General features: G+C 42.5%; 3 protein-coding genes across 4 annotated transcripts in view; 2 read left to right on the top strand and 1 right to left on the bottom strand.

The window, feature by feature from the left end:
• The window catches only part of LOC148593238 (uncharacterized), a 34,462-nt gene extending 33,153 nt beyond the window's left edge, over positions 1 to 1,309 (bottom strand). Inside the window, 1 exon segment of the mRNA XM_088531682.1 lies at positions 1,199 to 1,309. Within this exon segment, the coding sequence (XP_088387808.1) occupies positions 1,199 to 1,309 (111 nt within the window).
• Positions 1,310 to 4,662: 3,353 nt separating this feature from the next.
• Positions 4,663 to 8,418, top strand: LOC148593237 (growth/differentiation factor 5-like). Of its 2 annotated transcripts, XM_088531681.1 has the most exons (3): positions 5,380 to 5,566; positions 5,788 to 5,885; positions 7,528 to 8,418. In XM_088531681.1, exons 1-3 carry the CDS (start codon positions 5,442 to 5,444, stop codon positions 8,394 to 8,396), a joined length of 1,092 nt encoding a protein of 363 aa, XP_088387807.1. In that variant the 5' UTR covers positions 5,380 to 5,441; the 3' UTR covers positions 8,397 to 8,418. The 2 variants fall into 2 exon arrangements, with proteins under 2 accessions (XP_088387806.1, XP_088387807.1); XM_088531680.1 differs by having other exon boundaries at positions 4,663 to 5,885.
• Positions 8,419 to 24,730: 16,312 nt separating this feature from the next.
• UQCC1 (ubiquinol-cytochrome c reductase complex assembly factor 1) lies at positions 24,731 to 69,286 on the top strand. Its single transcript, XM_088531685.1, has 10 exons — positions 24,731 to 24,799; positions 26,738 to 26,842; positions 28,739 to 28,843; positions 30,310 to 30,417; positions 33,208 to 33,280; positions 40,174 to 40,231; positions 46,040 to 46,148; positions 63,769 to 63,846; positions 64,954 to 65,067; positions 69,120 to 69,286. The coding sequence occupies exons 1-10, from the start codon at positions 24,776 to 24,778 to the stop codon at positions 69,252 to 69,254; spliced, it is 909 nt and encodes a 302-aa protein (XP_088387811.1). The 5' UTR covers positions 24,731 to 24,775; the 3' UTR covers positions 69,255 to 69,286.
• The last annotated feature ends 1,751 nt before the right edge of the window (positions 69,287 to 71,037 follow it).

Raw genomic sequence — 71,037 nt, 5'->3', positions numbered from 1 at the left:
TGAAGAAAGGAAGTTTTTACACATGTGTTTATCCTAAGACAATGAGGGCAAGCAGAACAACAGGACAGACTTCGACAGCAGAGCCAGCCATACCTAACTGACTGACGATCACATTGCTGATATATTAAATTCAGAAAAAGTTGCCAACAGAAAGCCCTATGCCAAATCCTAGGTATGTCAGGTTTAATAGCAGGCTTGGAACTAAAAAATTATGAAGTGATATAGCATGCCACAGTAATCACAAGCTTACTATGAAACAATTAATAATTCCTATGCTATCAGTAACCTACTCAGGCCCATCAAACAAAAAAAGCAGTTTCTTGCTATGCAGCCAAATAGCACGATTGTAAAAAGGAAAAGAAAAACCTCTGATAAACAGTGAAAACGATTACACAAAAGGCAAAGTCTTTTCCTGAACACCCAGGACTGTGAACGCCAAGGGTCTGAGCACAAGCAGAAGTCCCCTTATGAAATGCTCAAAGCAGGTGGAAAACAAGTTGGCTGAAACTGAAAAGGGTATAAATAGAACTCCTCTGCACTGCCTGGAGAAAGAAATGTACTTTTATCATCTATGCACTATTAGCATTGCTTTCCAAAGACACTGCCATCGCCCAGCAAACACAGCTGAACTGTTCCCATTGTATCTTTCCAGCATTCAAGCTCCTTTACATCTGAACATTTAGTCATCTGAAAAAAAAAAGAAAAAAAAAACACAAAACAAAAAAATCCAACCAAATCACAAGGATCACCCCGTTTAAATATGTATAATTTCATAAAAGCGATAAACCCAACCAGTGCAAAAAAAGCAACACAGGCCGGTAAGCTGCTTGACAAACCGCTATGCTCTCAGAGAAAAAAGAAACGCTAAAACCCAGGAAAAGAAACACTAAAACCTCCTGAGCAGCTCAGGCACTCAGGCAGGAGAGGAGCCCGTAGAGGTAGCTCAGCACCGCCTGAGCCTCTGGACAGGCCGCACTTGAGGCATGTTGCGTTTTCGATTCAGGCATCTTTATTAAAAGCAAAAGATAAAACCCAGGAAAGCCTCTCCCGGGGCCCCGGTGGCGGGGAGCAGGAGCTGCGGCTCGGCCCGGCCCGGCCGCCTGCAGCGGGGCCGCAGCCGCCGCCGCCCGGGGCCCGGCACCCCCGGCGCGGCCCCGGCGCGGCCCCGGCGCGCGGGCTCCCGCGGGGCGGCGCTCACCTTGGCCTGCAGCTTCTGCACGAGCACCGCTTGCCGGCGCTGCGCCTCCTGCGAGCCCTGCAGCCGGCGCCGCAGCGCGGCCTGGCTCCACGCCGCCTCCCCGGCCTCCATGGCCCCGCTGGCCCAGCGGCCCCGGGCGGCCCTGCGGCCTGCGGCGCTCCGCGGCGGGGCTTGCGCGGCGGCCGCGCCTGCCCCTGGCGGCCGCGCCCGGCCCTGGCGGCCCGCGCGGCGCCGAGGCAGCCCCCGGGCCGGGCCAGGCCGGGCGGAGCGGCGGGAAACCGCGGGAGGCCGCTCGCTCCAGCGGAGGTGGCGGCGCCGCCCGGGCCGACTCTTCGCGGCAGGGACATGAAGAGCGGGGTGCCCCGGGCGCGAGGAGACACTGGCCCCAGAGGCCTTCAGCGGCCTGCTCGGTCTCGGGGTTGCACTGGAGACCCCCTGGGCCCTTCCAACCCGGATGTTTTCCAGGCCAGGGCCTCCCAAGGGCGCTTCCCTGCACCCGGGAGGGCCTGTGGCAACAGCAGCACCTGGCAGAAGCACTGGGAGCTCAGAGACATAGCTGGGACTGCACTGAGGGAAAGGCAACAACGACGTGCAGGACAGTGAAGGTGGCCGTGGATGCCACAGAGTCAAAACAGTTTGTGGGGAAGGAACTGTCACTGCCAAGCATCATTTTAGATGTAGTAACGTGTGCTGCGTTTTTCTCTCTCGACTATTAAGGTTGTCCAGATGATCCCTGCTGTGGAAGTGGGCATTTAAAGAGAGATGGTGCTCAGATTTAAGCACGATGGATTCCACTCCACAGCTAAAGCATTTCTGCAAAAGCTAGGCCAAAAAAAAAAAAAAAAAGTGGTGATTACAGAGAAGGGTTTAAGGGCTGTAGTAGCAACTGGCTGAAGAGGCATGTCCAGCAAGACTTACTCAAGGAGAGCAATGCTGACCTAATCAGAAAGAGGGTGCTGGCATCACACTCATACTGGTAGTGAGACAGTTGTCAAATGCCGTGTCTGTCACTGGTGTCCACATGTCAAGATGATGTTGAAAAATTGAAAGCCTGGTCCTGTGCCTTCTAGAGATTACAAATACTGGCATTTGGATGCTAGTTTAAATTATTTAAAGAATAGGAATAGTTAGGAATACTTCTTAAGAGCTAAAAGAGCACACAGGGCTTAGGAGCTCAGAGGAGCCCCCAATGCCTCTGTCTCCATTGGGGGCCCAGTGTCAAAGTTGTAGAAAGCAGCTTGATGTCTCCAAGTAGGTGCTCTCATGCATGAGGGGTGCAGTGGTGGCAGCTCTAAGCACTTCAAGGTTGCTATGAAGAGGAGGGTGGGTGATGTATCTGCAGACATATCTGCCCACATCTGGCAGTCCCATCTCAAAAAAAACAGTAGCAGCCAAAATGCAGCCCTGTCCCACTGTTTTGGACTTACTGTGGACATGAGTTCTGCAGTCCTGTTGGCAAAATGCTGCTGAGCTGTCATTTTGGGGCTTGATTCCCAATCGTCCAGCCTTTCTTGCCTTGTGGTGTTTCAGATGAACTTTCAGTATGGGCTTCCTTGGGATTCTCTGCAGGTTCTGATGTTCTCACTGTATTGAGATTACTGGGAGAGGTCCCAAAAAGTCCTGTTCTCTTTACCAGGTTTGCCCCTGCCTTAGATCTACTTAGATCTACCTCTCAGAAGCCTAGCTAAGACTCTTGATAAGCAATGGCGCAGCTCTTTCTTTTTACTTCAAATCTATTTATCATGAGGACGTTTTAGCACAGCCTTTTGAAAGTATGCCACAAGTTCCCGTTTTAGTGGAAACGTAATCATCTTGTTTTACTCTGGCCCAAAACAGCAGCAATTGCTAATTATTGCATCTCTGAATTTCCTAGATTTTTTTTTAATTTAAAAAGACACATAACTATGAAGTCCAGTGGCAGTGTGACATGTGCATTGCAACCATTTGAAGGTGACAAGATGGACATGAGGCGTGCACTTCAGGGAGCACATCAAGTTTTAATGTGTACCTTTGCCCAAGCAGAGAGGAACCTGCATCCATGTCCAGCAGCTCTGAAGGCCCTTTCACTGACACATGAAACAACGCATCCAGGTTGCCTTGAGTAGGGACAACGCTATGAATGGCCCTTTGCCCTCACTGAGTGGCATCTTCTTCAGTGCTGGGAAATGTTCCTTTGGCTCCACAGGGCGATCCCTTTGCCAGCATAGTCCAAAGGTCTAGAGAGTCTCGCAAAAGTTGTCTCCTTGAGAAGCTGATGTAGACTCTTAGAATGTGGAGAACAGGAGCCAACCTACTTCAGTGGAGTAGGAACCCAAATAGTGCTCCTTTTTCAAATCCCTACATACGCTGGTGTGAAGAGCTGCCTTTAGAGAGTGGCTATTGCAAGAAGGACAGACGTGCTGCATGGGCCAAGATGCCTTCGTAATGCATGTGTGTTCGGCCCATGTCCTTGACTGTCCTCTCTAATGATGTCCTGTGCTTGGCCTAAAGCCTGCAAAACAGGAAGGGTTCCCATCTACATATTCAAGATGCCAGGTGAGTTTGAGCTTCTCCTGAACTAAATGTACAATCTGAGTACTTCCACATTGGAAGGTACTTCCACCCTATTCCATGGACCCTGTCCAAGGTCAGACCCCACTGGGGTCTGCAGCAGTCTGGTGACTCACTTCAATCTGAACATAAACAGCGATCCTGTGGTCACAAGCTCTTTGTCCGAGAGTCTTTCAAGAGATCCTTTCTGTTGTTTAAAGAGAGGGGATAGTTTTGCATGTCCTCTTTGCTTGCTCTTGCTCTGCAGGGCAGAGCCCAATGTGACGGGCAGGCGGCTGGGGAAGGAAGAGCAAGTCGTGCTTGGGTGACACTGGGGATGAGAGAGTGACCTGGCCTGGAGGGAGGGTCTTCGCCAGAAGAAACCCACCGGAAAACTTTATCAGGAGCATCAACCCCCATCGGACTGCTGCGCGCGGGCGGAGAGGGCGAGCGCAGGGCTGGGCGCGCGGGAGGCGCCCGTGCCCGCCAGGGGGCGCTGCTGCCGCGCGAGCGGCACCGGGACTGGAGCGGCACCGGGACTGGAGCGGCACCGGGACTGGAGCGGCACCGGGGCCGCTGCGGGACCGGGACCGGAGCGGGGCGGCCGCAGCCTCGCAATAAATACCCCGAAGTGCGGGGCGCTGCGGGAGCCTGCGTGGAGCGGCCGCAGCGGCGCGGGGCTGCGGAGCGAGGCTGCTCCCCGTGAGGCGCTACCTCCCTCCAGTCCCCAGCCCGTCACCTCCGGCTCTTCCAACGGCAGGTCCCGGCTGCTGGGCTCGAGGCTGGCCCCGCTGGACCATTCAGGTCACCGAAGGCTGAGGCCGAGGGCGCGTGGCCGCTTGAAAAAGCATCCTCTGGAGTGTCGCGCCTGTGGAGCTGTTTCACATGAGGCAGAGTATGAGTCATGCTAATGAAAAGGGTAAAGAAGATTTTTTTTTTTTTAAAAAGAAATATATCGCAGTTAAATTACTTTAGACAGCATGACATCAGAGAGTAATTAAAGGGGTTTGTTGGAATTCCGTTTCCAATTCCTGAGTTCAGGTTTGTAAAAGATTTCTGAGCACCTGCAGGTCTCTGTGTGTGAAATATTTTCACTGGAAAGGATTCAAAACTTTTTTTTTTTTTTTTTTAAAAAAAACCTTTTAACACAGGGGCAGCATTACGCCATTCTTCCTTCTTGGAAAAAAAAAAAAAAAGAAAAAGAAACCCTTCAGATTTAAACAGGACTCCTTCAAGTTTTCAGTCAGTTTTACAGAAGAAAACGAGGTGGTAAACTTTCTCTTTTCAAGAACGATTTCTTTTTAGCTGCTAACTGAAGCCAGGGGAGATCGTATCTGAATACATGAGCATTTCCACTATGGGACTGGATACAAGCATTAAACAAAGAGATTTGAAATGTTTTAATCTCAAGCAAAACCCACTTTTGCTGACTTTGGTTTTTAATTTCTTTCATGTTTTCTTCTGCCAAACTGGAGGAACCTTTCCCAATTTTCTCTTTAGCGGCATTCAGAGAAAGACCAGAGGATGAAAATCCTGCATTTTCTCACTTTACTGCTTTGGCATTTGACTTGGCTGTCTCTGGATCTAGTTCCTGGAGTGCTGGGTAATTCTGAAGCAGGCCAGAGTAATCCAAGATCTAAACTAGGTTTGTTAAAAGCAGAAGGAAAAGAGCAGAATCCCTCGGCAAGAACAGGTACACTGCGGACTGGAAACCATGGATATAGTGCCGGGACTTCAAAGGCTCGAACTAAAAGCGGTGCTGTTCAGGCTGGAGCTCTCCTGGCCAAGAACAATGAATCAAAGAAGGTTCTCCCAAGAACAGCAGCCACGGAGACAAAGGTAGGACTTCTCCCTGGCAGACCTTCTGGAGTGAGGACAGTGACTCCAAAGGTTCAAAATCTTAGCAGCAAGGCGTCTTTGAAAAAACCTGGCACGAGCAGTACCGATACTGCATCTTACAAAACCAAAAAGACTAAAGAGCCTGTCACCCAAAGGGAAACTAAGGAAACGTTCAGACATCCCCCTATAACGCCACATGAATACATGCTCTCTTTGTACAGGACTCTCTCAGATGCAGAAAGAAAAGGTGTTAATGGAAGTGTAAAACTGGAGGCTGGACTTGCCAATACAATAACCAGCTTCATAGACAAAGGACAAGGTAAGAAAGTAGCCCCTACGCGTGCGGGTGTGTAAAGGACAGAAAAGGGACACGTGCACATCTCCGTATGTTTATACGTTTAGAGAATGTTATCGGAAAAATAATCATACATTTTTAAAGTCCAATAGCTCTTTTTAATGTAAATGAAACTATGCAAATTTACTGCAGTTTCTGCCTTCGTGCCTTATTTCAGAAAATTCATCTAGATGGTTGTGCAGTAGCTGAAAAAAAAAAGCATTCAGAGGCAGATAGAAAATGTTTTAGGTACTTAAAGAAACACATTGTTGGAAATCATGAGTCTTTGCATCTTTAGGTGTTTAAAAACCTTTTAAAGCCTGATCTTATGTTCTTCGCATAACTTACTCCTGGAAACTAGTAACATTGGATCTTGTAAATAAAATGACATGATATGCTATGAACATGGCTAACAGCATTAGTATTATGTGATTAAAAAAAAAATAAGCAGGTTTCATTATCAAAAAGCCAGCCTGTTTTGTTCAAGATAGAATTATGATGAACCATAGTCTCAGGAGTCATTACAGCGTCACACAGATGTATCTGTGCCAGGTTTAAGCTGGTGCTTTTGGGTACCACTATGTTCCTAAGGATAGAAGCTCGCAGCTAAGCCTGGCTACCTAGAGTAAATTTCTGAGACTTCAGAATTTGCAATTCAACATTCTGGTTCCAAATATTTTTGAAACTGTAGACTATGATGTCACACAAGGAATGACCTGACTCCAAAAGAAAGACGTTCACCTGATCACTTACGCTGGGGAGCTAACTCCATGCTGCTTCTGGTGGCATTAGCGAGAGTTTTGGCATGGGCTTAAGGAAGCAACAGGGCTTCTGCTAACAAGGCAAGGGTAGAAGACTCAGCCAGGATAGGTGATTTGTTTTCAATTTAATTAATAGTAGCTTGGCTTCTGGGCAGCGATGCTAAGGTGCTCACAAGTACCATGTTCCAGTTGGGGTTCTTGATTTGAGACCACAGGGCATTGCTAATGTTACGTGTCGAGAAAACTTTCGCTCAACCATATTCCTCATTAGCACTGCTGGTGAGCTTAACCAAGCAAATGTAACGTCAGCTTAAAGTGAGGTGTGTTTTTCTGTCCAATTTGAAAAAGCTGTGAATCCTGTGGAGCTAAGTTAATAAGGCAATTACCCTTGTGTCTGGCAGTTCCTGGGGGATGTTGGGTTTAAAAGACTAATTCACTATTGTATTGTCTAAGGGTAAATTTGCTCATGTTTGGAGCCATCATGGAACCTGGGCACCACTGAAATCCTGTTTCAATAATTTAAGTAGGATGTAAGTGGTGAATAAGCCCTGTGAGTGCCCAGCCCTGAAAGGGGACTGTTTTCCAATTGGCTAATTGCTACTTTGAAGCTAGAAAACACACTCCAGTGAAAGAAATTGCATTTCTATGAGACAAACTTAGAGGATCCTTTGCCGGTTGAGTCACTGAGTTCTTCTGGGTCCCTTCTCAGAGCTGATCCCATAGACAACAAATGTCCTTTCACATGAGCAGCCTAATTAAAAGATCTTCTAGACTTATGAAGAAACTCCAGGAATATCATGAAGAACTGAATAACCAATACTGATCTGTGCTTGATGTGCTTTTAAAAATGTGTGTGCTTTTTTCAGATGAGCGAGCGCCAACCACAAGAAAACAGAAATATATTTTTGACATCAGTGCCTTAGAAAAAGATGGCTTGCTGGGAGCAGAGCTTCGAATATTAAGGAAAAAGCCTTCTGATGCATGGAAGTCTCATTCTTCCGCAAAAACTTCTCAAGTGAAATTATTTAGTTGCTCCACAAACAGACAAGCAGCTACACTCCTGGATTCTCGCACTGTCAGTGTCACAGATACACCAAAATGGGAAGTGTTTGACATCTGGAAACTTTTTAGGAACTTTAAAAACTTGGTAAACTTGTGTTTTGAACTGGAAACTTTTGACAGGGGAAGAGCTGTTGATCTCAGGAGCGTGGGATTTAACAGAACAGGAAGACAGGTCAATGAAAAGGCTCTTTTCTTGGTATTTGGGAGGACAAAAAAAAGAGACTTATTCTTCAATGAAATCAAAGCTAGGTCAGGCCAAGATGACAAAACTGTTTATGAGTACTTATTCAACCAGAGGAGGAAGAGAAGAGCTCCTCTAGCAACACGGCAAGGGAAGAGGCCCAGCAAGAATCTGAAGGCAAGGTGCAGCAGAAAAGCCCTTCACGTGAATTTTAAGGATATGGGATGGGATGACTGGATAATCGCCCCGCTAGAATATGAAGCCTATCACTGCGAAGGGCTTTGTGAATTCCCCCTTCGCTCCCATCTGGAACCCACCAATCACGCAGTTATCCAGACTTTAATGAACTCGATGGACCCAGAATCTACCCCCCCAACCTGCTGTGTCCCAACCCGGCTCAGTCCCATTAGCATTCTTTTCATTGACTCTGCAAACAACGTAGTCTACAAGCAGTATGAGGACATGGTAGTGGAGTCATGTGGTTGTAGGTAGCAGAACAGTTGCTCACATGAGTATGTTATGAAAGGTAATATGACAAACTGAATATGACCTCTCCTCAAACAAGGGTAACTACACTTCTTACCTCTGGGGTGAGTATGTTCACAAAGATGTAGCAGTGAAGCCCGAACACGCAGAAACTCCTGCGTGCTTCTTCTCTGTGGGCGTATTCCCGTTATATTTGGCTGCTGTCACGCAGCCCGATGTAAGGCCTTGCGTAAAGAATCTGACAGCGGCATAAGACTGTCTCTAGCTAAAGTCTATGACAGAGGAGATGAGACCACACACTGACAGATCTCCTGCTTTTATCCCAGAGGCAGTTGGTAAAGATGGTGTCAGTGAGCTGTGGATACGACCTGTTCGACCCTTTAATACTGTTGTTAAGACCAAATTTACATCTCAGTCTCATTATGCAATGTCAGAAAAGAGCTCTGATGTCTAGGAGAGGCTGGGGTCTAGTGTGTTCTGAGCTTGGTGTAAATAGTTGCACTGTAATATGATTTCTTTCTGATTAGCTATGGAAACTATGCATATATAAAAAGGAGTAATCAAATATCATATTCTGATTTAGTTTAAGTTGTACATGGAGAGAGGTGATGCGGAGTATTTGTTTCCATGTATGTTTTACTCCAAGCTACATATCTTTCTTAAGTATCCACCCTTTCATTATTATGTAGCAAGTTATATTACTCTGTATAAGGTCCAAGTTGCTCTCAAATGTTCATAGTAAGTGTTAAATTACAGCATAAGATGTAATAAATTATTGACACAATGCTACATTGTGTCCAGCTATCCAACTCTTCATAACCATAATACTGTTAAGATTTTTTTTGAATGTTTTTGTACAATAAATACAAGCGAAAGGGACTTTTCAGTGCAGCAGAATGCTAATGGCATGGATAACATGTCCATGTACTTACTTTGCCCCTAGCTCTGCTGCCACAGAGTGAGATGATGGAACCATTGGAAGAAGATGTGAAAACATGATGTGGTTTGATGGGGTGTGAAATGACATTATCACTTTATATCTGGGGCAAGAATGAGTTACAATTGTGGAAGAGTTCTGGCATGATTTTATTTCACCCTGCAAGGATTGTATGTTTATGTATCTCTTTTTCTATTCATGATGGATTATAAATTTATTCTGGGATTACTCTTTGTAGGCTACCTACCACACTAGGTGCCAGAAACTCAACTATGGAGGGATTAGAGGGGCAATAAGAACTGTCAGCAATGATGGAAGTAGCTTATCCATAGTCAAACATAGCAATGCTAAGGCTTACTACCTTCGATTCATCATACTGTAAATGAGCAGGTCACACAAGTTCCTGGGCCTGAACTCTGCTCTGCACAGCAACACTGATGTGGAAAGGGAGCTGAATATGGGCCCCACAAGTGCTGACCTGGGGTTGGACTTGTTCTAGCTCATGTGGGGGGAAAGCAGTCCTCGACAGCTGGGCAACAGCTGATAAACAATGGCAAAAAGGGCTGCCCTTCCTCCTGCACTCTCTGCAGAGCCTTTAGTCAGGTTAAAAATAGTGGTTAGCTGGACACAGAGGGTTCCCCTGGGTAGGGAAACATGGCAGGTGCCATAACATAACCCAAAGCCAGGTGATGCAGAAAAAGCACTGCTGGGACTGTATATGTAACTGTAACTCTTTGTAGTAGTTCCGTACCGTGATCTGTGCCTGCAGAAAAGGACATTACTCAGGCCAGCTCAGATGATAACACAAAATGAAGTAGGAGGGAGATTCACTGATCAGTAGGTCAATATGCATTTGAAATGCTGGGCACTTGAAGCTACTCTGCCACATGCACGTAAGAAGTCCTGGCATCTTATGGATCTGGTTTGTGGCTCAGGGCTGTCCCCCGGGCTGCTGTCTCCTTTTGGATTCTCAGTATGTAGCTGCTTCCCAGTAGCTTCTGGGACCCCAATGGAGTCTTAGACTTGAACTAACAGGTCCTGTGCCCTGGACTGAATACTTACCACCAGCCAGTGTTACTGGTTTTAGACATTTTAAAGATTTTTAAACAAGGAGCTTCTAGTGCTGTGCTTTACAATAAGCTTAAGTAGACCTAAGTTGTCTTGAGTTGTTACATCAGCAGAGAAAACACGGCCCACACCAGCAGGGTGCTGATGACCCCTTCTTGCCCATTCTTCTCAAGCATTTCTTTTCTTTCCTCTGGGCATTTTCTGGCTGTCTGGCTAGGGCCTCTAAGGCTACTTTCTCCAGCCCTGGCCATGGCTGCCTCTAGAGGGGACGGTTACATTCCTGTGGGGAAGGGTTGTCTCTCTCCTCTATGCGAGCAGGTGGCGATCCCCAGCGGGGCGCTGGCTGCCATTTCTCTTCCTACGCATGGCAGAGCCAGCTGCTCTGTGCAGCCTAGTGATCCACAGGCACATTTCTCACCAGGCCTCTGTTTAAATGTTTAAATTGTGCTGTCACAAATACTGCCCGTCTAGGTTCACCCAGCACTGTGCTCTTTCAATTCACAGTCTGGAAAAACAGTACCTTTGCTTTCTTATCTCTGAATCCATCATCTTGGTGTCTATAGCAAGCACCTAAAGGCTTCTGTGCTTTATTGCTCTCGGTCTGTGAGGGGACTGCTGCTCCGCGCTCTGGGATGGATATCATCAATGCTATATCCATGTTTTCCAGGATTTTGCTAGAGAGGGATATTTTGGTCATCCTATGCTGTTTGAAAGTGGGTGGTAAAGCTATGAATATCTTTATTTTGTCTTTACCACGATACAGTATTGACCACTCAGGTCCTGCTCTGACTTGTCTTGGGCTGTAGGAATCAGCACATGGCTGAGCCATGTACAGGCTGGTCTACTGGCCAGAACTCCTCCTCACAGCAGCATTTTCCCTGCCGTTGAGGCTGCAGAAGGCTGTTCTTAGTCCTTGAATCCACAGTTAGGAAAGCCTGAATGTCTTCCATATCCTTTTTTAAGGCAGAGATTTTCAAAAGGCAGGAAAGGAAAGGAGTGAGAATTGAGATCAATCTGGTGATTCAGTTTGGTATGGGAATACTTTAATCGAATGTCTCTGTAATTACTCTAATGCAGGCTCTGCAATTATATGGTGATCAATAAAACCAAACTAAGATTGGTGCTGCCAAGCACCAGTGAGAAAGGCTTTGTCTTGGACAATAGTCGGGCAGCATGAGAAGAGAACCTGTTCTTAAGAAGATACAAGAAGTTCTTCTGGACTCACAACCAGGAATCTGGCAGGATCTAGGGCAGTCTAGGGATCTAGGGCTTCAGTGGAGTTTTGCATTGCGTTTGCCCCCTAGCTCCAAGCCTTGCTCTTTGCATGATTTATTTAGTTTCATAAAATTTGCATGTAAACCTGCTCATTATTTGCCACTGGAAGCTGATAGGATAAACTCATTGCAAAATAACTAGTTAGAGCTGGCTTGTCTACTTGCAGATGACCGCACTGTAGTATATCTAAGTCTTCCAGAATAGCACCTACTTTTCACGGATAAGCTAAACTTGAAGCCTTACTTTAGCGTAAAAAGAAAACATTGCATAAATCATTGTACATACAAATCCATTCATTGTCAAAGGCAGAATAATAATGCTCTATTACAGCGAACTCCATTGAGAATGACCTTCCCTCAAAACACCTGTGGCCTTCTACCATTTTTAATTGGAATAAAACTGCCATTATCAATGACAATGATATCAAGATGATAGCTGGTTCCAAAGGATGTGTATTGAAGTTGTCTTAAAACAAAAAGGTTAGCTGCTGGGGTTACAGCTAGGCACCATCTTTCTAAAAGGCTGTTTGCTTCAGCTGCAGCTGGATCTATGGCCTCAGTGATAATTTTGGAGGAAGGTGCAATAGTACCATCATGTTACAGAGGATGCACACTGCAGTTTGGAAGCCTGAGAAGAAAAAGAGCTGGACACCACAGGCTGCAGGGCTGCAGATCAGCCTGAGGATCTCAGTGAGGCAGGCTGCGATGGAAGTTAAAAAAATCCCTGAAGCCATCACCTAGTAGGTAGCTCTCTGAGGTTCTTGTTTCTTATTTTTGTGCAGGTTTTTCAATACAGTGATAAAATAACAACGTGCAAACAGAGTATGCATCAACATCTAAATGGAGAAAAAAAAAAAAAGCTCAGATTTTGTAATTATCCCAAAGCAAACAGCATGAACCTAGGAAAAATTAAAAGAAATATCATATTGAAAACTTCAAAAATATCCTTTGGATACTGGATTGAACCCCCAAATTTAGATAGGCAGTAGCAAAACTTTGAGGGAAGAAGGAAAAAAAAAAGACTTTTTAATATAAGTTTAAAGAATTTTGAAGCTACAAACACTAAAATTGCTTTGTTATATTGGATATTTACCATATCAAATGGCCAGACAGCACGTTTGGCCTAGATAGAAGCAATTTCAGGCCGAGTATTCAAATTTGGGGTAACCTGACATCCGCTTTGCTTGGCTGCCAGCTCCGAGGTGGTGACAGGCACCGGACTCTGCAGGGGAGAGTCCTGGCACTGCCCTGGTTTGCTCCAGCTCAGACTGATGGGTTTATAATAGTGGGCATCCTACACAGCAGGATTGCTTTTTCACATTTAATTCTCAAATTTAATATCCTTGGATTATAATATCTGTTGTTGTGATGTCTAGAGCATCCTTTTGCATTTGCTTTACTGCTATTGTTTGATAACTAGGAATTCCAGTTCAATATTATTTTATTCAGGACTGATATACTGAGCATTGACACACTTTCCTCAGAGGAAACTACTAGAGTAGTCCTCACTACTGTATAGGTGATTCGTTGGTGTATTTTGAGCCATTGGGATCATGTGAGGCAGACTTCACTGTGTGTAATAAATTACCGGGTGCTTACTGAGTGGTCTCTTAAGTCTACAGTGGTAGAGGGACTGACCTCTTTCCTCACTATTATGAAAGCAGTTTCTGTTATTCTCATTTATCCAAAAATCCAGCAGCTAGAAGAAGATGCTGCTATAGTGTACTGTCAAGCTCCATTTCTGAATTCCACTCTTTTCATCCCATATCTACTCACAAAGCCTTTTGAAATCTTGTTAAACTTTTAAAAGGAAATCTGAGTTGTAAGGAATTGGAACAGAAAAGCCTATCCAAGACTTCTAAGATACATGAAAGGCAGCCATTACAAATTTACAAATACTCATTATCACAGAAAAGCGCAGAAGCGCAGCCCACGTGGACTTCCTTCAGCACTCATTTCTTTCTGCAAGGAGAGGTTCAGGGACAGGGCACAATCTGGGACTGACACACAGCAAAGAAAATGGAAGGCAACTGAGAACCTTGGAACTCCTCAAGTTTGGCACTGCTTTCCTTAGTATGGTCATTATACTATGTGCAAAGATAGACACCCTGAATTATTGTTATGGCTTTCTTCCCATGGGTGAACTAGCTTTAGCAACTGGATGGCAGAAACACACAGAAACCTGAGCTGTAAAGCAATATGGGTTAAAAGTTCAGCTTTCCACCTTTATGATGGCAAGTTTCGCTCTCTCACTGAGAATGCCTCATTTGTGTTTACTTTTTAGGGTCGTTATCTGTCCCACGAGAGTCTTTGTGAAGGTCCACATTTCAAATAAACAGTACACTGTAAGACAGGTATGTGTGGCTAATTTTTGTTGCATTTGGCTAAAATATGGTACTAAGCTGAATAGGTAAACATAAAAGTATGCCATTTAAAACAATGCATTCCCATTACTGTTTGAATATGTGCCTAAACTCCATGTACACTTTTACATGGTTATGTCATTTCCTGTGTAAAATGTGCTTGTTTATACAGCAGCCATATGAAAGATGCAGTAACCCGCTATGTGGGCTATTTGAAGCTGTCTTTAAGAAACATAAAAACCCCTGGACCCTTGTATAATAAAAGGTGTTAAAAGATACTGCTTTTATAACATCTTAGCCAAGACTAATAAGAATGTACAAAGCAAACTTTTTTTTTTTAACTCCATAGTCTTGGTCAATCACGTGTTATTTTATGAATTTACTATTGCTATTGGGTAGTAAAATGATATTTAAAAATAAAATTGCACCAGCTTTCATTGCTTTTCAACAAATTTAATAAAGAAGGAAATCTTAACTTTTACAAAAACCAAAAACCAAAGAAATAGTAAATATGTGAGGAAGAACTTCTTTCCTGTGTGGGTGCCAGAGCCCTGGCACAGGCTGCCCAGAGAGGCTGTGGAGGCTCCTTCTCTGGAGATCTGCAAACCCGCCTGGATGCCACCCTGTGCCCCTGCTCTGGGTGTCCCTGCTGGAGCAGGGGTTGGTCTGGATGGTCCCTAGAGTTCCCTTCCAACCTCAGCCCTTCTGGGGTTCTGTGAAATACCATTCTTGGAACAGACTGTGTATTCTGTCATCCTGAGTTCACCAATATTCCTGTGTTGCAGGGAACAGGGACGGGAGGCTGCAGAATTAGTTTCAGTTTTCTGCAATGATCAGGCTGGCTGATCTAACACGAATGGGCTCCATTTTCCTTGGTGCCATGTTGAGGGGCAGAGTTGTCAAGAAAAATGGCTCTGTTAAATGATAATGGCAATGAATGGCCTGACATCTGTTAGGGTACAGAAAATGTCCTGTTTGCTGTTTTTTTATGAGAGTCTCTTTGCCATGCAGCCTCTTCCCATTCTACCACCAGAGAATTGTCATCATATGTACTGTAAGGCTTTGGCACCCTCAGTTACTGTCTGCCTGTTTTTGTCAAGGTGCCATTTATCATGACATAAAGTCAGAAATAAGCCTTTTTCTTGATAAAACCAGACACATTTAATTTTGCTTGTGTAGAGGACTTCAAAATATTAAGAACTCTCCAGAAATGCTGGAAGAGGATCACCACTTAGATCCTCCACCAGCTTAAAGAAGGTACAGTAACTCTTCACAGGATCTCTCCTCTGTGAGGACACATCCAACTCATAAACTTTAGATGGCAAAGAAATCATGAATTCAGTTTGTTAGTGATTAGAATTCAAGAGCCCAGCTAGAGAGGATAAAATGCTGCTGGGTGAGCTGGGAGGAGGTGATCTAGAGAAATGCTGGCAGAAAGGGCTCAAGAATAATTGGCTTTCAGGGAAGATAAACAGGCAAGTTCAGGGCAGTGGAGGGAGTGAAAGCTGGGCAGTGGAGTGCATAATGAGATGGACTGGATGGCAGAGCAGATAGAACAAATATGCCCTCAAATGGAAAAAAACATGTGGGATAAAGGTAGTCTTGGCGGGAACATAACACATTTGCATACCTACCACTGAAAATACTTCTTTTGAGGGCTTGAGGTAAATAACTCTTCTTTCTTCTTCCCACTTCTCCATCCTTCCTATGCTAGCTGCTTTCAGCAGCTTTTTTACTCAGATCTCTCTCCTGGGAGTGTGTGGAGGTTTAGAGCAAGAGCAGGCTCCTGTTAAAGACAAATAACTCCTGAGAATGGCACTGAGGAGTCAGAAGCAGCCAGTGGCTTTAGCACAGTGCTGACTGTGACCACGTGTGCAGTTGGGGGAGGTCCAGAGCATCACACCTGAGAAAACTGAGACTGGATGGTGAGGCACTTTCATTTATGGTATCATCGGATGGTTTCACTGCTGGGCTGCAGACTGCCTCTTGTCTAGGCCATGTGCAGCCTGAAGTAATAAAAACTGATGGTAGAGCTCTGGGCAGTTATGTGGAGTGGCCAGCTTTGGGTTTTCAAATAGCCCTTGACTATATCAGGCCCATTCAAAGCACTAAAGTGCTCAGCCTTCCCAGTCAGTCAAGGGGAGAGAGAAACCCTGGAAGAGAGAATCAAAGTGTCTGTGAGCTGAGCAGGATGGGACAGGTACACACAGACTGGGTCCCTCTGACCAATTGGGGATTCAGCTGCAAGAACAGGTTCTTAATGTCTAAGAAAAATAAAGCTCACCTTTTTTTGTGGTTTCCCGCTAAACATATCAGTCCTATTTTTTTCCACTTCCCAAGGAGTTGATGGCTCAAACCCAGCTCCCTTTCCCTGTTGCACTTAAACATGTCTGAAGGCCATGAGCAGGATGGGGGGGAACCCTTCGTGTCTCCCATGGCATAGCTGCACGTAGGCTTCTCTTTGGGAAGCGTTATGAAGCTTTGGGAAGATATGAAGCAGAACAGGCAGGGAATGCAAAGGAGGCAAAGCAGAATGAAGGAGTGCTGATAGAGGTCTACCCAGGACACCTGGGATGGAGAGGATTCTTTTGGGAACAAGAGATCTAACCGAAAATTCTGAACTAGATCACGCAGAGGAAAGACTTGTAACAAATGCTGCCACATTCATCTCAATCCTTTAACTTAATTGTCCCTAGCTGTAAGGAGTTTTATTACAGAAAGCCTGATATTGTAGGTACATTCTGAGAAGAGCCACTGGATGAATCCTACAGGCAAGAATAACAAGTGTGGGGAAAGAGAGAGGGGAGAAAGAAAGGGCTTGGGTGATTGGTGGCAGCACAGCTAATACTTGTGTCCTGGGCTTCCATCCAGTTACTCCAACAGATGTTCATAAGGAGATGCCACCGGCACAGTGATAGCTATATCTTTCTAAGATAAACTCTAAAAATGGCCTGATTCTTTGGAGAGCTTATAAAAATATACTGCTCTTTACCTTAAAATATAAATACAGTGCAGTTATCTCTAAGTTGCAATGTTTCTGGTAAGAGGAAAGGCCATATGAAATAATTCACTTCTTGCAACAGTAATGAAATATTCCCCATTCCAGTAAGATAAGAAAGTGATGAGGAGCATGTACCGGAGCTGTCTGCATTTTAAAACATTTAAACAGCACCAATAAACCTACTGATTTTTAATAAATTCTGAAATAGTGGAGAAGTTTGGAGATCTCTGGAGAAGTTAATTCAGTAATAAAAAATGGGCAATTGCAAGCAATATATGGGACTACTGACACTGATTGAATCTTATAATGTGTTTGAAGGGTGGTAGCATAATTCGGAGGTGATAAGGGGAGGAAGAACAACTAAAATGCCTGATGAGCTGCGTAACATAGTAGAAAATTTTTCCTAGGGATTATGAGTCTCTGAAAACATCAGTCTGAGGGGCAAATGGTGAGAGGGGTAAGAAGGTAAACAAGGAGCAAGGTTCTCCCAAGAGTAAAACAAAAACAAAAAAATCAGTGTGCCTAATGAAGCCATTTTGGGAGAGTTTGGGAATAAACAAGAAGGCACTGATTCCAAGAGACCTGCTGACCATGGGCTATTTTGGACACTGGCAAACTAAGTGTCTTCAAGAAAATCTCTGTGAATAAGTTTATACATGAAAAATTCCTCAAAAGCTGTCAAACGTATCGCCCTAGGGCTTCCTGGGATGCTGATAGCTGAGAAGCTGTGCCAGGAAAACCTCATTACACGTTTGTCTTGTCCTTCTTCTCATCTTTAGGGATCTGCTATTGCCCACAGGAGATGAACTAAACGGACCCATGGTCTTACTCAGCAAAGCCATTCTCATGTTCTTTGCCAGTTCACAAGCTCTTAGTTTTCAGATTCTGCTGCTGGAGAGACTGGGTTTTCTGGTGGGGCCACTTTTCCTGTCTCTTTTGTCTTGTATTTTTGTGTGTATGTGCCTCTTTTTGAAGTTCCCTAGAATTAAATGATGCTACATAACATCCGGGCATTATTTATTTGTAAAGAGAGATCCAGGATTGAATTAAAGATGAAAAGTATGGAAAGCTCACTGCATTCAGCTCTAACCTTATTTTGTGAATATTAGCACTTTTTTTTAAATGAGCTCCTTATGTCTACCTACTGACCAGTTTCTACTTTGTATTAGTGGATTGCTACCCCAGAAAGCCTGCCAGCATTGGGATGGTTCCCTTGTTTCTTTTAGGGTGAGACATTGACGCATTGGCACAACCTCATGAGTCCCTTCAGTGCAGGATTCAGCATCAGCCCTGTGTCCCAGGCTGAAGTTCTTGCTTGAGGTGAACTGTACAGCCAGAGGAGCAAACTCTTCAAACAGGGATAAAAGAAAGACGCTGGCAGCCTCCTGTCTCAAGATAAACAAGTGTTGGGCAGAGGACTGACAGACTCTCTGCTGCTCAAATGTATTAGTTACAACTCATGCTCTTGGGATATTCTCCAGACACCCTAAGGATGTGAAGATCAAGATGTGCTCTCTTTGGTGTGGATTTAAAACTCACTTGAAAGCTGCTCTGGAGGAGATGCCTCGTTCATACGGACTCTGTTACCCTACCAGCCCCAAGACTCTTATGCTCTCCCATAGCTTCAGGTTAGCAGCTCTTGCTGTGAGTAGAAGACCTCTGTTACCTGCTCATAACTGCTTATTCCCAGCCAGGGGACACGTGGTCTGTGTCATTTCTCACTATTGCCCTGCTCTGGTTGCACAGCCATGTGAAGGGAAGGGAGAAGGAATTAACTGGTGGAAAGTTACAGATGGCAGAGACATTTTTCAGGGAAACTCTTTGCTACAGAGTGGTTGACAGGCTATCTCTGATAAATGATCCGGAAAGCTAAATCTTACTCCATATTATACAGTTTTGATCACAGACATAAATGCATTTGGTATAAAACAGAAGGTCAGGAAGGTTTAAGGCATGGTATATGAGAAAACATTTTCCAGATTTCAGCTTCCTCCACGGTAATATGCAAGTGTAATTAAAACAGAACCTGGAAATATAGAGTACAGTACCCTATTGAAAGCGTGTTGTATGAGCTGAACTCCCTTCATTGATAGTTTTCCAAAACACACAGCTGCAATAATCTTTATCCAGGAGAAGGGAATAAATTAAGTCTGAACACCTCTGCATATAGTACAGTACAGTGTAAAGCACTGCACCCCACATAACCTCTTAGCGGTAATGGAAAGCTGAAGGAGGCGCAAGTGGAAAACCTCTCTGCCTAGCAAACATTTTCTTCTTCGGAGATCACATAGATGGGAAAAAAGCTCCTGGAGCAGAGGTTGCTTAAGTACTGGGATGTCTTGTTTCTGAAGCTGTCTGCTTGAGTGAGCCTCTGCGATGGCTGTGTGCCAAAGCACACTCTGAGCTTGACAGGTGGGGAGGGAAATGTCCTGGGCTTGCCCCAGCAAACAGTGAGAAATGACGGCAAGCTAAAGCGAACAAACAGGAGTTTATCATATTCAACAGCAGCAGCAGCCACCAGGATATATAAGCTCGGAAAAAACGGTAATCAGGTCCTACTTCTACCTGCTAGGCTTCGCCACAGCCCAGTGAAGTGCAGAAGCCTGGTCTGCTTCACGTCTGCTTTGTCTCCTGTTGCACTGGTGCAGGAGAGAAGTAATTCCCTTCTGGAGAGCAGAGGAAGGACCACTGTGCACCCCTTGCCAAGGAATTCCAGTTCAGGGAATTTGTCCTCACTCCTGCCAAACTCTGCAAGTACTGTAGTGCATTGTAAGTATTGCACTTTTATTGAAAAAATCTACTTTTTTTGTACTATGCTATTTTAAAATAGCATTTCACTGGAGAAGTACCCTTAACAAACGTACTCAGACATCTCAAACCGCATATTCAGTCCTATGGAGAACACTAAGCAGCTTTAAGTCGTTTCTTATATAATTAGCTTCCATTAAAAGCCCTTCTTCATCCTGTAGCTGCTGCCTAACAGCAGGCACAGCAGGCTTAGTCTGAAAATGTCCAGATTAGTGCAGGATGCAAAGGAGAAAAATTTTGCAGAAGTGAAGAAAATAACAAATCCTTCATAAATTGCCAGCTCAGCCTTAGAAATCTCTGAGCTAGAAATCCATCAGACTCTGGGTTTCCCCAGGCAGAGCCAGATGGCCCCTCACTACTTTTCTGGAATGGGAATTCTGGGGAGAGCTGTGCACACACATCCAGGTACGCTCCAGGAGAAGCCCAGGCTCTAGCCGGGCTCCAAGGGCCTGTTATCTCGGGTCTATGCTCCAAGTCCTAAAATGTGCATGAGCCCTGCATTGGCTCCATGTGTACATACAAGGCCCTTTCAGAACTCGGAGCACCGAAAAAGTATATTCTGCAAAGACACTCCAATAGCTGCAGGGGCCAGCTGGCAGTCTTGTCGTATTGGCATTGAACCAGAGTTAATACAACCCACTGGACCTGAGTTTCTCTTTATCATGATCTCCAGAGCACCCTGGAATACCCATGCTATCTTCCCTCTTGTTATCTGGAGTAGCCCGGCCTCTCTTAGCTAAAATGGAGATTTCCTTTTATTGTCTGGAAGCAGGAGCAAGGGGTTAAGAAAGAATATGAAATTAATATTAAATTTGGCACCTAGGAGGGAACCCCAGACTGCAGAGAGAAAAGACTGATACTGAGAAATTGGTACTTCTGCCTCAATATAAAAAGAATATGTGCTTTTAAGAAGGAGGGAGCTCTCCCCAGTAGATGATGGGCTAACAGTTGCCTCTTTAGGTTGATTTTGATTCCTTGAGTGATTGAGAAGAAAAACTAGAAGCTGTTACAGCACTGCAAATATTTCAAAAAGGTTATTTGACTTGTACTTGCATTTTTTGAAGACAAAAACATATATGCCTATATAAAAACGGTAAGTCTGGTTTTCTGTGTGAAAACCGTCCCAGAACATCCAATGAGGGCACACATTTTAAAAGTCATAAATCATCTAGACATCATAGCTGGCCTGGAAGATTTTGACAAAACACGTTTTCAAGCAAAAATGACAGCTTCTTCCAACTGAAGTTTTGAAGGAAGATAAATACTTGGATTTTACAGGGGGCTTTCTGAGTTACTGAGAAAAATACAGAGCCCTCATCCCACTCTCCCAATACAGAAGACCCCATACCCCAGCGCAAAGTACTTCTGTGCAAACACTCACACACTCTCTTCGGGCTTTGCCCCTGTTTAAGCTCAAGGAATTTTAACTTGAATCTTTCACATCAAAGGGAACCATCACAATTATCATGCTGGAGGCCCCTACCTTGCTCCCAGCCTTTCCTGTAGCACTTTCTTTATATCACTCAGTAGTAGTTCACCAAGTCAGAAAGTCAGTTCCAGTCCTGCTAAATATTGTTATCAGTTAGGCAAACCATAGCTCCCTACTGCCCTTGTACTCCAGAATCACAGTCCCTGATGGCCTCCATTCTGTGTTAGGAGGAGACCCTCACTCTGCCTTCATGCACCATCCAGTTGTGCAAACTGGTGGGTGGGTAATTTTTCTTCTGAGTTTGTCACTGTTCATATTCATTCTTTTTGTTTGGATGCTTGCTGAACTGAGGCTTTAACTGATGGGCTAAATCTACTGCACCCTTCCTATGCTGCACATGAGTTGACTTAGCAAGATGAAGCCTTGCCAGCCACCTGAACAGCCTTCACCTAGACCAAATATACTCTAGAAAACCTGACGCTTCTGGAAAGACAATGCTAATCTCTAACTGGAACCCCAAGCAGGCACCAGATACTCTGGCTGTGCTTCAGAGACAGGGGCAACAAATTTGCAAACTGCTCTCATCCGCCTTTCCGGGTGCTCTGCTGTAGCTGTTCCCTTCTCCTGATCAGCCAAGCAGGCGTCTCCAGCCCGTGAGCACAGGATGACATGGGGTGCATTTGTGCGCATGCAAGCTGAGAGACTGTAGAGTGTAGAGAAGTAGTTGCATTGAAAGAAATCCATAAAAAGAGACAATGGGACAAGATATACAGTAACTATCTATTATTTTCAAATAAAATGCTTACAGCATATATTTGCACAATTTATATATGCAAAATTTTGAAGGATTTGTACCTTCCTTGGGAATTTTTCAGGTACTTAAAGTTTGAATCCAATAAACCACAGAGCTAGGGATTGGTGCTACCTGGGCTTAATCACAGTTCAGATGCTTCCCACAGAGCACCAAAAAGGGAGATTGATAATATATACCTTATGGCTGGCTCACAAGAGGATCTTAAAGCAGTTATGAGAATGCGTCCTCATAGCAAAGTCTAACACAAGGCTTTTTCCTAAGTGTCCTGACCTCTCAAAATGGGGGAAGCCTGCACTTGCTAGTTTGGGAATAGGACTTCACAGTCACTGCTCCTGCTGCTCCCCTTGCCTCCCTTCTGCTACCTTCAGGAAAATCACCACCATTATGAGCAGCATCACTACTACCATCGATGCTGCCACCAGCAGCAGTCTGCATGGCAGCTTGATAGAGTTTAACAATAAAGTTAAGCAATAGCTGACTGCTGCTAAAATAGTCGGTCTGGTCTCATGTTCTCCCACCCCCTGCCACGCTACACATTCCTGGCATTCCTCTGATCCCGAGGAGCAGTTTAGGTAGCTAAGCTCACAGAAAATTAATCCTAGTGAAAATAACAAAAAAGACAATTTTATGCGGGTCTAGCTTCTTAAACCAGCTCACTGGCTCAGCAGTCTTCAGCTGAATGCTAGTGCTAGCACAGGACCTCACCTTTCAGCAATTAGTGATTTATGTGCTTAGTTGTATTGTCAAACCATGCCCTTTCTTGCTCCATCTGCTAGCCTTGTCTAATGCAGAAACACAGGAGCAAAGGGAGCACCCGTTTGCATGTCACCAGCCACCTGAGTAAAGAAGCAATCCTTCCTCAGTCTCCGGACTTTTTCCACCACCAGCTTCCCAAGCAGAGTACACCTAGTAGACACACTGTAGAGTCATCTTTCCATTTGTTTTTACTAGCTTTCTTCACACCTTGCTTCTCTACCACACAGCAGACCAGTATCACTTCTCAGTCATACTTAAAAAATGACAAAAACCAGCCATTTGAAGCACTCTGCATTTTGCCACACTTTTCCTCGGACCCTGTACTTATCCCTGTCTCTCTGCACTGGTGTCTGATTTGCAACTTGTATCACTCTTGAGTGTAAACATCCATCCAGTCCCACCACTGCCATTTCCCAGCCAGAAGAGAAGCTTCTCTTCCCCCTTTCTCTTCCACTTTTCATTCAATCAAACTCCCTAAAACACTACTTCTCAGCTTATGTTTTGTGGCCTCCTATTTCCTCCCTCTAATAACTGCTCCCGCCAGCTGCCTCCAATGGCAAACTCCAGCAGCGACCTGGAGTTAAGTGGAAAGATGACAGGGCTAAGGCTGAAATGTGCCCCTTTAGTACAACCATCATCAAGCATTGGAGTTCTTTCTGGTTCAGTCATCCAAGGTGCACCAAGACAAAACAGCTGCTGCACCACACGGCAGGACTCCTCTGTAACTGGCAGCTTTTTCTCTAAGTTACAGAAAGCAGTATGGGGATTCCAGAGCTTAACTGCCTTCAATGACCCTAGCTGTTAACAGCAGCAACGAGGAGGCCTCAAAAACATGTACAGACCCTGCCCTGTTACTCTTCCACAACTTAAAAAAAAAAGCTGTTAAAAATAGTATTTAATATTGCTTAGAGCAATGCATGGCAGCTAAATAAATAAAAGACACAGAGCTAGCTTTAACCTTCTCCCCTTAGACTTGCTATGGGCAGCACAGGAACCAAATGAAATGTAGTACATCCCTGACGGACATCTTCAGATCCCCCTGTTTAACTTCCAACATCAGGAGAGAGCTGCAGCAAGTCAGGTCATCTCAAGAAACTTCCCGCACAGGCAGGAACCTGGGATGCCTGTAAGAAGGGAAGTCCAAGGGAGTGATTCCACTGGCCTCTGAGAGCTGACATTTAAGAATATATGAAAGAACTCTAAGGACTACTGTAGAGTTTCAGGGCCATTAAAGCAACTGCTACTATCCTCTTGAGAAGCTGACATCCCAATAAATACACTGGGAAAGAGGGGAGGAGAACATTATGGTTCCCCAAGCACTTTAAGACAGCAGAGCTGCTGCAGAGCAGCCTTCCTCCTCCCCAGCTGCTCCTGCCCACATGTGCAGCAGCCTCCCTCTTCGCAGCACTAACGTTTGCCATGTGCTGCGGATGCGATCCAGGCTGCAGCTAACCTGGCAAAACAAACCTGCTCGCTTCAGCCCCGGTCAGGTTGCTGCTCTGGTTCACTTCGCAGCCTTGGGAAAGCCGGAGCCAGCAGGGGGAAACGGTGGGGACCGTGCAGCAGGGAGGCAGGACCACAACACCTAGCCTCGGAGCCTGAGGGATGCTGGAGCGAGGGGCTCTCCGGCTGCCACCACCATCGCAGCTAGACTTGATGGTCTTGAAGGTCTTTTCCAACCATCATGATTCTGTGATTCTAGGAAGCCTCCGTGCTGGCCCCTGTACGAGGAAACCGCTGCCTCACACAGGCCGGCACTTGGTCCTCCCGGGCCTTGCCCCGCGTGGCCGAGCTCTCCAGGAGGGGGAGCTCAGCGCGGCCGCTCCCGGATTTGTCTCTTCCCCGCTCCCCGGTCGGCCCCGCCCCCTGGGCGCCGGGAAGGCGGCTCCGCGCGTGCGCGGCCGGGCGCGGAGGCGGGGCGGAAGGGGCCGAGCCATGGCGGCGCTGGCGAGGGCCGCGGTGAGTGGCGGCGGCCGCTGGCTCCTCCGCCCCTGTAGCGCGCGGTGCCGCGGCCGGCCACGCTGTGGGTGCCGGCCCCGCGGGCCCCCGCGCGCCCCGGCCGCGGGCGGTTCGTGCGCGGGGCAGAGCGGGTGCGCGGGGGAGCCGCCGGGTCTGTGCGCGGCCCCGCTGCGCCTCGGGGGCCGTCTCTACCCGCGGTGCCTGCCTCGGCCTCGGAGTCCCGGCTCGCCAGGACCGTGCCGGGCTGCAGCTCCGTGCTCAGGGCTTGGGCTCCTAGGATGGGCTGAGAGCGCGGGGCTTAACTTTCCCGCCCCTCTTTTTAGTACGCCCGTATCTGTCTCTCCTCTTTTTTAGTGCACCCGAGATTTCAAAGTTTTTGCAGCAGGACCCCCCCCGCCTAGTCTTTGAACAGGTCTGCGAGGATCATAGTTTTGGGGAATGTCTGGTGTTCTGTGTCTGGGGACCACACGGGGTGCTGCAGGTGTCCACGTCGTGTTCCCTTGGTTCTGGCAAAAGTTTGTTGATCTAGAGAGATCTTCTGCTTTTGAGTTGGAGTATTGGCATGTTTTACACAACCACAGGATTGCTGGGGTTGGAAAGGACCTTTGGAGAGCATCTCATCCCAGCCCTTTCCTTAAAGCAGGCTCACCTGGCGCAGGTTGCTCTAGGCCTTGTCTAGGAGTCTTTTGAATATCTCCAAGGACGGAGGGACCTGCTACAGTATATGATCACCCTTAGAATGAGATTTTATTCTTATGCTTAAACAGAATTTCTTGTATTTTGATTTGTGACTCATTCCCCTTGTCCTTTCACTGCACATAAGTGAGAAGAACCTGGCTCTGCCTTCCTCACTGCCTCTCCCCACCCCCCAGTCAGGTATTTACACACTTGGGTAAGGTCTCCCTTAGGCCCTCCAGAATAACCAGAGATAGGACCAGAGGAAATGGCCTCAAGTTGCGCCAGGGGAGGTTCAGGTTAGACATTAGGAAATATTTCTGCACAGAAAGAGTAGTCAGGCATTGGAACAGGCTGCCCAGGGAACTGGTGGAGTCCCCATCCCTGGCAGTATTCAAGAAAGGTGTAGATGAGGCACTCAGGGACATGGTTTAGCAGGATAGCGTCGAAGGGCTTGCGGCTGGACTCGATCTTGAGGGTCTTTTCCAACCATTATGATTCCATGGTTCTCCCTGCTAAACAATTCCAGCCTCTCCTCATATGTCAGATGTTCCACTTACCTTATCATCTTTGTGTCCCATTAAAAGATGAAGCTATATTACCCACTCTAATATTAAACATATATATTTTTCCCAGTATTAACATAGGCCATGTATAAAGAAGGCAAATGTAGTTCCTTCTTGAATATTACAAGTCAGTGAAAGCACAGATGACAAGAAACACTCTTTTCCTTATTTTCTATAATTTTCGTGAATGAGAGAAAATAAATATCTTTACTGATGCTTGTTGGGACCTCGTATACTTTTGAAATATTAAAAGCACTTGTTATACCCCAGTTAGGTAAGACAGAAAGATGGGTAAAAGCTGTTTACATATTTATTGTTTGCTAGGAACAAGATGCCTAGCAAAATGTGGCAAGGGAATTCGATGAGGATTTCTTACAGATCGTTTGGTCAGTTGCATAGTTCTTCTTAAACAATTTATTCTGCCGGTGTAAAATATGTGGTGTAGCTTTATCATGTGAACAGCCCACTATTTCCCTTGATTGTTCTGTTTCTGCCTTCAAACACTTACTATGTGCTTTTCTCAAAGGTGAACTTTCTCTCTTTTTAATCAGCATTTTTGCTTTTTTTCAAGTACAAATTTGGAGTTTAATCTGGAGGTTGTTGTGGGAATCAGTAAAATCTGTGGAAGCTGGAGGAGGGCTAAGCCGCTTCTGGGTTATTGAGATGCTCCTCATCATCATTCTTCTTTCTTTTCTAGAGCTGCCAGTCTGGAGTAACTCAATGGATAGCAGCATGCAGTGGATTATTACAGACCACCGTGGTCCAAGGCCAGTGCAGAAGGATGCTCTATGGTGTTTTCCAGGTAAGATGTCAGAGTATGCTAAATTGTGTAAAAACTGAGATGTGCTTAAATTTATGAGAAAAAAAGTAATGGTTTTTAAGTAGAAAGACTTTCAAAAGTTTTACTTCACTATCTATCTATCGATGAAATACCAAGTTTTTAAGAAGGGCATTGTAAGCTACAAATTTTCTTGTATCACCTGAACTGAAAAAAAAAAACAAACAAAACTGCTTACCAATGCTGCAAATCCAGAAAGAGGCATTTCGAAGTGCTGAATAGTGTTTTCTCTAAATTTAGTCGTAGGGAATGGCTTCAGGATTTTATGTGGGACATGGTGAAGCAATTTAGAAGCCTTCTGCTGCTGAAAGGAGAAGCTCCTACTCTTCTCTTGTTTGTTCCTGCTCTTACCTTGTGCTGGCTCTAGTGTTTGTCAGACCCCTTTGTGAGGTAGTTTAACTCATTGGAAAGGAGTGAATATTTTCTTTTTACCAAGGGTAGAAGTAGGGAGTGAGGCATCCTTTTGGTGTCAGCTCTTTAACTCATAATTGTTTTCATTCCCATGATGTACTTTTTTAATGGCTGCGTGGGTTGTCTTTAGTAGATAAAATGACAGAAGTCCTAATTTAAGTGTCATTTTTCCAAATAAGCTATTACAAAGTATTTATTCATGATAAGAGAGCATTTTATAGAGCATGTGTCTGTTGTACAGTAGCCACAGAGTTTCTAGTACTGAGCTTGTATGTCTGCCTGGCACAGCAACATGGAATAGTGACATTATTTCTGTTTGAAACCACTGCTTTACAGAGTTAACTCCGTTTTATACATATATGCATTGCATCAGCTCCTGCCTATCCATGAAAACTTATCAGAGGATCAGCTAATAGTAGTTAATAAGGAAGTGAAAAATACTTAGAAAATGGCAATACATGCAAACTATTGGAGGAGAATTAGGGTGTGTTGGTGTGGCATAAAATGAAATCAGAGAAGACTGTTCAACTTCTTTTCTGTTCTTCTGTATATCACAGCCAGCTATATCACACATAGTTAGAAACTCTTATGTTTAAGCTCTTTGATGTCTTTCCTCAGATTAATCCTTTCATTGCCAGAGAAATGAACTGTTAATTGTATGTTGCCATACAATTAAACACTCGTTCCATATCAAGTAGCCTACCATGTTGGGAGTGCTGCAGAAAATAAGCATGTGTGAAGTTCATTGAGAAAGTTACAAGTACTCTGAACCCCTATTTTGGCCCAAAGTACAATCCCAGGAATGACGAGGCCACATGAAACAGTGTATTTACCTTGCCCACACTTGAGTTTAGTGATAAGTAAATTACTGCTACTCTGGACATGGTAGGGAGGTAGGACAGGTGTTCCCCTAGGGGATCCCCCTCTCTCCTCCTTGATATCTCTCATTAGCACAGAATATCTCCATTTTACTAATCGTGTGTCATGTAAAGGTTATAGAGATGCATATGTATTGCCCTATAACTTGTTTTGCTCAAGTCCTGTCCACAAGGACATTTTGGATGGGGTATAAGGTTGTCTTAAACTCTGTTTCTCTGCAAGGCTAGGAAAAAAAAAGTATGTAGTAAGAGACAAAAAACATAAATAGGATTAGTTTCTCAGAAAATCCAAAGAGCATAGCTTGTGGTTTTTGAGTGCAGTAATTTGCCAGTCCATTCCATCTGCACACTTGCAGAGCACTAGAAAATAAGTTATATGGAACATTACGTATGGCAACCTGCTTATTTGTAACAGTTATGGTAATAAATGTGCGCTTTATGTGATACAAAGTTCTATAGGTTTAGAATGAACCACAATTGGCTTGGAAGCAAGTTAAGAGCAACTGGTGTAAAGTTAAGTGTTCATTATCAAACGGTCTCTTCACTTTTTTTCTTTTACCACTTTTATTAGAGGCACAAGACTGGCCGATTCCGACTGCCTAATGTCTGTAGTGGATTGACTCAAGCACATGGAGCCGCTGCCCAGCAAAATAGATCATTTTACAATACAAATAAGGTTAGAAGACTTTGTTTTTATTATTGGAGGACATGCTATGCTGGGGGTTATATAGGTACAGGTAACATAAAATGTTTTAGAAAATGTTTGGGAAGTGGTTCATCTATTGCATAAAGTGTTTTAATTCAGCATTAACAGTAACTGATAATTTGAGAGGTGCTGTTTTCCATAACAGAAAAAGGAGTGCTAACATAAGAAAACCTGGTCACAAATGGGTTATTTGTTTGGAGAGTTCCATGACAAGCGCAGTTAGGAAAGAGTCCATTCTTCAAAGAAGGAAGTTTTCCTTCTGTATTACAAGAGACAACGTGCCAACAGTTTTGCTATCTGCTGAAGCATTAAATTTGCCATCCAGTATATTAATAATGACTAATTCTAGGTGCTGTTCATCAATATTATTAATTTATGTTCTGTCCATGTATTTCTATTGAAATAGAAATCTTCTGGAGCAGGAGCCAACTCTTTAAGATTTGCTTAGTACCAAATTCAAGGTCTTCCTTCTGCAGCCCAGGATCCCACAGCCTTCCTGGCCGCAAGAAGGGCACGTTCCTGGCTCATGGTCAACTTTGCCACCAGGACCCCAGGTCCTTCCCTGCAGAGCTGCTCTCCAGCAGGTCAACCCCCAGCCTGTCCTGGTGCCAGGGGTTCTTCCTCCCCAGATGCGGGACCCTGCAGTTGCCCTTGTTGAGCTCCATGAGCTTCCCTCTGAATGGCAGTGCAGCCCTCTGGGGCATCAGCCACTCTTTTTTTTTCCCCTCTATCTTTTTTTCTTCCTTGGATGTCAAATAATGATTGTTTTTTGTTGGTTTGTTTGTTTTTAGCTTTAGACTCTAGGCTTGTAAGTTTGCTTGGAAAAAAATTTGGAATTTGTTAGTGAAACAAAAGTACTAAATTAAACTTCTATTCTAATGTTGTTTACTGGATCCTAGGTTTGCCTAGATAACGTCTTTGTGTTATTTTCAAATACTTAAATACATGCAATATTACTCATCAAAATATTTGTTTAGGCTGTTGAGCAGTTGAAATCCTTAAAAGTAAATTACCTAATTTTCTGCTAGTTGTAACGAAGCTTAGCTGCTTTGTGGTCTTGAGCAGGAACACTGAGTAGCCTGCTTTTTTGTGGCATGCTGAGGTCATGCTAGATAACCATAAAAGATTCTGAGCCCTGGGACATGTTCTTATATGATATGGAAAGTGTCCAAAGATGTTTTCTGCTGTCTGATATGTATATTAAATCTGACCTTTCTTATTGATGTTCCAGGAACCATTAAATAGGTTATAAAGGAATATTTTGTAGAGAGTATCTAAATACGTATTGATTTTGTTTCTTGCATTAGGAAGGTAATTCAAGGAAAAAAAGAGCTAGTATTAGCATTTAGACTTTAGCTGATCCAGATAAAATGATTTGTAAGATTAAATTGCTGGGATAGAAATATGTGATAGTTTTTTGTTTTTTTACACTGCAGCATCTTACTGCAAAGGATTCATTGCAGCCATCTGAAGAGAAAGTGGGTGCCTTCACAAGGATAATAGAAGCAATGGGATTCACAGGACCACTGAAATATAGCAGATGGGTAAAGCATTTGCTTGATGATTTTTCTTTTGGTTGCTTATTACTTTTAGCATTCTAAAAAACACTAAAACTGTTCTTCTTTTACAATAAGAAGAATGCTGGTGTGGAATAATCCTATTTATTACCTACATAAATTTCCATTTTGTGATAAAGGAAATAGTAATCTAGAGCTTGAACCTGCCTTGATTTATGTATTTCCATCACTGACATAACTGGAAATTTTTTATTTAGTTCATAGAGGAGTCTTAAGCTACCTTGAATTTCTTCAAGCCTCTGATTTCCCACTGTATTTGTGCATCAGAGCAGAGATCCACACAGAGCAGTGTTGTGTCTCTGTTAATGACCAATAGCAGTCCTCTGGAAATATTTTAATTACAGACAAGGCATATAAAGACATTTTCTTATGCATTCCTCCAGCTTACAACAATTGTCTGTTTCAGAACTTCTTGAAGTAGAATAGGAATTTTTCTTGATTTTTTGTTTTTCCTTTCTATAAATTTGTTCACTTACCCTTCAGACTCTTCCAAGCTTACAGCATCCATAGCATTCTTTATGTAGCAGTTCCATAGCTTATGTACTCATTGTGGAAGAAGTTCTGCTTCTTGTATTAAAAAAAATACTGATTATTCTAGTATTTGAGTGTTTGTTCCATTCCTAATTTTATAGACCCTTATACCCTATAATAACTGACTTTTTCTAAATTAAGCGGACCTAGTCTAACTTGTTTCTGTTACCGAGGCCATTTCATGTTTCTCAGTTTTGCTGCCTGTTTCCAGACCTCTTCCTTAGCCTTCTCTTTCTGGGACAGGAGAGGCTCCCAAGCAGACAGTAGGGATGTATGTCGTCATTGCTGGTAAGAGCTGCTTTTCAATAGTAAGCTGTCCAGGGCCAACTCACAAATAGGTTTTTCTCTTGGGAGTTTTCTATGTAATCCTTTCATAATGCAGTTGTTAACAGGGACTTAACAAGAGCTCTGTGAGATGCCTTCCGCTGAAAGGAGTTGGAATTCAGATCTCCTTAGCTATGAGCAAGGTATAAAGGAGTCAGTGGAGAAGATGGTGTAACTAGGAGGACTGAAAGAAACTGCAGAAATTAAAACCCTGTAAGGCATCTTGAAAGTCTGCAAGATATAGTATAGTTTTTCCGGGACTGATCTGAAACTGTTGCCAATTGCATCTTTCTTGACAGTAGGTAAATATAAAGGAAAGATAACTTGCACTTAAGAGGGTGAGGTATTTTGGTTTAGGTTCGTTGCTTTTAGTTAAGTGATGCTAAGGCTCATGAGAGAGTAATCCTTTCATGTATTCATGTATATGTTGTTGTAATAAAGATTCTTTTTAGCTGTAAGTGTTGATTGAGAGTTCTCTTAAATTGCTGTGCTTTACTGCCTGCTTTTGCCTAGGGAACTTGGGTTTGGAGAGAATTATTTTGTGATTAAGACCCAGGAGACCTGAGTTCATTTTTGGCCTTGCCAGTACTCTTTGAGATTTTGAAAGAGTAAAAGTAGAGAAAAAAATAGTAAGAAAATTTCCTGTCTGCTTACCTCTTCTGCACACCAAAACCTCAGTGATGAAATTTCACCAGTTCTTTCCAAGTGTTATCTGCCTTATTTAAGGGCTTCATGGCAGGGAATCTTCCTTATAATGCGATTTTAGTATCTAGTAATGCCTGATCAGGGGCGTTAAGTTATGCTGGAAAGATACTCTACCCACAGACCAGGTGGTGTTTCCTTTAAAGTGGAAATCTTCAGAACTCCAAAAGTGTTGTAAATTATTTTATTGCGAGGATTTTGATATAATTGAATACTGAGAGCTTCTAATCCATTATTTATGACAGCAGACCTGTGACTGTGAAATAAGAAACACAGTGGTTCCTGTGTTTCCACAGCAGGAGAACAGCTGCAGATTCCTTACCTTCCTTTTGGTCAGAGAAGATGTAAATAATGTTTTGGTGCTTGGAATTGCCATTCTAAAAGCATGAAGTGCGGGTGCTAGACACGTGTTCACCTCTGCAGTGTGATGAGCACGAAGAGGTTTCCTAGTAGATTATGCTTTAACAAACAACAACAACAGCAAAACCCAGCCTGCTGGTTCCTTCTAACCTGGCCCTTATCTGGCAGGGGAGTTGGCTGTGGAGTTTAAGTTTATAATTTCCGTTCTTAACGTCAGAGGAGGGAATAGCTGGCAGTTCTTTTCAGTGATCTCCACTATCAGTTATTGTGCTCTTTGAAACTTCAGCACATGTATCTTAGCTATAGATGATGCTCTAAAAGTGTTTCTAATGTGATGGCAGACAGCAAGAAAAGAATTATATGTGCAAAAGGATCTTGCATACTGTATGGTTTGGTTGGTTGATTTTGATTCATGCAGTGGAAAAAGACGTTTAGGTAATTGTCACATCACTTTTTTATTGTTCGAAAATGAAGTTATACGAGGCATTTTGAGCTGTATGCATCAGCAGTTAAAGTTATAGGAGGAAGCCAGGGATTGTGAATGGGTTTCTTTGCAATCTTTTAAAAAAAAGACTTTTATTTTTATATAAAAAGTATTATTAAATTATTTTTGGAAGGGAAATCTCAAGCCATATGGTCAGTTTATTGCCTCAAAGCAAGATTAATTATTCTTCTGTTATTCCTGGGAGATATTAATGTGTTTTTAAAAATCTCAAATGATTGCAGTTTTTAAGAGAAGTCTTCTCAGAAGAAGGTTGTATATGTATGTATTTAACAAAACAATAGCATTCATTAGGTCTCATGATGAATACTCTAATTCTTTGTTTTCTCTTTTTCTAGAAAATTAAGGTAGCAGCTCTGCGCATGTACACATGCTGTGTGGAGAAGACTGACTATGAGGAATTTTTTAACAGTAAGTTACAGGTCTGGTGGTGTTAGAATTTCGATATATTTCAGATATATTTATATCAGTAAACATGACAGAAGCAAGGGTTGCCAGAGCCTAGCAGTGCATAGTAAAGTAGAAGTTGATTATACTACACCACATTCTTAAGCTCCAACAGTGGCAAGTGTACAAAGGCAGACTCTGAACAGCTCCCGTAACTTTCTCATAGGCAAGCTCAGGAAGTACAGACTAGATGAGCAAACAGAAAGGTGGACTGAGAAATGACTGAATGGCAGAGCTCAGAGGTTTGTGATCAGTGGCATAAAGTCTAGATGAAGGCCTGTGGCTAGTGGTATCTCCCAGCAGTCAGTACTGGGTCAACAAGTTGACCAAGAGCCAGCAACGTGCCCTTGCGGCCAAGAAGGCCAATGCTCTCCTGGGTTGTGTTAGGAAGAGCATGGCCAACAGGCTGAGGGAGGCAGTCCTGCCCCTCTGCTCGTCCCTGATGAGGCTGCGTCTGGAGCACTGTGCCCTATTCTGGGCTCCCTAATATAAGAGAACTACTGGAGTGAGTCCTGCAAAGGGCCGCAAAGATGATAAAGGGTCTGGAACATCTTTCCTATGGGAAAAGCCTGAGAGAGCTGGGACTCCTCAGCCTGGAGAAGACTGGGGTATGGTGGAAATCTTATCAATGTGCCTAAATAGCTGAAGGGATAGGGGTAAGAGGATGGGGCCAGACTCTTCTCGGTGGTCCCAAGAGGCCCAAGACACAAACTATAACACAAGAATTTCTGCCTGAATATAAAAAAAAAGCTTAATTGCTGTGAAGGTGGCTGAAGGGGAGAGGTTACCCAGAGCGGTTATAGAGTCTCCTTCTCTGGAGATATTCAGAAGCTACTGGACAGGTTCTTTGGCAATGTGATCTCAGTGGCCCTGCTCGAGGAAAGGGGTTGCATTAGATGACTTTCAGAGGTCCCTTCGAACCTCAGTCATTCTGTGATTCTTTGACTTTTCCATGTAACTCACAGTTCCTTAACTGACAGCCAAAAATCTGTTGCTTTATTAGTATCATTACATAAGCTTCTGTAATTTCATTCTTATGTGAATTCCTAATTAACTATGACAGTGTGATCCAGGTGGTGGTAAATCTATTGCTTGGATTTGGCCTGTCAGTTGACTTCCTGAGTCATCAAATGCTTTCTTATGGCCTTAAAATGCACGAGCACAGGTGGGAGCTGTTGTCACCTCCTCCTGAGAGATGAGCTGAAGGTGCAACTCTGTGTCCATCTGGTGAAGAGTGTATTCATGATGTCTTGGTATATGGTGTTACAGCTGCAGGGTTTTCCAAAGGTTTAAGTTCTTATGTTTTTCATAGTTGCCTCTCAGAGAGAGCTTTTGCTGTTTTTAACTGGGTTCCACCATCTTTGATTATCATATTAATTGTTAAAATGTATATAAATGTTGCTCTAAATTAAAAACTTTTAAAAATGGTATTATTTTCTCAGCCATATTTTGAAATTTCTTTATTTGGCACAAGTTTTCAGGTTCAGTTCTGAATAAAATGAGTTCAATTGTATTCTTGGTTTTGCCTTACCATTTTAAGTAAGAAAGATCCCAGAGCTCTGCCTCTCTTCAGCCCTACCAAAAATGGCCTTTCCCTCAAGTTTCTCTGCTCTCTTGGGGAGTGTCCTCACAACTCCTTTTGTCTTTCTCTCTGCAGCACAACTTAGAGCCAGTCCAGCTCTGAGTTTACAGCCAGGGAAGCCTGTGTTCTGGTCCATTTGAGAGTGGTGTTGGATAAGGGAACTAGATAGAGGTTGTTGAGATTGACAGAGTGCTTGATGGCACCCATTGATGCTGTGAGAATGCCTGTGGTTTGGGGGTCCAGGGCTGTGGTTCCAAGGAAAGCATTGCTCTGATAGAAAAACAAATATAAGAGGTTTCTGTTACTTCTGTCTACTTACAGCTGCAGCTGGTTTTGGGATTGGCTCTAAACCGTAACAGGCATGTGATTCATGTTAAAGGCAGACTGGGTGAGGTGGGCAAGAACCTTTTAAATTGGTTTTCCCAATTAAGAAGCCTTAGACTGTGGTTCCATTTGCAGCTGAGTTGAAACAGTGGCCCAAAGGAAAGGGCTTGCTGCTTCATCTTCCCTCTTCTGTACATGTAGACCCTCTGCCTGGGTAATTGTCGTGTCCTGTAAACTGTTCAGCTCACTGAAGGAAACCTGCCTGTTTTGTGTGCATGTGCTGGCTTACTGTTTTGCAGTGTTAATGAATTTAAGTGGCAGATGGGAGCTTGTGATGGGCAGTAGTGGTGAGGTAATACGCACTTAAGAGAGGGGAACAAGATGTGGAGCAAGATGGCAAGCATTTAGTTCAGTGTGTATTCATCCAGTTAGGTCAGTTGGGAGCAGTTTTTTCCTTTCTAAACTGATCCTTTTTCAAATGAAGATGGGCAGAATTTAAGCAAGGATCACATCTTAATCCCAGAGGAGCAGCCAGGAACAGGGAACAACTACCTTAACTTTGTTCCTGTGTGATGAAGCAAGTCTAGGAGTGCCTGTATCTGTTGGTGCAGGTACTGCATGCTAATGCTTCTGAATTGCACTGCAATTCCTAGCAAGGTTCCTGCAAGGGACCCATCTCAGGCCTATTTGAGCCAAAACTGACTGTGGGTGGACCTGTTAGTGTATTTATGCGTTGCTTCCACTAGCACTTCTGGCTCTAGTTGCCTAGTGTTGAGGTATCCAAGCGAACTCTGCACAGTCAGCTCAGGTCTCCGGAGAGCTCATTAGCTTTTCCTTTGCAATTCGTGAAAGTCGTTAACCTACTGAGCTGGCCTTGGAAACAGTATGTCCATGTGTGTGCAAAACTATCTGTGGACTAATTAACCCTGTGTGATCAAAACTAGCTCTTCACAGAGCCATCTTCAGTGTTTCTGGGCGTGCTTTTATGAGGTGGTTAGTTTGTTAATATGACTAATGACTGAGGCTTGACCTTGTGGGATCTGGATATTGTAAGCTGGTTTTCTGATACAGGTGACATAGAGTGTAAGGGTTGGCTGCTGTGTTGTTGAGGATGAGGACAATGATGAGAGCACTTCATAGGCCATAAGAGATGATGCTCTCTCAGTGCCTCTCTGCTGATGCTTAGAAACTTGTAAGAGAACCCCTTAATACAGTGTGAGCCCTGGGAACTGCCCCTTGCCCTGTTATGGCATTGGAGCAGCTGTTCACAAAGTATGGACCAAGGCTATGCAGATCATGAAGCCTCTGTGACATACAAAGGTGTGTGAAATGTGGCTCACGGTCTAACTGAGGACTTAGGCAGTTACCTATATAAAGAAAGAGAACGGAGAAGTAGCAGAGGGACTAGCAACATTACTGGTGCCAGACTTTCTGTGCATAAAGCTCATCGGACTTGGGCAGTTTTAACAAAACAAACGAAGTTTTAACAAAATAAACTCCTTGCAAAGAAAATGCTTCATGCTTATCCTTACACTTGGAAGACCAGGAGAGCTTTCAGGATCAGTTTGGTGTTGCTGAGAGCTGAGCTGAAAAGTTTGCCTGGTGGATGTGGAGTGTATGGTGACTTGAATTTATCTTGAGCTCTTAATTGCTATGTTGTCATACTGTTGCAGGGGCAAAGAGCCTGTCCTATCAAAACAGCATTTCAAATAGCTCTTAGTGGAGCTATTATGGACCTCAAAAGGGCCCAAACAGCTCTCTAGATCCTTCTGCCTTCCTTAGGCCTTCAGGCATCTTACAAGGCACCTGCTTCTGTCAATGTCAGTCATGCTTTAAGAGTTGAAGCCCAACGTAATGTGCAGCGATATTGTTCCATTGCATCTTTCCTAAAAGGTAGTTGCAAAGATGATCTATCACAAAAGAAATTCTATGTTCATATTTGCTTCCCATACCAGAAGAATTTTAAATTCAAGATGTTACTGGAGAAAGAGATAATGTCCTCGTAATCCTGGCATTCATGTTGCTCATCAGATGCAGACATCTGAACAGGATGTATTCTGTAGGTGGAATAAACTTAGTCCCCATCTAATATCCCAGTTAATTCGAAGTTGGCTTTGCTATCTGACATTCTTTTGTTTTTAAGTGTGTTTAGTTACAGGATAGACCTTTCTTCACTGGAAGAAAGGTCTTCACACTAGTCTGGAATAAGGCACTCCAAACCCCACAGTTTTTAGAAGTGCATTTCTTGGGGAAAAACTTATTTCTAAAGGCAAGCCTTTTGTCTGAGGCCTGTGAGCTTTGTTGCAGGGCTCTATTCATACCGTTTTCCTTGTGGTAGTGCTTGTAAAGTCTGCTGTGAGGAGAGCTGATAACCTGTATAACCTGTCTGATACAGGATGAGGCTTCATTGCTTCCTGTTTGTCTGACTTAACTGAGATATATATTTGTGGCCGTAAGATGGTAATAGCTGCAGCCCTTGGTAAAAATAAGTTCAATCCGTATATAGGAAGTGCTGAATGAGACATAGGGCCTCAGGATGAAGTCTTCAATTGCTGCGTAACTCTGTGCCTATAGCTTAAAAAATGAACTGTTAAAGTGATGTGTGATTAAGTGCTGTCAGGGGAGTGGCTGTGGATTATTTTCTTTTGAGAGGTTTTAATTGCACTTTTGCATGTGTTGTTGAGCTATGCTAATAATTTAGTGAAAGATGCAAGCGGATGCTTAGGAGCCTGAACCAAATACAGACTTTCTTGGTTCAAGGGAGGACTTTGCCCTTTAGTTACTGATTTCTGGAATAAATTCAGATCAGCTATGTCCATTACTTCCTTCTCTGTGATCTCCTTTATATTCCATTGCACCTGTCATGGGACTTCTTAAATCACATTGTAGATTGAGTTTGTGTTTTATGCTGGAATAGGTAGGTTATTCTTTAAGTTATAGCAGAAAACTTTTCCCTAGATACAACTAAGAAGAGTTTTTCCATGCTGAGAAGCAATGAGGACTAGTTTAGACTAAGTCACTATTTTGGATAGGGTGTCAGACTTGATTTTATACCGGACAGATTTGTTTGTCCAAAACTATCTTTTATTAAAAAGCATTTTTGTTTTGTATATATACGGACCAGTGAATGCCAAACAGGTTGTTTTGATCTGAATCTGTTTCTGGCTCATGTTGCCATCAGGTACTGTCCTCTGCTTTGGTTGTTTGTGAAACCTGCAAGAGGTAAATTAAATAAGTTGTCTGGGAGAATTTCTGTCTCTTCAGGGTCAATCTGCAGCCCAGAGTCTTTGCTACATGATTTATTGTAGCCCTTTTCTCTGTTTCAACCCTCCCCTGTCACTGTGGGCACTGGTATTGATGGAATCCCTGCTAAACAGGAACGCCCACCTGGTTGTGTTGTCATGTATTCACTTTTAATGCAACCCTTCCTCCCCAGTCTTAATGTTGAAGTTAGATGAATTGCCAAAATAAAGTGCAACTTTGGGAAGTTAGAAAAAAAGTTCTTCCTTCCTGGGTATTGCATAGGTCTCTAAAAAACCTCCAGTATCTAAAACAGTGGAAGTATGAACTTTGCTTTCCAATAAAGGATTTTTTGTTTGTTTGTTTTTTCCTTTTAGAAGACTGATGGATAATGACTTTTACTTCAGAAATTCTGTGTGTTGAGATACGTGTTTCACCCTGAATCTTGTCTGTGGCACTCTTGCTCAATGAAATAGTTTTGTTTAAATGCAAACACTGTGTACTTCTATCCCGATTAGGGAGGTTGCCCATGGCATGTCTTTGGGTGAAAGTAAAGTTGTTGGAAGGCATGAAACATTTCTTTTAAGAGTGCAAGCATTAAATGTGGAGAGAACTGGGGAAAAACTTGTGATTAATCTCCAAATATAGAATGTTGGTGTCTTCATACTGCCTTAGAAGTGGCATAGATGATGTATGGGTGCTGATGCTGAAGCAAATCTTGCGCTCTCATGGAATCCTTTCTCTGAGGAGAGAGGAATACTAATGATTTATTTACTTTTTATGGTGGTTGTCTGACGTGCTTGGGCCTGTGAAGAAATGTTATGAAAACATTGTTTCATGATCCTGTTGAATCTCCTTGGTAATAGGTGGAAGCCAGAAAGTGTAGAAGTCGGGAAGGCATATGTTCAAACACAGGAAAAGATCAGTTTGATTTCCTTGGGATAGATCTTATTGGAGACTCATTTTCTGGCCTTCCTACAACTAAACTTGACTAGGTCAGATGACAAGGCCAGGTGCTGCACAGGCCGGGGTAACTGTGTCAGATCTGGATCCCTCACATCGGCTGTTGCTCCTAAGACTTCTCCAGGAACGAGATGTGGAGGAGGCTTCTTAAGAGGAAGCCGAAATTTAGAGAGGAGAGTCTGACAGCAGAACTAAATCTGGTAATAGCAATCGTTACTCTGGTTTATCAGTTGCTTTAATCCCCAAATGGACTGACTAGAGGCCATGTAGCTCACAGTGCTGTGGCTTATACGCTGTGGTAAACCTGAACAGCTAGGGCAAACCCAAATCCATCTCGCAGCACGTACCAGAAGGAGGGTGCATGGATTGGGCACCACATCCAGTGTCACTTCCCTAGTATTCTTTACCGCTTTGGGACTTCCACAGCCACGGATTTCTGCTTGATTTTTCACTGTGCACTTTATCCTCTGTAATTTTTGCCCTAATGAGTTCTAACCATATGCATTCTTTGGAAATCTACGGTGTCATGTGGCTGCATGTTACAGAGTTTAGGCATATGTGAAACAAACAGTGAATACTGTTTGTTTCTGATAAATATCTACTGTTTGGGGCAAGAAACTAAATTACTAAAATGTATTTAAGTTTTAGTTTAGTGAATTTCTGATAGGGGCAGAAAGTGTTGAAATTCATGTTTATGTTTAGTTTTGGTTTTTACTTTTTTTTTTTTCCTGGTTCTCCTCTCTCCAAGGATGCCATATGCCTGATACTTTGAATTCATGGTTTCTAGTAGCCCAGCTTCATGTCTGGTAAGTGAAAAATAGTGATATAATTGTTTTCAGAATGAAATGTAGTTTACTGTGTTAAAAATGGTTATTGTGAGAGTGGTTATATTTAATTTGTTAACTTTTGAATTTTAACAGTTTTGTATTAAAGACCAAAAAGAAGCAAAAATATTCTAAATCTTTAAATTCCAAAGTAATGAAAAAAAGTAATATTTTCCATGAGTTTTTCAAAAGCCTTGCTCAGCATGGTTGGGAAAATTATATTTAGCTGTTTTAGGAAAAGTTTAAATTTACATAAAAGTGGTTTAAATTGTGAAAATTTGTGGTGATTTAAGTTGCTGTTTGTCAGAAGCGTTTAACAAATTATAGCACTGACATTTATGCCTGCACCTCTGAAATGTACATATGGTTGGTGAATAATGCCTGTTTGGTTGCATGTAAAAATATTTAATACCTTAAACAGTAGTTTTTTTGCTTTTTCATTTGTGAAATTAGTAGCCAAAAAAATCAGGTTTTCATCTGACATTACTTACTGCAAAGGTCAGAGGGATACACCAGGGAGTACTTTTTTTTTTCTTTTTTTTTCTCTCTAAAGTGCCAGCTCTTTCAGGAAACCAAAGCCCCTAGATTTGCTTTCAGCTCTCCAGAAGCCAAAATGAAGCTTGAATTGAAATATCTGTACTTAAACAAGGGTTCCTTACTTCCTCCTCCTGTTTTTTCCTCTGCTTCTTTTCTTTTAATTTCCCATCTCCTCAGCATTTTGAAAGATGAGGCAGCTTATTTCACTGAAGAATGAATAAATTAGTAGAAGCTGTGAATTTGGAATCAGTTAATGAGATGAATCAATTAATGAAAAATGCAGAAGATTTGCTGTTTTTGTTATTTATCCATATTTCTTCGGAGGGTGGATTTGAATAGATAAACTAATCATTTCAATATGTGAAAAATTACAGAAATGAATAATGGAGGTGAAACTAGCATGGGGTAGAGACAGAGCTACTAAAATCATAGCTCTATCAGAGAAGACAGTAAGGGAAGCTCAAGTACTGTCATGTTTTACATTATGATGGGCGGGTTGACAGCAATATACCACACAAGTAGGAACCAAGTTCCTAAGCCTCATTGTGCAAGAACAAAAATTTAAACATAATGGATAGCACACAAGGTTAGTTTTTCTGCGGTTTATATGTCTGTTTTCTTCATGCCATGGCAGCTTGGCCAAAGGAGGGTTGTCGTTTTGGACTGTAGCTTGGAGATCCAGTTTGATGTTCCAGAACGTTGCCAGGGGTACTAATGCGTTCAGCCAGGTGTGCTGCTATGTGCTTTCTAATGCTTTAATCACCCTTGATCTGGGTAAAATGGGAAAAGAGCATTAGTGATCCTGCTAGCTCTGGCATAACCAGGGCCATCTTCTCTCTCCGTGAAGGCTCCAAGGCCTCTCTTTTTTCCTGATGAATCTTTTGTCCTAGAGGCTAGGAACTTTCTCTGCTATGACAACCAGCCATCTCACAGTGCAGAATGTGCCTCGTCATATATCAGAGTGTTCCAGTTTTCCCCCGCAGAGCAGTCTGGATCACTTTCTGGCTTACTCCTTCGAAGTTTTGATCATTTTAGGATATCTCCTGGACCTGGAGAAGATGAGATTTTCTCTTAATTTGATAAAACCCCTCTTGCTGTTGTCATTGCCAATCATGCTCCAGTCAACTGTGTTTCCATGTTCCTGTATCCTACCTTTTATGTATGTAAGGGCTTGCCAGAACACACCTGCTTGTGTTACAGATTCTTGTGGGTCTTCTGAATCTTTCGTTTCTTTTCTCCCCTTCTTGTCTAGAGGGAAATGGGCTGTGTGGGGGGAATTCAGGCACTCATGTTTAGCATGTCTCTTAAAACAACATCTTTAAAGATAATATTCCTTCAGATATATGCCATTCCTTCCCGTTTAGTTCCAAAATTCTGCTTAAGCTAGAAGTCATCTTATCAATGTTATTTCTTACTATCATGCTTTTATGGACCATTTCTGTTTCACAGCTTTGGTATCAGGAGGATTCCCTCTTTTTATGCTTAGAAGACCAGACCTTTTAGGAAATCTCAAGGTGTTCATCTCAACTACTGGATTTGTCTTTTCCAGTGCATAGGCAGTCTAAGTGCATTATTGGCTATATCTAGACCTGTTATGAAGCTAAGTGGTGATTTTATTTGCTGTACCAAGAAATGTCTCCGGTGGATATCTAGAAATCCCTTCATATTTTCACCAGGCATGGTGCCACCCCTGAAACATTTAGGATCAAAGCAGGGTGACAGTACAACTTATGTTCCGAAGGGCTCCAAGATCTGTGGTAAGACTTTTGACAGAACTAGAGGTAATGGCTGCAAACTGAAACACCAAAAGTTCTACAAGAACTTAAGGAAAAATTTCTTCACAATGAGGGTGACAGAGCACTGGAACGGGCTGCCCAGAGAGGTTGTGGAGTCTCTTTCCCTGGAGATCTTCAAAACCCGCTTGGACGCAGTCCTGTGCCACGTGCTCTAGGTGACCCTGCGTGTGCAGGGGGGTTGGACTAGATGACCTCTAGAGGTCCCTTCCAACCTTAAGCATGCTATGAAGACTTCAGCTGAATATCGTTGCCCATATAGAAAACTGCTTTTGAGAGACCAGAGGAGAACGAGAACCATCAGGTAGACAGAAAACAGCTCCTGCAGGAAAAGGCTTACCACTTTCCATCTGAGACTGAGACCGAGGGTGCGGTATCATTCTGAGATAAGCTATTTTAAAATAAATAGAATAGTTTCTCTATCATGCACAGTACAGAGAAGAGGGAGAAATTGCGTCCCATAGAGGGGGGTTTAGAAACAAGTTTATCTGGAGTGGTTTCCACATTTAATTGGTCCTGCCTGAAGATGAGAGAATAGACTGGATGACCTAAGTGCTGGCACCAGGAGAGAGGAAGACTACAGAAGCAGGCTCAGATCTGCTAGCTTGTGCCCTGGTAGAGATGTGTACATGGCTGTAAAAAAAATAGTGAACTTGCTAGGTTGAAGGATTCTGCTCCTTACTGTTATACTCAAGTTCCTATTATTCATGAAAGTTTAACATCACAGCATATGTGCCACAGTTGCTGCTGGCAAAGTCAGTTCAGGAGCATCCTCTTCCTGTCTCCAAGTTCCTGGCTATGCATGAATGAAACAACAACCTTCCACGCTTGTCAATACTTTTATTGTTAAGCTACAGTCATTTCTCTTGTAGTTTACTGCAGCCCTAGAATTAGTTCCACCAGGACACCTGAGTTGCACCTGAAGAAGCAGAAATAAGTAGACAGGTTCAGGGAATAGCAGGAAGCTCCAAGTAGACTTTACCTTTGGAGACAGATTATAGCATCCTGGGTTGCTAGCACTAGTCCACCTTCCAGCAGGATCAAACAGGGTAGCATCGATTAGTGACTCGGGTGTTCGAGCCAATATAGCCCTGAGTGGAAATACTCATAAACAGTTATAGCTGAGGGCTGTTGTGGGGAGCTGCTGCTGCTTGTCTAAGAAGGGTGGAGGCATAGATGCTCCCATTCCTTTTTATGCATCCTTTTGTATAATTTTCTTGTAACATAATCTCTTTGCATAACTTTAATGCAGCCTAAGTTATCCACTGTAACTGATGTCATGTAGACAGCTTTCTAAAGATAGGCTGGAATAATTTCAGTTTGGTGGTTTGACAAAGATGAGTCAGTATTTGAATAAATTACAGAACAGGTTTTGCAGCGAAACGATAAAAAGTTTCGCACTTGATGGAGTTAGAAGGTTTATAGTCTTTAAAGAGTCTGTGTCTTTTAAACCTCAGACGGCAGGTGTAGTAACAAACTACCAAATTTTCAAATAAACTGTAGAATTCCATGATCTCACCCATGGTGCTGCAGAACAGCTCTATGACAGCACTATGCATCCAAACACAGAGCAGCCTTGTAGGCTTCACAGGTAACAAGTTTTGCTCTGACCACTACCCCGTTCCTGCTCATCAGTGCCCAATTGTAACTGTTGGTCTGTGTACTCCTCCCTCCTCCTGGTACGCCACCACTGCACAGAGACTGGATGGGTATTTATACTCGCAGGGTTTCTTGCCAAACCACCCTTCATTTTTTTTTTTCCCCTTAGCTTGTGTATTCAGCAAGAAAAGTATAAAAATTATTTTCTCAAAAATAGTCTCCTAAACTGAGTCTTTTTCACTCCAGCTCATTAAGGATAAGAAAAGATTTGGGATACAGTCACAACTACTAATTGACTTGTTTGTACAGCGCAGTTATGTAGATGCAGAAGAGAAACAAAGGTTTTAAAACCGGTGAAACTGAGGCACAGAAGTTTTAAGCTGCTTGCTCATTTAGTTTGTGGAAGGGTTGGTAGGTGGACGGTTGTGTTCTGGGTTCTGGACCACTGTTTTAGTGGAAAACTTCTATAATCTTCTGTAAACAAAAGCAGGGTGATTAACTGATTCTTGCTACTCTCTTGCTACTCATTCTGCCAGCACTTGTACATTTTCCTTCTATTCTTTTGCCATTGCTGTATCCTTTAGTCTTCCCTTGCAAGAGTTTCTTTCAAGTTCTTTCTCAGCTGGATTTGCAAGGATTAACCAGCATCCACCCACCATTTTTTCAGAGCCTGACCCCACTCTCCCTCTATCTTTCTCATTGGAATTTGCTGCCAAGCACTGGGACAAGGGTCAGGTTTTCCACAAAGCACAGGCATAGTTCCTTATGTCTACAGGGATTTTATTTCCACTGAAGAAGTGAACAGGTGTAAACATCATTTACCAATGTTCACAATTGGTACTATGTGAGTGCTTCAGAGTGGCCTACAGCAATGAACTCTTGCTCTTGCCTGAGGTATGAGAAGAACCTTTTATGGGGGTCGTTTCCCAGCTTTAGCAGCTGCTGCAGATCAGTGACTTCTTTCTGCTCCAGTGTTCGAGCACCACGAAATAACTCCATACAGTACCACACATACATACAATAGCTCCATAGGTACAGGAGAAGCACTTCTGACTCGCGATGCGGGAACAGGGCTGACTAGAAAGGTAGAGACCATGGGACTGATGTCAGCTCAGTGGAGGAATAGCCGCTATTTTGGTTAATGCTGCTTACAGATGTAGTAAAAGAAGCAAAATAAATTGTCTGAGTTTTTTTTTTATATATCTACTGAACAAAAGCAATGAAGTTCAAGTGTCTTAATGCTTTAAAAAAATAAAAAAGTGAAACAATTCAACTTGGTATTCTCGTTAAGATCTCACACTGCACTTACAAACTTGTGAGTTCTTCCAGCATGTACTGCAAGTAGGGACTGTGCCAGATGGTCGGACATGTATCCAAAGACCCTGCAGCTGAAATAATTTAGGACATGCTAATGTGGATTTGGGTGAAGTCTGTAACTTGCTTAAGCTCTCACAACTTGGCTGGTGTAAAGTCTTTCAGCACTTTAGTAGACCAAGGTGAATTATAGCTGGTTTGCATTCTAGGACAAGATGTTCATTCCTGCTCCAAAGGGTGATACTTTTTTAAGAATGTGGCGTACAATTAACTAGATTACAGTACTATCAGCCAGAATAGAGTCCAATGATACCCTCCCATAGCCAGACTGGCCAAAATGCAGTGGGTCCTGCCCTCAAATACAGAATAGACAAGTTTGTGACAATTTAGAGGGAGAAAAGGGCCTTTTTTTTTCTTCTTCTTCTTCCCGACTACAAAAACATATTCAATGAGGGAACATTTAAATGAGCTGAAATCCTTAATTTACTGTTTAAATTTCAAGGAAAACTATAAGTTATGGATTTGTCTGGTGTTTATGTTCTTGCAGGATGTGTCTGGTTCGAATGAAGCAGGAGGGTCGAGCGGGGAAATATATGTGTCGCTATATAGTTCACTGTATGTGGGAGGACGTTGAACAGCGTGGTAAGCTGATGGGGGTAAGTCATTTTTGGTGTTGATTATTTTGATAACTGAAATGCTTTTGCAACTTTGTGTATCTTAGAAGAAACCCTAAGAATTAATTTGTAGCTCTGTGTGTATTTCTTTATTAGCTTAAACTGGTATATGTAGCCTTTACTCTTCACTGTCATACCTTGACTGACTATTTTACTAAGCCTGTGAAGTTTTTTTCCAGAAATATATCATGAACTGAATCAGTGCATTGATTTGACAGAAAATGATCTGTTTTCCACCCAGGTTCACCATGTCATTGCAGAAATAGGGATGCTGTTACAAGAGGGTTGGTATTAATGGATGGGAATGTGCAGCTGGTATAGGGAGAAACATGACTGATGACAAACATACAATCACAACTTAAGTAATTTCATCAGGGCTTTATCAGGGAGAAGGGGCAAAGTTTTGTAAATGAGTGTAAATAATCATTAGTTAAGTTTTCACTTTGACTCCCTAGTATATCAAGTCTTGATCGTGATTTAAATTAATAGATTAATAGATCAGTCGGACAAGTGACAATTTTCACGCAGCAGTAATGTCTTACGATGCAGACTTAGTTGTCAGCCACGTGCGCAAGGCAGGGGCAGCCCTAGAGTTCTCTGTTGGCATGAACAAGGGAATTAACTGTCAACTCGGGATTTGGTATGAAGTAACATTGGTAATTCTAGAGACTTATCTCTGATTATATCTTTTGTGTTTTGTGCAGTGTTGATTCTGGTATGACTTCAGTTATTCCATTCATGGTGGCTCCTTTTTTAAAACCTTTTTTTCTTCCCATGTATTTGTCCGTTACTTCCTTAACTTTATTGTGCTACAGGTTACTTTTAAGGTCATGATCTTAATCTTCTTTTGGATTAAAGCCAAATTTAGGTATCTTCATCATTTCTTGCTACATTAATGGGCAGGTCATAAGTTCATATATAGGTATCTTTACTGCCCTCATCAGATGCTGTGAGGCAGTGTGAGCAAGCTTGGGCAAATCAGATAATAATAGTACAGGGCATTCTTAGCAGTACAATGTGTTCTCAAGAGCTTTTCCTTGGCTTTTCATTCTAGGAGGCAGAATGACCTAAGAGCTCATGCAGCAGATTTCAGGCTGTGCTGCTTTTGTGACCTGGAGATTAAGCATGAGCCACTCACTGAGCAGAGGAACTGAGCCCCCTTCTAGAAATGTACTTTGATGGGCAAATGGCAAACATTGCACGTTGTTAGATAGCTGGTCTAAAATTCCTGTATCGAATTGCATTTTTTCAAGTTTTTTTTTTCAGTGTTTCCTTGTCTTCAGGTATTGGTTTTTACTTCTTTTTTTGCTGTAGTTTTGGCTAAGAAAGAGATAGAAACCTGCTAAGTAAAAACTACCAGAGGAAGCTATTGATCTAAATAGTGTTTCTGTTGGTTTTGTCCCTACCTACATCTGCCATGTCACACCAGCGATTGTTTCTGTAGCAACTGGAGACATCTCAGATCCTTATTCTGAGTGCGAATTCACATGTTCTCTTGATTACAAACATAAAGCTTTCAGGAGTCCTTTGACTCCATCTGTGCACACAGAGAATGCTACTTTGGAGCACAGATCATATAGTTAAAACAAGTATGCATTAACATTTGAAGCTCCAGACTGGATAAAAACATATGTAAGGACTTCTTACACCTGGAGGCATTTCTGGCAGCAATGAAATGGTTTAGTCTGCAGAACTCTAAAACCCATGCTTTCCCCTAGAAAGCACTCAGTCAATTCTATCTTTTTTTCTTCTTTTCGTTTAAACTTATTGAGTCATCTCACTATAGCTCCAACTTGCATCAGGCTTCACTTTGGAATTCTGCATGCTTGTAAGGGTAGCAAGCAGCTTTGTTTCTCTACACTGTTTGCCACTGTTTCAAATCCTAGAAGGAAGACTACAGGAAAAGCTCTGAGATTATTTGATAAAAGGAAAAAAGAAAAAAGTATTACAAAGAAATTATTTCAAAACTTTTTAATTTTGTAACTACGTGATTACAATATGATGTACCTATAAAGCAATCCCAAGTTGTTTTCAATGCTTTCTATTTCATACCTTGTCAAGTTAGGCACACTTTCACAGAATCACAGAATGGTTGTGGCTGGAGGGGACCTCTAGAGATCAACTGGTCCAACCCCCTGCTCCAGCAGGGACACCCAGAGCACAGGGCACAGCGTGGCATCCAGGCAGGTTTGGAAGATCTCCAGAGAAGGAGCCTCTCAGGGCAGCCTGTGCCAGGCTCTGTCACCCTCCCAGTAAGGAAGTTCTTCCTCATATGCAGATAAAACTTCCTGGCTTTCAACTTGTACCCATTACTCCTTGTCCTGTCACTGGCCACCCCAGAGAAGAGTTTGGCCTCATCATCCCTACCCCCTCCCCTCAGGTCCTTGTACATGTTGATCAGATCCCTCTCACTCTTCTCCAGACTAAACAGGCCCTGCTCGCTCAGTCTTTCCTCACATGATGGCTGCTCCAGTCCCTTCATCACCTTCGTGGGCCTGCCCTGCCCCTCTCCAGAAGCTCCACATCCCTCTTGTGCTGGGGAGCCCAGAACTGCCCCCAGTGCTCCAGGTGCCTCCCCAGAGCTGAGCAGAGGGGCAGGATCCCTCCCTCGCCCACTGGCAACGCTTCTGCTGCTGCAGCCCATTGGCTTCTTGGCCAGGAGGGCACATTGCTGCTTCGTGGTTAACTTGGTGTCACCCAGGACTCCCAAATCCCTCTCTGCAGAGCTGCTTTCCATCAGATCAACCCCTAATCTGTGCTGGTGCCTGGGGTTATTCCTCCCCAGGTGCAGGACCCTGCACTTGTCCTTGTTGAACCTCATGAGGTTCCTCTCTGCCCAACTCTCTATCCTGTCTAGGCCTCCCTGAATGGCAGTGCAGCCCTCGGGAGTGTCGGCCACTCCACCCAGTTTGGTGTCATCTGCAAACTTTCTGAGGGGGCACTCTGTCCCCTTGTCCAAGTCACTGATGAACAAGTTGAAGAGCACTGGGCCCAGTACTGACCCCTGCGGGACACCACTCTAACCAGACTCAGCCCCATTTATCACCACCCTCTGGGCTCTGCCATCCAGCCAGTCCTCAATCCACCTCACTGTCCACTCATCCAGTCCGCGCTCCAGCTTCCCCATTGGGATGTTACAAGAGGCGGCGTCAAAAGCCTTGCTGAAGTCAAGGTAGACAATGTCCATGGCTCTCCCATTGTCCATCCAGCCGGTCACCCCATCATAGAGGGCTATCAGGTCCGTCAAACATGACTTCCCCTTGGTGAATCCATGCTGACTACTCCTCCTCACCTGCTTTTCCTTGACATTCTTTTCAGTTTATGCTTGAGTTTAAATTTCCCAGGTGATCATGCCTAGTTTGGATTAATACGATTTCCGAAATGCACTTTGCTACCAAGGTACATTGTTGACTGGGGCCTGGTATTAACTATAGCTTTTATGTGGCAATAGCTGATACTTAAACAAAGCATGTACACATTTAAGAGCTCAATCCCGCAAACAGTTACATCTCTGTGTATATTTAATGCAGTTCAGCTGCACAGAGGCCCATTGATTTTAATGAGTCTCTTTGTGAGAGAAGGTGAACTCTTGGGGTAACTGCTAACTAGACCCGGCATTAAGGCTGTATGAGAAAGCTTAATGAACTCTCCTAGGCTCCAAACATGGAAATTGGGACTGTTTTCTTCCCTAGTGTGTTTGCAAAGGCACAGGGTTTCATAAACTTCTAGTGATGGATTTTCATCTTTTAATGATTCCTCATCCCTCAGACATTTGTTTATAAAGAGCAATGAATTCCACAGGCTCTTCTGGTAGTCCTTATTATATTTTTGATCAAAGTATCTAATTGAGGTGAGCCCTTTCTTTCCTCCTAATTGCTTTATTTGCCTTCCTGTGCTGGCGATCCTAACCTAATCTACCACTCCATGCTCCTGCTTGAGCACTTCTGGTTTCTTCCATGTTTATTCACTTTTCCTCTCTCAGTTTCCCTCACCACCGGCATGCCTGCCTTCTAATTGAACTGTTTTTATTCACGTCTTGGCTTTAGCAAAGTTATAAGTAGTAAACAGGTAAAGGATGCCTACCCTGGGAGTTAGGTACAACTTAGTAATCTTGATATCTTTACCCTTGATGTTTCATTTAAAATGGAGTTGAGGTAATGCTTTACCTTCACTGTCATGCTCAGACACAGGCTTTGTGAGCTGACTGAGGAATATGTGCAACAGCTTTTTATTTTCAAACAGTTTAATCCTGCACAAATATCCCCTCTACCTTCAAAAAAGGATAGGTAATTACATGAAGGTGGCAACAGCTGCTGATTTCAAATTTCAGAAACAACCTTTCTCGTAAGTCAGTCAAATGAGTAAAAGGTGCTGAATACCTTGGGGACACTGAGTTACCTGCACAGCTCCCATGAGATGAGATTGCTTTCCCTGCATTTGTCTCCTACAGGTTAGCAAAGGTTGGTATTGATCTTTAGTACTAGAACGTTCCTGGGCTGCTCTATAAGTGACAGAGCACCCATGTGCAATTTTCTAGTTGGGTATATTTAGGTTAATATGTTGACAGGCAGAGCTGCAGTTCACCAACCCGATATCACATCTAGCAATATTTAAAACACTTGATGCAGAAAAAGGACATTAGATTTCTGGACTGATATGGATGGTTTATTAGAGTATGCCATCTGCTCTTAAATACACAAGCTCATCAGAGCAGAAAGTGATGGCATGTAAGGCATTTTAACTACTAATTTGCCTCAACTCCAGCTCCATTTGGCTTTTGTATTATTTCAAAAACGGGTTGTTAAAATTGCTGAAATCTAAATCTCAGCTACAAAGTTTTGGGACCTGTTAGCCTGAGCTCCTTCAGCACTCCTGAATGTCGGCAAGAGTCAGAAACCAAAACTTGACACAGCTGTAAAAACACAGAGAGAGCCTGTGGCCTCAGCAAATTCTACCAGTGCAGGCGTATTTCAGATATAAATTTTACTCTGCTGTCCCTAGTACTAATGAAGTCAGTTTCTTTTGGTGGGTTTGCAGCCAGGTGTGTCCAGTTCTGTGGCTAACCAGTGCTCTTTACTTAATTTTTCCACTAGTGACATTTCTATCAAACGTCAAAAACAAACAGAAAAATTGGCTTGATGCAATGGCTCAAAGTGTTAATAGTAACATTAGGCTGGGTAAAAGACTTCCTTTCGATGCTGCTTTGCCAGAGATCTCCACCTTGTGGCTTACAGTGAATAGATTTATACTATCCAGACTGGCAGCTGCTTAATCAGTTTGTAAGGGGAATTCAGTCAGTACTAGGATTTGCTGCTATTTGTCTTCCTACCAGAGTTCTCCTGAATATTAACCGGACTGATCTAAATATTGTGTTTTAGCAGTGGTATGTATATAAAAGCAGGCTTTGTAAGGTTGAGCTTTTTTCTTTTATATATACCCTGAGATGAAGCTGCAGATTTGCCCTGAAGGACTGCACTGCAGCTGTGCTTTCAGCTGATCTCTCACAACAGGGATGTGATACAAAAACTAACTGCCAGCTCTTGACATAAATGGGACACTATTTTAAAAAGATGCATCCAGCTTTTTTTCCAGTATCTCTGACTTCTTCCAGGCTTATTTGAACAGTGATGTCATGCTTGATGTGGTGCCACTGCACTTCTGAAATGAGCAAGGCTTTCTTTCAGTGCAGAATAATTCATTTTAGAACCATCCATGCCCTAAAAAGTGCAAAAGAGATGATAAGAGCAGGCAAGGCCATCAAGCCCAACATGCCAAACCTGTTTTAATTTATCTTAATCCCAGTTTCCTGTTTTCCCACCAGACCTCGCAGACCCTTCCCCCCTCCTTTTTTTTCTCCAGGAACACATCTAGATGTCTTTTGAATTCATTTACTGGCTCTGCTGTGCATAGCACAATACAGTCTTTGTTATACTTTTAGCCAGAGCTGTTTATATACAGTGACCCATAATTTGCTCTCAGTTACATTGGTGAACATCTGAAGTAACACCATCAGAATCAATAAAGTGGTTCACGTCAGTGTAACTGAGAGCAGAATTTAGCTCTGTAAAATGGAACACAACTTTCTGTCTTGCTACTTTCATAGTTATAAAACTCTAGATAATTAAAAATATCGCCTTACACTACCCATGTTCTGTTTTTCAAAATTTAATTTTGGAGTTGGAATTTATGCTCATGTGTTATTGCACTTGCCTAATACAATACACTTTGATTGTAGTTATTCTTCATATGGAAAACAAAAAGTTTGAAACTTTTTAACAACATACTCAAATCACGGTCTGAATTAGGCAAGTGAGGTTCTAGAGCAGGTTTCTAAGATGAGAGGACAGGGCATAAAATTGATAAAATTTTAAGATGAAATTCGATCTTTGTATGAATTTAAATGTAGTTGGTTACCTAAGGTGGGAAGCTGCTGAACTTGCCTGTCTTTTACATGTCATGGAAATCGTGGAGTGAATTTAGGGTGCGTGAAACAAAAACACAGGAGAACAGAGAAGAATGGAGGAGGGTTAGGGCAGAAGGAAAATGTTTGTCGTATTCTGGCAAAGGAGCAGATGGGGCTGAAACTTGCTACTGTCATTGAGGCCTCATCAGGAAAACGAAAAGTGCAAGTGTAGGATCAAGTTTACTCAAACAGAACCTGAAAACTCGCTTTTAAAGTTAAACTTTATATATTTTTTTCCCAGAAGGCTTTGTCCATGGTGCAGGATTGCACTCCCTTTGTCATCTAGACTTGGAATGCTTTGCCTAAACTTACCTTCCGAGTGTCACCAAGAAATGGTTTCACAACACCATGCTCAAAATTTAGATTTCATTCTGATTATATGCAGCCTTACTCGCATGTTATAGGCCCTGGTATGCAAGCAGGGGAGAAATAGCAACTTCTGATATTTTCTGCAAGAACTCCGAAACTCATGGCTACTTTCCTGTAGTTTGTCATTTTGTAAATGTGCAAGATTATCAGGTCCACTTATAGGGTGGATGTTTAATTTGGTTGTGGGAATCTAATAATGTTAATATATATGAAATATATATAAGAAAATGCATGTGTATGGAATTTTACCCTGAAAATACCTAGACCATGGTGTAGCCTGGACAGATAATAGACTGTGATATACGTTTAGCTTTGCTGGGTTGCAGAGTTTTGAAATGGCCTTTTTTGGTACATGCCAGCGATACCTGGTGTTGAAATCGAGGTATAATATATGTTTGAGTTCTTTCATAAGCCTCCCCCATTTTTCCATTCAGTCTGACATCAAAAATCAATTTACGTTTCTCAGATGCGTTGAAGTCTGTTACTGTAAAGTAATCCTCTTTGGTCTACTTTGTGCCTTCCTCCAGCACCTGCAAGAAGCACCCTGTAAGGTGCCTTACAGCACCTCTTATAGAAACCTCATTCCAAAGCATTGTGGGGATTTCTCATGTCAAAATTGATTTTAGCATACAGTGATGGTAGGGTTTAAGTGCTGCTCTGTGTTCCTCATAATCTCCAGGATGCAGTTTACTTGCTAAAATTTCAGTTCTGAACAAGGAAATAACTGCACAACGCAGTCGTATTGTTTACACGTTAATGGTACAGGTGAAGACAACAGGAGTAGGGAAAATCAACCTAATGGGAGCTGCTGTAAAGAGCAGGCTCAGCAGACTGTTCCCTCGCCTCCTGTCAGTGCCTTGTGTATCACTTACAGTGCAGTTCATCATTTGCCTACACTCGGTGCAGGGTTAAGTAATGTGTTGTTATGCTAGATATTTTGGACATTTTTATGTTATCAGTTTTCTTGTCCTTTGAAGTTCTCCCCTAAATTCTTCCCTAGACATCTGCTGATCTGCTTGGCTTAAGTCTTTGAGAATGTGAGAGCAAGGTATCTCATCTTGCAGGTGTAATCTTTTTTTTTTTAATATAATCTCTAAGCTGCAGCAGTGAAAATATGAATGCAACTATTCAATTCCAATATGCTTGCATGTTTAGGAAGAAACATATGACTTTTCTAGATCCAAATAATCAGGTTTTGCTAAAGGCATTAGATACTTTTATGTTGGTATGTTTTATTCATATTATTGCCTGTTTTTCACTGGACATAGGATGTTAATGGTATCATTTCTCCTTCAAAATCTCTATTTATACCTTTCCCATGATGAATAACTTTTCCTTAAGCTTGCAGTGACTGCCTATCTAGGAAGACGATAACACAAGGATTAACGGACTTTCTGCTGCAGTGCAGGAATGCTGAAGGTGTTTGAAAAATTCCTTCTTTCCTTCCCTTTTCCTTTGTCTTTTCTCATCTCTGGCAGACTCAACAGCACTTCCCGGTGCGTGCTTTTCTTTGCTATGTTGCTTGTTGTGTTGTACTGTTTTCCTGTATACTTAATTTGGTATTTACTTGTAGCACGTAGGCGATTACTTAGGATTATCTGTTCTTCATTGTGACTCGTCATACCCATTTGGAATGATTTTTTTTCTCCTCCTTGGTTGTCTTTGTGTTATCCAGAGGCTGGAAGAATTCGCTGCAGCTCGTATGGTTTTCCCTTTTCAGACTCCATTCCTGCTTTCACCTTTCCCCCATCTCAGTATTTCACACTCTTGTCTGACCTACCTCTTAACTTGTAATTAGTCTGTCTGCCTGCCCTTTCCGTCTCCTCCTTTTCAGGTTCTCTGTGTTTCCTTGCACAGATCGATAGCTGGCACCACCAGCTCTGTCCCTTCCCTTCTGTGCTTTCTGGTCCTCTGCTTGACTAGTCTTTCATAGTCCTCAGTGCCAGCTGGACCTGTTCTCCACCCCTTCCAGGCCTCTCCACTGATGCCATGGTCACATACTCTTCCAACAACCTCCTATTGCAAAGGTCCCTAATGAAGGCTCAGGATCCCTCCTCAGTATATCTACTTGCTTCAAAACTACCCTTGCACGTCGAGGCACCTGCATGACTTTGTTTCCTTTCAGGTCATTCTCTTCTTCAGTCCTTTTAGTTGGTCTAGCCGGGCACCTTCTTTCCCATTCAAACTCCCAGATTCACATTTACCATTTCCAGCATTTTTCTCACTCACTGATCCTCCTTCTGCCTTATGCTTTTCTGTCTCTAGCTTAGATGTCACTTCTATGTCTTCCCAAAACTGCTGCTAGGATCATCTGCGTGGCTTGTCGCTCACTATGGCATTTCATCTTGTGACGGTCTCTACTAGTTCTTGTGACTCAATGCCTGCATGCCTGGGGACAGAGCAGGGGGATGTTTGGCAATTTGCCGGCGCTGACAGTCTTGATCAGCTTTTCCTGCAAGCAGCTCCACGCCATTTTAATTGCAGAGCTCCTTCAAAATCTGATCTCAAATTCTACTGCAGACACAATGTCTTCATGTTTATAATACCTTTACTACAGCGCCTTGTAGCCTGTCTAGATGAGTAGGTTGCGCACATTTGTATTTTCCTCCTTGAACTCAGTTTTGTTACCTCATTTTTGCCTTCTCTAGCCCACTTTATCTGTTTTTTAGAAACTACCAGCTTTATGAAGCCCTTATATTTGACTGCTAACAACTCCTGCAATAAAAAAAAGATAATTATCAGGAAGTGAAAATATAATACATTCAATAATTTCAGTGCTTTCATGCCTTTCTATTCATTTCTTCTTGACTGAAATAACACCATGTTTGGTCTTAGAGAAAGCAATCTCTATTTGTTGCTAGTAGCTGTATTGCCAACTCTATTTGGTAATATTCCAGTTGGTCATTTGGCCTTTTTGTGGCCATGAGGGTGACTGCACATGAAGAGGGAGATTCAGCTAAAGATACAGCTGATGTGGATGGGAAATTGGGTCAGTACAATCTTGGTTGATGCAGAATGAGGAACACACTCATCTGGGTTCCATTTCAGATGCCTGGAGATGGGCTTCATAACTCCAAATGTCTGTGCTAAACAGAAGGCTGGCAGGCCCAGGAATGACCAGTGAGTTTAGGGGTATCTCCTGAATTAGTGATTAATTTGCCAAGATAGAGCCAAAAGTGCCTCCTTGTTTCCTTGTGTTTGTAGATGCTATATGAAAATTCAGTTTCCTAAAAACAAAGGAGATGGCAGAGACCCTATAATTGATGCAGGTCTTTGTCTTGGTCCCTGGCCAAAAGGCTAGAGCCAAGATGCTTGAAAACAAAGTGTCCAGTTCAGGGCATCCTAAATTTGCCATTTGTTGTAATTTCCTCCTTTATTTTTCATTTGCAGGGGAGAAGGCAGCTCATCTGTAGGTTAATTTTTTGTTTTTCAGGAAACAGTGTAAAAGGAAACTTTTGCCTCCTTAAAGTCCTTGCCCACTCATTTAAGATCTTCTGGAAGTTTGTTTATTCTCAGCAGCATCAAATCTGAATGAAATACAGAAGTATGATGGAAAACTCACAGTATGTTACCGTGCAGCTTTTTCATGGTTTGCTTTCCTCCTTTGCCTTTTACTTGAGGGCAGGAATAGGGTAGAGAAATAATTTTTGTTCACTTCTGAAAGGTTACAGTAATAAAGAAACTCTTGTTAACATCAGAGTATATGGCAGGCAGGAGTTTTCACAGTCTGGCATTGTTTATTTTACCAGCAATTTGGAACCTTCTGCACTCTTAAAATATTGGCAAGAAAATATTTAACTGTTAACTATTCTGTGGCATGCGTGTGTTTGAAGCCCTGGGGAGGAGGAGTGCTTGGGGAAATCGTTTTTTTTCTCAGCTTATGATTGAAACCAGAAGGTGCAGAATATTGGTAGAAGGTGAAAGCAACTTGACTTCAAATTACAATTTTAGACCTAATGTAGAACTGTTGGGAGGACGTCAAGGTCATATATGAACAAGACTGTGGTAGAAAAGAGTGGGAAGTCTGGTGGAGGGAGCAGAAATAAGGCAGGCTGTAGACAGAGCAGAAATGAATTTCCAAGTTAGATGGTGAGAGTGAATATTTGCATTTGTCCCTGCCTCAGTCCCTGGGTAAAGGTTACAACACAACTGAAGATCAGCATCGTGGACTAGGCTAGTTAACTGCTCAGTAACTGTATGGGGTCTAGCAATTTTCAACCCATTAGAAGTGAAATAAAAATAACTATTTTTAATGGAGAGGACTTCTGTTTTTCTGTCCGTATTGTCTTGCAGATGCAGTTAGTTGTGGTCTCAAATTCTGGTGGTTCCTGTCTGCTTCCAATTTCTGTTCCCATCTTCACCTGGAAGTGAAGATGAATAGATGAATGGCGGGTATGAGCAGGATCATTCTTGCTAGTATTTCTGTATACGGCATAGCCTCTTCCCATAGGATTACTAAAAGCTAAAGACAGTATTTTCTCTCACACTAGTTTATTTCAGTAGAAATTCTTACCGAGTCAGCAAAGGCACCTAATGGGTATCCAGGATCATCCCATGAGCGGTGCTGGTCTCGTTGCAAGGCCCTGCAGGAAGAGGGGTACGGAAGAGGCACCAGTTAAGATCTGCACAGTTCAGCAGAAAGGGAATAATATTGAACATATTTAGCAGTCATTGTTCTCACATTGGCTGAAGTTTAAATCTGTTATTTCTAACACTAAGCAATGTTTTGGGAAAAAGAAACAGAAAAGAGAACAAGAGAGAATCAGTATGTCTTCCTGTATATCTTTTCCATGTTCACTAGTGGGTAATATGAAAGTTATACAGGGAAAATTCATCTGCCCCTATCCTGACTTTACATTGTCTTCTTTTGTAGTCCTTTCTAAACAAAGTTAGTGTTTAGTGTGTCCTCATATCTCTAATCACCTATTTGTTTCTTGGTTTTCTAGTTTCTGTATTTGTTCTGAGATGGAAAGACAGGTGCATGCAGCATTTATATGTGGACACAGTGTGGATTTATGGCAGAAGAAAGTTCCTCTGTTTTTTTCTGTTGCTTTCATAAAATTCCTAATGATTATTTCCCCTTTTCTCTGCTTTCAAATGCTGAACTGACATTTTCAGAGATCTGTCCACAAAAAACTCTTAAGAAGAGTTTCCTGAATTGGAGCTGCTAAACAAAAGCATGTTGTTCTATAAATGTTGATTGACTTTTCCTAAAGTATATTACTACTATATTACTAGAGTATATTACTTTATCAACACTGAATATTACCAGTCATAATCACCTGAGACTGTTAATTCTATCATTTATTAGAGGTAATATGCTAGAAATGGAAGTCAAATCTAGCAATCTGTACTTCCCTGGATCTTCCAAAATACTCTTCAAAAATTTGTGCTGCATTTTTTGGCTCTGCAAACATATTCAATGTTATCTAATATGTTCCATTTAGTTTCATACTTTTTGATCCCAAGAATTTTGTTGCTTTTGATTTTTCTTATCTTGCATTTGTTTCCACAGGCAGATCATACCACCTTTTCTCAACTTGCGTAACTTCCTTCCAGGATTTTAGAGGGAATTATTGCCTCCAATGTGTTTGGGTGTATTATAATGATTGTTTTTAGGGTTTTAGCAAATATTTTCTCAAAAGACACTTTACAGGAAAAACTGTAAACAGTTTTAACTCCTTACCCTTACAGAGAATCAGTGCAACTAGAAAGAGAGCAGAGCAATTTTACCTCTCTTCTATGCCCTTTTTCAGCACATGCTGGAAAGAATGAAGAATGAGCTCCCACCTATTTCACATGGGCAGGATTGTACTTGGACCTTTGCTGCATCTTGAAGTATAACCATGGCAGAGTTTCCAAATTAATAGACTACAAAATTAACATATCTCATTTTAATGATGTCTAGGAGTGACAGTCTTTATTTTTTTATTTTATTTTTTTTTCTGGAACATGTTATGCTGTATAACCTGTGTTTCTATGTCAGTTTGAAATACATATAGTCTAAGGAGAATTACTGATGATCATGTAATTGTTATGAAGGTGGCAGCATGTACCTAGCCCTTTTTCCCTTGATGTATTTTTATGTATTAAGGATTTTGTCTGGACCTGGTTCTGATGCAAACCAAAGAATATTTAGCTTTTGTCTAGGTTAATATGATGTCGTAGGTTTGTGCTGAGCACTGAAGATGGTTTTAAGGAACATGCTCTGAAGTTAAGCATCAGCTGAGGTGCACTACAGAATGACTTATTTTTGATTAGAACATCAGAGAATTTATCAAAAAAAAGTTAATATAGTTTTAAAAGCGTATGGGGAATGAGAGCTGTAGCTGATTATAAACTAGTTAGCATGACCTTGTTTGCAGGCAGGGTAGCAGAATGGTTAATGTAAGAAACAAAACATTGGAAACATAATTTCGGCAGAATTTTTGTCAGTTATACAGCTTTGTGACGTTGCCTCAAGGAACTAGGCTTTTTGGCCTGTTTCTACAGGGTTTCTTTTTAATTCTTTATATTATTTTAATCTTTTTGATCTCTAGCTACATAGCTCAGTCATTTTCAAAATTACTGTCCTACAAGTAATAGCCATGTTATTGAAGGACATAAAAGGGCTGTATGCAGTCTTTCCCACTTAATGTCATGTGCGTTTATTAAAAGGGCAGCAAACACTTAAAAAGCCTTTATATAACTATATATAGTTATATTATTTATAGTTATAATATAAACCCTATATTATAAGCCATTCTTTCCAAACACAAATTTGGAGAGGGTGCAGCAGAAAGCCCAAATGTTTGAGGACTGACAAAAATGTTTTATGGTGAAAGATTTGCCCTGTATCTCCTACAGGAACTTCTGCCGACAGTAAATGCTCCATTAGTCAAAAGTGTAAATAGGAGTGACTCATGTTTATGGCCGTGTGGCTAACACAAGTCCCCAGAGCAAACCTAGTCATAACAACAGAAGTGTACTCATACCTGTGTAACTGGTTTTGTGCAAGAGATGAACTAATTTTACTGTATCAGAATAAAATGCTACTTTGCTATTACAGCTTTGGCCACTCTAGAAGTGCTCTGATGATGCCGTGTATCGGTGCGCCCAGTGTAAAAATCATCTTAAAGAGCCTAATATTACCTTGAAAAGATTGCTGTTGTGACACACTTACTAAGCACAGATACAGGAGCAAATAAAGTGTACAGAAGAAGCCTTTTATTCTAGCAGGAATGGTATAATGAAAATGAAAGGGTGGAAAACGAAGCCAGAAAACTCAAATATGAAATGAGATACACATGTTTAACTGTGAGGGTGATATGCTTTAGCCAAGCACAACTTATTGAGCTTAGTACAGAGGGAACTCGGGGGAAGGTAATGGTCTGTGGTATGCCGAGGGTCAGGTTCTATGATCTAACCATTTCTTCTGGCTGGAATCTCTTCATAAAAAATATAGTTCAACCATAACTTATGGCCTAAAGAAAGGAATTGCTGCATGAAGTTCAGTGATTAGTGCTTGTACAAGGTGAGGTTAGAAGTGTCCCTTCTGGCCTTAGAGATAAAGTAGCTTAAGAGTGCAATACATGCTGGCAAAAGGCAAAACAAGAATAAACTCCTGTTAAAATGCTTTGAAATAGTGTTGCCTGTGCTTGCTGGGGCTATGTCTCTGCCAGCATGTAGAGTGGCCCAGTTAAGGACATGTTTGGTGAGTGAAACAGTGGAGGATCTGATGTCCCCTCTATACAGGGACAACTTTTACTCTGGGCTAGTTCACTTCTGATCCTGTGGACCGCATGCTCCAAACTGGAGCAACAAAATGGATGATCGAGATTCACTATGGAAACATACTCTTGATCCAACCAAAAGCTGAATGTCACCTTGCCATGTAGTAGTGTTCGTTAAAACATTTGCTAATATCTAAGGCAATTAAATTTATGTCCAGCATATACAATAAAGTGTGCTCTTGTCTTCCTAGGAATTTTGTTAGATTGCAGAGCCTTAACTGAGCCTGGCGTTGGTAGTTTGCCTGATACAGCAACAGGCCCCATAGCTATCTGTTCAGCAGTGCGTGTGGGCCTGAAGCTGAGGTTCCTCACAATAATGTAACAAGAATGTAGGGAGTGAAGTCTTAAGAAGGAGAATGTGGGATCATGAAGTCCTCCAGTGAACACTGGGGACATGTAAAAGGAAGATGGGCTAGTTGTACATCCCCTTTTTTAAAGGGTGTGAGAGATGTACAAATAAATGCATCCCTAGTTATGGACAAGGGTCTTTTCCACTGTATCAATGGTACATAAATTATTCTGGTGACAACTCTGCGCTGCGTTGTTTCCAAAGAAGGCAAAGTAGCTAAGTCCTTAGAAAACTCCAGATGTTACTGTTTTTCCTTGTATTAGCAATACAGGGAAACACTTGGAGTTGTCTAGGTGTGCTTTTGTACTTAATGAACAATCAGCTGACGAAGCTCGCCAACGCCTGGGACGTCTGTCCGGCTTGAAAGGAGGAAGCATTCCTAACAATGAGAATGAGATTTGGATTTGCTCATTCTTATTCTATTAAAAAAAAAAGTATTTTTTTTTACTATCGTAATTACACCAGTGCTGATTGTATTCTTCAGAAAAATCAGTATTTCATTAAAAGTAATTTTACTGCCTAAGATACTGCTCCACCCCCAAAGCCATATTTTATATTTTAAACTGTTTGTCTTTAAGATGTATTTATTGCCATGTTTGTTTAACTTGGTTATCTCCTTCATCAATCTATTTCTTATTAACTTAAAGCTGCTGCTCTTTGTTTTTAGAATAAAAAGCTGCTTCCCTGGGGATGTATAGTCCAGGACTTGTCTCTGTAATGGGACTATTTGTTTTCTTTGCCCCTTGCAGTTGCCTGCTGTAACATTTGTAGTATGTGTTAAGTAATCCTTGAGGTAACATTTTTATTATGTCATAAAAAGTGCGTGGCAAATATATAATAACTCATGGAATTTGTTTGTTTAAAAATGGAAGGATAATTTATTGAGTGTGTTACATGAGACCTGCTCCCCTTATTAGAGCTGTAGAAGTGCAGCTTATTTAGAAGTATGTTCTATTGAGAAAAACCACGATCTCTGACATGCACAGAAAGTTTGAGCATGGTTGGGTAGAAATGACATCATAGTTTATGTACTCAATAAAAATTTAATTAAGTCATTACAGAAGTTGCAGTCATCATTTAACCCTCTGATTTCTTATGTTCTTTTTTAAAAAATATTTAGTAATAGCCAGTTGCAAAATCTTGATGGCCTATAAAATATTTGCATGAATTTTAATAGCTTATATTAATGGAAAAATATGAGTAACTGACATAAAGAAATTTTCCTTGTGTTTTCAGTATAAAAATCAACTGACGAAAAAGATAGCAGTTTAATGGAACAGTGTTTGAACTGGAGATTTGATTGTGTGGCAAAATAACTCACATTTTAATAGAAAGCTGTTGCATAAGGACTGAGAATATTAAGAAAATACTTAGAACGTACGAGTCACCCTCGAGGTCCCTGTCATAAATATTAAGGTTTATATGTTAAATTTCACAACTTTTCTCTAAACTTATGATAAACTATATATCAAAAATGGTAATGTTCATTCCATATTAGAATTGATTTCATATCCTGCAGTCCTGTTTGCCTTTTTTTTTTTTTAATCTTATCCCTGCGTGCAGTCTCATAGGTTATTGTCCGTGTCGACTATACTTACGTTGCAGGCAGGGTCTGTGCATAACAAATGCTTGGTCTCTTAGACCTGCCATGTGTGGATACAAAGAGGGATCTTTATACTAAAGGAAGGAGAGCTCTGCCCTCAGGAGGGAAACTCCGTATTAGATTGTTCTGTTGATAGAAATAAAAAGCACGGGCAGGAGGAGTAGCCAGTATGCATGGAGGAGATGAGATGCACATGAATTACTTCAGCCATTGCTCTGGACCTAGAGATCTCTTTTTGTTCACACAAAAAATTCACGCGGGGCGCAATTCTGAAAGCCAGTGAGTAGCTCAGGCCAAAGTAGCAAATATTTAAGCAACTGTTAAATTTAGTTAAAAGTCAGTGTGGAACATAGACCAAGTCATACAGCATAGGGGGATGTAGCTTGAGAATTCCCAACTCTGAAAGAAACTTAGTCACAGTGACCAACTAGTAAGTCTGAGCTGCCAGAGAGATGCCGTGAAACAGAATTCATGTGATTTCTGAATGAACAAGTCAATATTGACAAGTAATTAAGAAGTAGGGGTAGGGATGGGGCCTCTATCTTTAGCATTACAGTACTTTTACTGTAATAGCATGTCTAGCTCTGGAGTCTGTGTGTTAGAAATAAATGTTCAAAACCCTGTGAGTTCCTAAAAGATACATATGAATGAATCAAGGTCTGGAAAACCTGCATAATAGGTAAAACACTTGCAGAGCAGTTTTCATTATCTTAGCTTATGCTGCCACTTAAAGGGCAGCCTTGCTGTGTTTTTTTTCTCTGCTTGGGTAGCTGTTGTCAGCACTGTTGGCCCAGGATTTTTTTCTGCCATTTGTATAAGCTGACATTTACTCTGACTTTTATTTGTGTATAGAACTAATGGAGTGGTATTGTACATTCTTCTAAAGACAGTGACTACATGAACCTCACAATTTACAGCCAAAGCCTAGCATATATGGACCACAGTATTCGTTTTTCTTCTCCTACTCCGAGTGGAACTGATAATTGTTTTATTATCGTCTCCACCAGTTTAGAACCCATTCTGATGGTTTTCTTTTTATTTTTCAGATTACTTCTGCTGCTCTAAAAGAAGATTTGAGAAGTATGGTAGAAAACTTCTATGCAGCTCTGTTTGGTTATGATGAGGTAAGAAGGGTATTTTGACAGAACGAGCAGGAACAAATAGGCTATCTAATTCACTGAACTGAAAATGTTGCAGATGGGTTAAATATTTGCCACACACATCACTGGGCAACTGTGTTCAAGTATCAATGGGATTTTCAAGTAGAAAATACAATTACATCAGATCCTATAGTAGTTAACTTTCTGCTCTAGTGGGTTTTGCTAGTGATGTTCTTTTTATTGACATGGTGATATTATTTTTTTATGTGGCTATCTGCATTAATATCTTGTAAAGGTAAAGTTCATAGAGTATTGGACAATGTTAGGTATGCAGGTTTTTCCTTTAATCTATTTTTAAGTATAGCCAGGATGTGTCTGTCTGTCTGTCTTCTTCATGTCTGCCTCTTGTTGACAATCTTTTTAGAAGCAAAATGTCTAGTTAAATTGAAGACAAATGTTGACGTTTCATATTTTAACTGAATATTTTAAAGTCCTCTCTTGCCTTTGGCAAATGTGACAGCAGAAGACAGGAGTTACGAGACTCTGGCAATAGCACCAGTTGATCTAGAAAGGCGAAGCTGAAGAGAATTTAGACAAAAAGTTCTCAAGGATATGACTGTTGTGTAAACTAAGTTTAAAATTAGCTTTAACTGGAGAAAATCTAGATTGTCCCTAATGATAAAAAAAAAAAAATCTGTCATTCATTTAGAAGGAGACAAATAGTCAAGTCCAGATTGCTTTTCCAGAACATCTTATTATGCATCTTTTAATTTTTAATATTTCAAGAATTCTGGGCTTCACACAGTTCTGTAAAGTGGCTCTCCTGTAGATTTAAAAACTAGAGAAACTGGATGGTCATCTACTCTCCTAGGATAACCCATCTATTTTTTTCTGATTGGTGGGATATTTGTTACAGGATGGAGCAGTTAGTCTCTTTCAAGTCAAAGGTTATTCTTTCTGGGAAAGAATGACCTTGATGTCTTTTCATAGGTACAGACCACAGCAGCAGCTGTAAACATTGAGATGTTTAATATAGTCTAGTGCCAGGTAGATAGAGTAATAGAATGGATTTGTCTTGTGTTCGCTCCCTCTTCATGTGCAGCTTTTAATCCCCTCTCTTTTCTTACTTAGGGAATCTTGTCTGATGATCATGTTCTGGCAGCAGCCCTTTGGCGAAACCTATTTAACAGGAACTGTGAGGACCCCAGGCATCTAGAGTTACTCGTAGAGTATGTGCGCAAACAGGTATCTTACAGCTCATAGCCCGGCCTTCCTTCATCCTCTTGCTAGAATATTGCATATATACTTTTTTTATTGTCTGCATATTATGTAGCTCCATTCTTCTTTTAAGTATAGGTGGGTTTTATATTCATTTGTTATCTTTAAGGAGCAAAGTTGTATACTTGATGTTGCAGAGGCATCTTTCAGAATGCTCTACCATATGGGGCTTCCTGTAATTTAGCATCTGCCAGAGCCATTTAATTTACTTTTGACAGCCTCTACTAAAACCTAAATTCAGAGTGTTGTAAAGAAGGGATTAAGTTGCATTAAGCCCCTGGAATCTCTTAAGAGGGAATGTTGATCTACACCTCTTCATAGTGATATGCTACAGAGGTTGAAAGTTTCCTGGTGAACTCAGTGGATAGTAAGTAAAAGGTTTTGTTTCTCAGTTCATACCTGGAGGAAAAAAGAGTAAACAGTGTGGCCCCTCTAGCATTGTGAGACTTCTGAAGCATGTTTCTAGGAAAAACCAGGGTAGGAGATGGTAGATGTAGCCCAAGGGGAATTCCAAAGACAGAAGAAAGGGTGAGAGAGAAGTTCTGGAGGAAAAATGTAGACTGGTTGGGCAGGAAATTGAAGATCATGACTTCCACAGTAGCATTAGCTGTAATGTTTCCAACACAGTATTCAAGACCTGATAGGTATTTGAGGAGACAGTATTTCAGTGCATGTCTAACAAAAAGTTATGGGAAGTGAAAGGCTTAAATTTGTCAGGGACTGAGAGCCATTCTGGAATGCTAGAGAGTGCTCTTCAGGAGGCACAGACTTAATGCAGCAGGTTACTGACTCTTAATATTGAGGAGGTGGTAGAGTTTAAAACTGCAGATAGGTGGGAAACAAATGAAGAGAGCATGAAATTTGGGACAATTTGTCCATCAAGTGGGGAAGTTGTAGCAATTCTGTAAGCTCAAGCAAAGGATAGGACAGAAGCTAATGGCAGTCAAATAGGAAACTGCAATCACACAAATAAATATGGCACATTCACAGAATCGCAGAATGGTTGTGGTTGGAAGGGACCTCTGGAGATCCCCTCCTCTGGAGCAGGGGAGTCCAACCCCCCTGCTCCAGCGGGAACACTAGAGCACGGGCACAGGGTGGCATCCAGGTGGGTTTGAAGATCTGCAGAGAAAGAGACTCCACAGCCTCTCTGGGCAGCCTGTTCACAGGAAAGAAGTTCATAATATGGAGATGGAATTTCCTGGGTTTCAATTTGTACTCAGTTTGACTTGTCCTGTCACTGGCCACCACCAAGAAGAGTTTGGACCCATTCTCCCTACATTCTCCCCTCAGATATTTGTACCTGAAGATTGCCTCTCAATCTTCTCTTCTCCAAGTTAAACAGGCCCAGGTCACTAAGTCTTTCCCCATAAAATAGATGTTCAGGCCCATTAATCATCTTTGTCTCTCTACATTGGGCCTTCTCTAGAAGCTCCACGTCCCTCTTGTGCTGGGGAGCCCAGAACTGCAACCAGTACTCCAGGTGTGGCCTCACCAAAGCTGAGCAGAGGGGCAGGATCCCCTCCCTCGCCCTGCTGGCAACACTGCTAATGCAGGCTGGGAAGAGTCTTCATGACTTTTCTGAAGGCCAGTCCCGCCCCACAGATCTGTGGTGTTACTTGAAAGAGCCATTGGTGCTGCGGACAAAGAATATCTGATTTACCCTGTCTTGGATTTCTAGAAAGTTCTGGGAAGCTTCCACCAAAGACTTATAAAAGAAACTAGATAGCCATTGCAGAAGAGCAAATGTAGTCCTGTAGACAAGTAGCTAATAGGAATATCAGCAGTAGGGAGCCAATAAATTGTCAGGTTTCAACAGAGGAGAAGTTGTTACTAGATTCAATGGACTGAGGGTGGAAAGGACTCTGCTGTTCAATTTGGTTGTAAATGAAAAGTGTGGGAATGAACTGTGGGGTGACAATTTGCTAACACTTAACTATTTGTGGCAGTAAGCATAGAATCATAGAATCGTTAAGGTTGGAAGGGACCTCTAGAGGTCATCTAGTCCAACCCTCTGCACACGCAGGGTCACCTAGAGCACGTGGCACAGGATTGCTTCCAAGCCGGTTTTGAAGATCTCCAGAGAAGGAGACTCCACAACCTCTCTGAGCAGCCTGTTCCAGTGCTGTGGCACCCTCATTGTGAAGAAATTTTTCCTGTGGAACTTTTGGTGCTTCAGTCTGTGGCCGTTTCCTCTTGTCCTATTGCTGGCCACCACTGAGAAGAGGCCAGCACCATCCTCCTCACTCCCTCCCTTCAGGTGCTTATATACACTGATCAGGTCCCCTCTCAGCCTTCTCTTCTCCAGGCTGAACAGGCCCAGCTCCCTCAGCCTCTCCTCATAGGGCAGATGTTCCAGGCCCCTGATCATCCTTGTAGCCCTGCGCTGGACTCTCTCCAGTATATCCACATCCCTCTGGTACTGGGGAGCCCAGAACTGGACACAGTAATGTAGCATGAGGGTTGATTGCAGAAAGAATTCATACAGCAAACTGTTTGATAAAGGTAAGTGTAGCTAATAGCGAAGTGATGCGCTTGGAGACAAAAACAATCCCAGATTTTCATATCTAGTGATGAGCTCTAAACTATCTGTTGCCACACAGCAATGAGCCCTTGAGATTTATGTGGATTGTCAGATGTCAACTCAATGCTAAGCAGTGTTAAAGTAAAACAAATGCTCAGAGCTCTGGAGGGAAGGAATAGAGCATAAAACCTTGTGTAGTCATGTCTCTTTTTTAAATCTATGGTATCCCTCATCATCTTCAATAACGTGTACAGTTTGGGTCCCAGCCATCAAGATAGATATAAAACCGAACTGCAGAAGGATCTGCAAAGAGCAGTAAGGTTGATATGAAACAGCTTCTGTGTTATCAATGACCAGGACTTCCTATTCTGAGAAAAAACAGCTGAGAAAGAATACACTGCACCTCTGTGAAATCTTGAAGGGATATGGAAAGCAAGGTGGGGTAGGACGACACAATCTCCAGAGGTCCTTTCCAAGCTCAACTATTTCATCATTCTGTGCAGAAAGGTTGGTAGGCCTCTTCTGATGCAAGAAGCAGGGGACATATGTTGCCTCAGGTTGCTGGGAATGCTAAAATATACATGGATTTCAAAAGCCACAGGCAAAGTTCAGGAAAGAGATATCTGTTGAGGGCACAGCCGCCATTTCAGGCTCAGTATCCCTGAACTAACAAATCTGGGGAGGGAGAATAAAAAGGAAAATAGCATTGTATGTATGCGTTGTACTTAACCCCTCCTCAGAAACAGATACTTTGCTTAGGTGGCAATCTAGTCCAGCCCTGTGTGACCCTTGACATGGTGTGTGCTTTCTTTGCTGAGAATCCTCTGCCAGATTATCTTTTGTGGCCAGGAAGCTGGGAGTCCCTGGAGTGAGAAATCTTTTCTTGCTGGTCCTGTCCTTCACCGTGACTATTAGTGGATGCCCAGAGAAGGCTATAATGACAGGGCACGCATGTGTGCTGTTTCCCTGCTGAGCAATCCTAGCCAGCTGTGTTCCCAGGCTGCCTGAGCCAGAGGTGGTATTTCTGTACTTAAATAGTCCCTTGATGGACTAGTCTTTTTCACCCTTACAGACTTCCAGTGTTTGCAGTGTCCCATGAGAGCAAATTTCAGTGACAAATGTGTTTAACCCTATGTTGTGTGAAAAGTTTGGGGGCTTTTTGCTAACTTCGCACTTTATCATTTCATTTAATGCCACTTCTTGCATGCTGTGGATGGGTAGTCATTTCCTGTTCGTTCCCCTGCCCCCCCCCCGTCCCCACAACCCGTGCGCTAGTCACTCCCAGCTCTGTGTGAAACTTCTCTGATGAGCGAGCGCTCTGTGTGGATAACGGCTGTTGAGGGGAATCGGCCCGGCTCGGCTTCTCTGTGGCCGCTCGCACTTGTGGCAGCGGCGCTGGCTCGAGCAGGGGCTGGTGCTGTGCTTGTCCCCAGCCCCTTGCCGCGTGACCCAGGCGGGGGCCGAGCCTGGCGTTCACCCCTCGCTGTCCCCACAGGTGCAGCACCTGGACGCCCTCAGCGGCGAGGAGCTGCTGCTGACCGGCGAGGTGAGCTGGCGGCCCCTGGTGGAGAGCGACGCCCGCAGCCTCCTCAAGCCCTTCTCCCCTGTCTACAACGACGAGGGGCTCTGAGGGACGCCCAGAGCCTGCTCTCGTAGCACCCCCTGCCCTGTGTCGGCTCCTCACATCACCGCAGGCAGCACTTGCCTCCCATGGGACTGCTGTGGCGTGGTGGGGCAGGGAGCAACAACTGCCACTGACTGGATATCCTGAAATAGGTGCCCTTGCTGTGGTGACTCAGTAGCAACTGGGACAGCTATCCACCTCTGAACATTCACCTGTGATTCAATGCTTAGCTGTTTCCAGAACCTCTGTTGCTGTAATGGCACCAAGCAGTCCTCACAGACAGGCTCCAACTAGACCTTTTCCTATGAGTCAAAATGTTTCCCGTTCTCTCAAGAAGACCTTTCTCCTCTGCGTTGCCCCACCTGAAGAACGGCTGCGCCTGGCACAGTGCCAGTCCTCCACTCACAACACGGTTGTGAATGCAAATCTGAGCTGTGCTTATTAGATGTTTATATATTCCTAAAGCCTGACCTTAAGGTAGAACAATCCATTTTTGCCTTCAGAGTGTTTGAGAATTGTTTTAACAGATTCTGAGGGGTTTTCCATGAAAATCCTTTTTAGGAACTATCTGCCCTGTTGCACAAGGGTATGAAAATGGCAAGAACAAGGCACCGTTCCCACTAATCTGTGGCTCTAGCCATCCTAGCAAGAAATAGCCTGAAACTAAAAGCTACCTCAGGGTACTTGGTATTTCAGAGGTGATCTGCCTTGCCGATATTTTCATGTTCTTTTTTGAGTTGTGCTGTTGTTACTTCTTTGGAGAAAAAAAAAATCCCCATTAGTGTTCACAGCTCTTACTGAGATAGGACCTCAAAGCAGCGGTCCAGAGCTTTCTAAAAAGACCTGTTGACCCTTGTCAACACGCAGGCAAATTACCCCTACATGATAATTGTGAGAGCAATTGCTCCTCTGATTAAATCAGCAGCGGCTGAAGGGCACAGATGGATCATTCACTCGGGCTATTTCTGGGTCAGTGACAAAAACTGTTTGCATTTCTCTCATATTGAAAATCCTAATCCATAATAAATGTCAGTCTGGATAAAATTGATGTGTGTGTGTGTTTTCTGTGTTGTTAGCACTACTGATAAGAACAAGCCCTATACAGTGCTGTTATTTCTGATGAAAATGAGACTGTGCCTGGCTGGAACTGCTCTTGCTTCTGGTGTTGCTTCCTTTGGGTTGTATGTTTGATGAATATTTGGCATCTCTTTTCTGTATGCAGAGCCATGGGATGCAGAATATAGACTCCCAAGTGTCGGCCTGCATTTTTTTAAAATCTCCTCCTAGGCAGCCTTCTTAGTACCTTTTTTTTTCCTTTTTTTTTTTAAAAAAAAAAAAAAGGCTTTTTGTTTTTTCTCTTTTCCAAGGCGAACTTCCTCAGTTTAACTTGTTATAAAATGAGTCATGTAAAGAACCCCTCTATGTGTTAGCTGTATCTCTCCTCTGTGAAAACATTAAAGACCAAACAACTTGCTTGCAGTTTATTTAAGATGCTTTTGTTGAAAGCTGAGCTAAGCAGAGAAACCTCTTATGTGTGAAGTATTATACAGTGTGTGTGAGATAATAACACCTTGTAATTCATTACAGGTGGGTTATATTTACATAGAAGAAGGCTGAGCTGTGTAGGAATTTGCTGATTAATTTATTTTTAATGGGAGTGAAGTATACCAAGTACCAAAATAAACTTTACTTTGTGTATCTTACTGCTCCTGGAATAGGTGGAAAAATTAATGGTAGATATTTTGGCTCAAAGCTACATACATTAATCTATATACAAAACAGTCATTTA

This window comes from Tinamus guttatus, unplaced genomic scaffold (assembly GCF_059628265.1).
Source record: "Tinamus guttatus ecotype Peru unplaced genomic scaffold, ASM5962826v1 Tinamus_guttatus_pri_ptg000424l, whole genome shotgun sequence".
NCBI classification, from domain to species: Eukaryota; Metazoa; Chordata; class Aves; order Tinamiformes; family Tinamidae; genus Tinamus; species Tinamus guttatus.
The sequence above is the reverse complement of the archived record's forward strand: the minus strand, read 5'-3'. Positions and strand labels throughout refer to the sequence as shown.

What these genes read in the sequence shown, in the direction of transcription:
- LOC148593237 (XM_088531680.1), top strand. Translation starts at nt 5,252, where the DNA reads ATGAAAATCCTGCATTTTCTCACTTTACTGCTTTGGCATTTGACTTGG. An exon ending in CTTCATAGACAAAGGACAAG is followed by an intron (nt 5,886 to 7,527) that starts GTAAGAAAGTAG and finishes TGCTTTTTTCAG; the next exon opens with ATGAGCGAGCGCCAACCACA.
- UQCC1 (XM_088531685.1), top strand. Translation starts at nt 24,776, where the DNA reads ATGGCGGCGCTGGCGAGGGCCGCG. An exon ending in TGCTCTATGGTGTTTTCCAG is followed by an intron (nt 26,843 to 28,738) that starts GTAAGATGTCAG and finishes CACTTTTATTAG; the next exon opens with AGGCACAAGACTGGCCGATT. An exon ending in CACTGAAATATAGCAGATGG is followed by an intron (nt 30,418 to 33,207) that starts GTAAAGCATTTG and finishes CTCTTTTTCTAG; the next exon opens with AAAATTAAGGTAGCAGCTCT.